The 60,948-nt window shown below is 34.2% G+C and overlaps 4 protein-coding genes and 1 non-coding gene across 6 annotated transcripts; 1 reads left to right on the forward strand and 4 right to left on the reverse strand.

Annotated features, from left to right (window-relative positions):
• Positions 1 to 15,252: 15,252 nt before the first annotated feature.
• LOC142631559 (membrane-anchored ubiquitin-fold protein 3-like) lies at positions 15,253 to 19,909 on the reverse strand. Of its 2 annotated transcripts, none has more exons than XM_075805739.1 (4): positions 19,647 to 19,909; positions 19,353 to 19,548; positions 17,185 to 17,355; positions 15,253 to 15,666 (listed from the first exon to the last, which is right to left on the reverse strand). In XM_075805739.1, exons 2-4 carry the CDS (start codon positions 19,480 to 19,482, stop codon positions 15,611 to 15,613), a joined length of 357 nt encoding a protein of 118 aa, XP_075661854.1. In that variant the 5' UTR covers positions 19,483 to 19,548; positions 19,647 to 19,909; the 3' UTR covers positions 15,253 to 15,610. The 2 variants fall into 2 exon arrangements, with proteins under 2 accessions (XP_075661854.1, XP_075661855.1); XM_075805740.1 differs by lacking the exon at positions 15,253 to 15,666 and adding an exon at positions 15,754 to 15,927.
• Positions 19,910 to 25,105: 5,196 nt separating this feature from the next.
• LOC142630718 (RNA pseudouridine synthase 7) lies at positions 25,106 to 41,298 on the forward strand. Its single transcript, XM_075804751.1, has 12 exons — positions 25,106 to 25,319; positions 25,476 to 25,519; positions 25,620 to 25,697; positions 25,926 to 26,026; positions 26,110 to 26,197; positions 26,493 to 26,571; positions 26,747 to 26,829; positions 34,128 to 34,193; positions 38,634 to 38,690; positions 38,947 to 39,066; positions 39,446 to 39,678; positions 40,798 to 41,298. The coding sequence occupies exons 1-12, from the start codon at positions 25,199 to 25,201 to the stop codon at positions 40,901 to 40,903; spliced, it is 1,176 nt and encodes a 391-aa protein (XP_075660866.1). The 5' UTR covers positions 25,106 to 25,198; the 3' UTR covers positions 40,904 to 41,298.
• On the reverse strand, positions 40,039 to 40,110 carry TRNAN-GUU (transfer RNA asparagine (anticodon GUU)). The gene has a single exon. It is a non-coding gene; the product is annotated as a tRNA-Asn (tRNA).
• Positions 41,299 to 47,668: 6,370 nt separating the features above from the next.
• On the reverse strand, positions 47,669 to 49,485 carry LOC142633095 (bidirectional sugar transporter N3-like). The gene is made up of 6 exons (XM_075807370.1): positions 49,443 to 49,485; positions 49,107 to 49,143; positions 48,779 to 48,989; positions 48,510 to 48,671; positions 48,275 to 48,394; positions 47,669 to 48,075 (listed from the first exon to the last, which is right to left on the reverse strand). Exons 1-6 carry the CDS (start codon positions 49,483 to 49,485, stop codon positions 47,794 to 47,796), a joined length of 855 nt encoding a protein of 284 aa, XP_075663485.1. The 3' UTR covers positions 47,669 to 47,793.
• Positions 49,486 to 55,754: 6,269 nt separating this feature from the next.
• On the reverse strand, positions 55,755 to 59,385 carry LOC142632148 (bidirectional sugar transporter SWEET12-like). The gene is made up of 6 exons (XM_075806563.1): positions 59,238 to 59,385; positions 58,342 to 58,378; positions 58,029 to 58,239; positions 57,702 to 57,863; positions 57,026 to 57,145; positions 55,755 to 56,256 (listed from the first exon to the last, which is right to left on the reverse strand). The coding sequence occupies exons 1-6, from the start codon at positions 59,281 to 59,283 to the stop codon at positions 55,984 to 55,986; spliced, it is 849 nt and encodes a 282-aa protein (XP_075662678.1). The 5' UTR covers positions 59,284 to 59,385; the 3' UTR covers positions 55,755 to 55,983.
• Positions 59,386 to 60,948: the final 1,563 nt, after the last annotated feature.

The raw sequence follows: 60,948 nt of genomic DNA on the forward strand, positions 1-60,948 counted from the left end.
AAAGAATTAATTTAATATTTCAGTTACTAGAATTTTTATGGGAAGGAATTCAACTACTAATCTACAATAACCCATCAGGGCTTAACTCATATTTTGTGACTTTTGACTGGTCTCTTTAACTCTTTCTCTCATTATTTTGCATGGTAATGAGAAATCCCCCTAGCAAAAGCAGTTTCAAAGTTTTGGGCCAATATGAAAAGTTTTGGACCAATATGAAATAGTATTATCTCACTTACTCATAGTATTAGCTCACTAAGGCCCATAAATCGCATTGGGCCTCTGTAAGAAGTGACGAGTCTGTCGACTACCATGGGCCTAGCTATTTTGCCACGAACACCTACTGACAAATATTGGATGACATCCCTTCTGGGATTTGTGGGCCATTTGTGTATCACACGAGATTAGATTGTCCCTGTAAAATATCTTGTAGAAATTTGAGTCTTGTAGATATTTGTTAAAGCATAGAATATCTTGTAGATATTAGTTTTGTTGTTCTGTATTGTAGTTTGTATATAGCCGTGCTAAGCTATAGTAGCATAGAGTTGTAGTGCATTAAACGGGTGTAGTTTACCGAGCACACTTAGTTAGTTAGGTATCTGCCATTTGTCATGTTTGTATTGGTTGACTTAATTGTTGGTCAAGTGGTTACTCTGTTTCTGGAAGCAGAGTCAGATATTTATATATACAAAAATCATCCAATCAAAATCTAACTATTCCATCTTCACCAAGGTCCACAAAGGTTCAATCAGCATATTGCTAGATGTTGATGACATTCTAATAGCTAGCAATAATGTGGATGCTGTCAACACCTTCAAGTTTTTCCTAGACAACAAATTCAAGCTAAAAGATCTTGGCACTTTGAAGTATTTCTTAGGCCTTGAAGTTGCTAGGGTATTAGTTTATGTCAAAGGAAATTTACCTTGGAGCCATTGTCTGATACATGTTTGCTAGCTAGCAAGCCTGCTAATATGTCAATGGAGCAGTCTGCCAAATTTAGTAGTTTAATGTGTGAGGCGGGTTGGTTACAAATTTTGGTAGTTTTAACTCAGCAGGTTAGGCAGGTTGGGCGTGTTGGCATTAACAACATTTAAAAAAAAATTATCACAAACTACAATTTTTTATTGAATAATCTCAAAATATAACTAATACACAAAAAAAACTAAAGGTAGATTTCATTGAATAATCTCAATTCTAACATAAACAAAGGGTCAATGAAAAAAAGATATATCATCTTTAGCAAAAGTAGGCTCTGCCTTACAACTTACGAAATTTAAATCAACAAACTCAAAGTTTTAACATTTTCAAAGTCACATCAAGGATTAAAAATAATAAAAAATATTAGACAAAGACAAAGAATTAGATGGATTGTATTCTTATGTAATTTATAACATATTTAACGTGGATATACAATGAACTACTTGAATATATAATGAACCTGCTTGCCAAAATGGCTTTACTTGTAATATTATAACACATTTTATAATATATAAACAGATTGAATGACATAAACTAATATAAAAAAGACAGAAAAATATTTAAACAATAGAAGACAATAACGCAATTACATACCTTTGTGATTGTCGGTCAAGAATTGAAATGGTAAGAAATAGGCTACAAAAAGGTTAAAGAAGAAAGAGGAAGGAAAAGACTGTGGCTGAAGGTGAAAGCCAAAAGTGAAAGGTAAGAACAAAGGAAAATTATTAGGTACTCTTAGTTACTATAAATGCATTCCCCTTCTCACATGAATGGTGGGAATGATGGATCCCACCATAAATTTATGGTATTCCGTCTCCCGAGAAGAAAAAGAGGGACCTAGAGCCACAAAGTGTATCTGGTATATACAGCTGAAGTAAATGAAATGGAATGAATGGTAGGTAGGGGTGTTTAGGATTTCAATGTTGACATTTTAAATTTTATTTAAGGAATTTTTTAAAGGCTAGTTCTGTTTAGAGAATTGATTATTAATTAGTTGTAAAAATATATTAGGTGAATTGATTAACTTTAAATACTTAACAATTTGAATCAATATATATTTTTTTGTATATATAATTAAGCAGGCGAGTCGGATGGTAGCAGATTGACAATTTTTCAATCCATAACCCAATCAAATCTATCATTTTTGGGGTCTAACCCGCCCAACCTAACTGCCTAACTTAATGACCTACACAGGGCGTGTGGGTCGACGAGTTAAGCGAATATTTTACCCACCCTACTAAAACTTAATTAGTTAATGAGTTCTCCCAAAGTGACTCATTTGCAAGCAGCTTATAGAATTCTTAAATACTCAAAGAAGACACCAGGGTTTGTTTCTTTTTGCAAGCTCAGAAAGCTTAAGGCCTACTGTGATGCTAACTGGGCAACATGTCTATAGATACTAGAAGATTTATATCATTTTGTGTGTTTCTTGGTGAGTCTTTGATCTCCTGGAAGTGTAAAAAGCAATAGGTTGTATCAAAATCTTCAATAGTCTGAGTACAGATTAATGGCTACAATCACAAGTGAAGTTGTTTGGTTTATAGCTTTACTCAAGACCTTTGGACTAGAGCACAATCATGCGGGTTCTCTTTACTGTAATAACAAGGCAGCTATCTATATTGCTACCAGTCCAGTTTTCCACGAAAGAACAGTCTATTTTCTTCATCCGAAATAAGATTCAAGATGGTGTGATCAAGACCTTCCATGTACCTACTAGACATCAGATTGCAGATTTCTTCACTAAGACACTCAGGCATAAACAATTTCATTACTTGTTATCCAAGATGAACTTAGTCAACATATATAGTTCATCTTGAGGGAGTGTTAAATATCTGGTAGATATTTCAGTCTTGTAGACATTTGTTAAAGCATAGAATATCTTGTAGATATTAGTGCAGTAGTTCTGTATTGTAGTTTGTAGTGCTAAGCTACAATAGCATAGAATTGTAGTGCATTAAACGGATGTAGTTTACGGAGCACACTTGGTTAGTTAGGTACCTGTCATTTGTGATGTCTGTATGGATTGATTTGATTGTTGATCAGGTAGTTACTCTGTTTCTGATATATAAGAAAGCAAAGTCAGATATTTAATTATATATACAAAAATCATTCAAGCAAGCTTTACATTGTTCACTGTCTCTCTGAGTTCATTTCCTCTGTTGAACCTTCGAACTTGCATGTGATTTCAATAGTCCCAACTCCCAACAATTGTGTTACTATATCATTTTTTTTTTCTCAAAGTTACAATCCTAATTAGAGCAAAAGTTCAGGCTATTTCCGACAATTTTAAGCCTCAATATGAAGCTCAATTAAAAAAAAAAAAAAAAAAATTCATATCATATATCAGCCCAAAAAAAAAAACAAAAGCACACCGCTATATTAAAGGTAATAACACCACAAAACACAATATTTGACCCAAACAAATGGAAGCATACGAGTAATACAACACAATATTCATCATACCAGATTGTGTGCATCACTTTTACAACCCAAAAAAAATATATATTATATCACTTGTTTGTAACAAAAACGGTACCATGCATATGGACTCGCTTAGGCTACAAACAAGCGTACTTTACGTATAGAAGTGAGAAACATATATAAGAGTCTATATGCGACATCAACACCACCTAGTGGTATCCAGGAAGCTTTGCCTTGATCTTCTGCATCACTCCCCTCTTCTGCTGATGTTGTTGGCCCCCGTAGTGACCTGGGGCTGTAGTTGAAGTTGTGTGACCTTGCTGGTGCCCAACACCTGGTATCTGCTCTTTTATTTTCTCTGTCAACCCCCCTGTAGCTGAAGTTGTGTGACTTTGCTTCTTGCGCCCAACACCTGGGATCTTCTCTTTTATTTTCTCTATCAACCCCTTCTTCACCACCTGGTTCTGGTAATGCGACATTTTCAAAGGAAAAGAGAGCAAAAGCAAGAGCTTCTAATAATAAGCAAAACTCAAAGCTATAACTAATTTGGCTAACAAAAACAAAGTGTCAAAAGCAAGTAGATTGTGAATAATATTCGAAGATGTATGAAAACTATGGTTTAGGATTAGGATTTATATAGGCGAGCATATGTGGTATGTGGTAGAAGAGTTGGACTACGCGCTTTGAGGTTGTTAAGCGTGACAAAGAGTTTAAAGCATCTGCAACTTTTACTATGACCGACGTATACGTCGGTAATAGTAAGAATTGTGGATGTTTCATGAAAACAAGGACCAAGTTTTTATATATGGTAAAGCATGAAAAAAATAGCCGTGGACCCCAGGTGATGTATATCTTGGTCCACATGGCCTTTCGATTCTGCTGACTCTCTCTAGTTTGGTGTTAATCCTTTACTGCAGTGTTGGATATGTATCAACGATTTTTGGAAAAGACTTTTGACACATAAGGTGGCGCAAAAAGAAAAAATCAGTCTTCGCTGATGTGGCGATTTATAATTGGTAAAAAAGTGTCCTACTATCACTCTTTCTTCAATTATAACTAGTCACATGTGCGACTTGTAGCTTATTTTTGTGCCACCCTCTGTGGCACTAGAAGGACTCAAGATTCTTTGATCATCTCAGTCGTAAGTCCCACATGTAGATAAGTTGTAGAGATAATTAAAATAAAGGATTCTTTTTATATTTTATATTATATATATATTGTCATTTTTGATAATTTATCTCTCAAATTGTCATTTTTATAAGTACTAATCAAACACAATTTTTTTAAAAATTACTTTTTAACAGCTTTTTTTTATTAAACACTCAATCTTTACAAAAAATCAAATTTTATACTACACTTTTTAAAATCTCAACTTTTTCAAAAAATACAATATCAAAAAGTTGAACCAAACTTACCCATAACCTCATAACACATTTATTTATTTGTTTAGGTGTCAGATGTGCAGGACTGAATTATTTTATGGTTATGGGTTAGGCTGTCAACTTGACAATGTTTCTTTGAATTGTATGATGAAATTTGAGTTCATTAAATTTTAGTACAAACATTGCTATTATTATCATGTTAAAAAATTTTCATAATTTTTTTGTTTTTGGGTACAATTATTGAGTTGAAAAAGTGCCAAGGGGTGACCCTACCACATTGGCCTTTTTTGGGGTTCCTTTGTCCGTTTCTCATTTAGGGTGCGTTTGTTTCGACAGTAAAGCAATTCCGAAAAATGTTTTCAAGAAAGGAAAATATTTTCGGAAAAGGAAAATATTTTTAGATGTTTGGTGGCATTTTAAAAAATATTTTGGAAAATATTTTCAAGTGTTTGGTAACATTCTGAAAATGCAAATTTTTTACTGATTTCTCACATTTTCTCAGCTTCCAAACAAATTTTATATCAAAAAAATCTACAACACCCACACAGCAGCCACAGAAAAATTCACCTCCACCCACACACCAGCACCACACAACACAAAAACCACCAAAACACCACCACCCACACCACCGCAACAACAACAACAAAATCATAGATCAATGTTCGGATTGATTGAGAGATTGAGGGAGAGAGATCGGTAACGGCGGCCAGATTGGTAACGACGGAGGTGGGTTTGGGCTTGGGACGGTGGTCTCGCGGCTCGATCTCGTCGGCGCGAGCTCATCTGGGCTTGGGGCTCGGTCTGGGCTTGAGGCTCGATCTCGCCGGCGCGAGCTCGTCTGGGCTTGGGGCTCGATCTCGCCAGCGCGAGCTCGTCGGCACTTCTCTCTCTTTCTCCTCTCTTCGTTCTCTGTCTCCCTCTCTTCGTGCTCTCTCTTTCTCCTCTCTTCGTTCTCTGTCTCCCTCTCTTCGTGCTCTCTCTCTGTTTTCCGTGGAAAATGTGATTTGAAGGTAAAATAGGAACGGTAAACCAATTCCATCGTATAAGGGGTGTTTTACGGTCAAACTGGAAAATAATTTCAGTTGACCAAATTTTTTGTGCTCACCAAACACCCGCAAACGGGAAAAATAATTTCTGAAATTGGTTTACCGTTAAACCAAACGCAGCCTTAATTTACACACTATAATTCCCGTGAATTCACCTCCAAAAAAGTGTATTTTGTCTGCAGGAGTATCACTGCTTTTTTTACATCCCTGAAATAAAGTTCTTCGTGACAACTTTTAGAAGTTTGCCTTCGAACCCATCTGCTTAATTTGAAAAGGGCTAGATTGGGTTTGCCTTTCCAATTTCTAACCGTGAATCCAACATCTATTCCTTACAAATCTCATCGGGCCCAACCAAAATCCCATGCTTTTGTTTTGATTAATGAGTAATGACACTATTGTCAAATTCGAAGTAGTACACACATTATGCTTATATTTAATATAATTAAATTTAAAAAGTAGCCGAAATTTTTGACTTCCACAAGTTTGTGGCTCCACTGTGTTTGAGTGAAGAAATTGGTATTTTTACATAAATTCTTAAGTTAGCCATTCCTCAGTTTAGATATGAACTAAGAAATTAACAAATTAAACACTAAAGCTTTAAAAGGTAACAAATTAAACACTAAAGCATTAAAAGGTAACAAATAAAACTGAAGGTTTGACTCATTACCTTTTATAAATTCAGGGCTTAATTTGTGATTTGCTGTCAAAACTCCAACCATGTTAGTGTCACAACATATTTGTACCGACAAACTTAACACGTTGTTGTTAAGACTATATGCATATGTCTAAAACAACTCGTTTGATTATGTTGTAAGGGTTGTATTATGCACATCATCACATATACATTCCAAACTATGGCTTCTTAAATCATCTAATTAATACAACACAGTTACTTAAGGTGGGGAAGCATTGAATGTCCATAGAGATCAGATAGCTAGCTTCATTGGTGTTTTATATAACCCAATCAAGATATTTTAGGGGTAAAACGTCATTGCCAATGTGATGCAGGTAGAAATCTGTTAGGTTGGCTAAATCAAATATTGAATCAAAGGATTAAGATAAATAGTTTCGGGATGCCACTTAACCACTACTGATCGTGGATGTCACTCAACACTATAACGTCACACACTTAATTGTTAGGAGGAATTGCTCAACTCCAAAAGAAGGACACTTGCAAATAATTTTCTGATTAAAAACTCCCTGCTGTCTTCTAATTTCTCATTGATATTTATTGGTGAACACATTGCATGTGAAATAAATACTTACAATTAAATGCTTTACAACTTCCAGCACAGATGACAACTCCCTAGATTGACTTCACATCATTCTATGATTAAATTTATTAAGCTGGTAGTTTGGAGCAACGACCAGCAAGACACATAATTAACTTTGACAACTGGACTTATTAATAAAGGGAAATTATTGAGTACTTCCGGAGTACAATAAATGCATACTCCCTCCTCTCACATAATTGTGAGTCCCACTAATTAAATTCGCACTCGTAATTCATGTGAGAGGGGGAATACGCATTTATGGTCCTCCGGGAGTAATTAATAATTTTCCATTAATAAATAACATATGTCGTCTATGTAGCTATCACATAAGTTGTCTCTATGCTCTGTAGCACAATGATGACATCAGAATTGAAGATTTGAAGAGAAAAATCATATCATGAAATCCTAAAGTGAAAGCATATCCACTAGTGGTAAATGGTTTGTTGCCCATTTTTTAAATACTATATGAAAGACATTGAAGTCATTTTGCCATAGGATGTCCATAGGTAAAAATAGGATATGGCATGCGTGTGTGTGAGCATGGGTGCGTTGGGGGTCCTTTTTTTTTTTTTTCGGGTTTCCTGCAGAATGAAAAAACTCAACTATAACACATAAATGAATACGTACATACATTTTAAGTGTGTGTGTGTAAGGGGTTGGGCATAGTATATATACATTTTTTACATAGATTTTTTTTTTTTAAGTTAAAATTTACATAGATTCTATGGTGGGAAAGCATTCAGAAAGAGGTTTAGTTGACTAGAGTCGCAATATCACTGATCTAAACACAAACCTACTAGGCATGCCATCTAGTGAAAGTAAAAACAATTTTATGATTTGTTCATCTATAACATTGTCAGATATCTTCTATATTTTAGGGCTTCCATGGGGTCCATGGCCGTTAAATAATATCCTCGACCTTGAGTCTTGACATTGACAGACCACAGTTTGCAAGTTGCAAGTCCCATAAAGGATATAGTTCAGAAATATATACTTGATCTCCTTAATATCATGCTACAATTCTCAATATATTTGCATTCACGAGTCACCTACTGACCTACTCCAATAAACAATCTGCCATTCAGTGTGATTTAATCTTGTGATACAGTTTCTTCCTAGATTCAAAAGAGTTCATGAAGAAAATTTTCATGAAAGAAAAGACCAAAGACGCATAAATTCACATTATGTGTTCGTACAATGATTAAGATTCTTACTCTATTGAGTATTAAATGCATAGTATTTTGTTTTAGTAAATTCAAGCAGCATTGCTATTCTGATCTCTTCTCAAATGGCTCAGAAATTGTTGTACGAAGGGCGGTATCAAAGGATGCTCGATCTATGATCAGTCCAAAAAGAGAGAGAGGAAGAGGAGTGTAGGGAAATTACCACGAAATTCCGAACGGTGAGAAACAAAAGATGGAGAAAACACATGCCAAAGAAAATAATCACACGTACATGACAGTATTTATGTGGTTCGGCAATTTTTCCTGCGTTCACGAAGGTGCAAGAATTTCACTATTATTAGGGAAAAATACAAAGTACGGCTACAGTCTTTTCTCTCTCACACGACAAAAACAACAGAAAACCCTAATTACCAAAATAACGTTTTTTCTATATCCTACGCACAGGATTCACAATGGGCTACAAAATAGGCCAAAAAATTCCGGCTTGGACTTGTCGACCTAAGCTTCTGCTCCATGGACTAAGCCTCAGAAAATCGCTCATTAAAAAACCACGCAACATTATTCGGGTCGGGTCGGGTCGTCAACTAGATCAAACACAACTAGGCTCCACAAAGCCCAACAAGGAGTCTGTACTCATTTTAAAGAACCTTCAATAAATATATGTTTGGATACAGCAGCTACGTCTAGCGTCTGCATTTCACCTTTTTTTTTTTAGAAGCACAACAACTTTTAAGAGATTCCAGTGGGTCCTATGCACTGTTCACGGGACTCACAAACATCTTTTTTTAAAACAAAATTTTCACTAAAAATGGGTCCTACGGTACTATTCACACATTTAAAAATTATTTTGCTACAGTGTTTTTAGTTTTCAGCAAAATAAGCAGTATCTAAACACACCCTAAAAAAATTTGCTTTTTTTTGGAGTAATGTTATAATGTTGCAATTTTTTTATTTGGATCTACTACTGAGTCTAGATTAGAACCGAATAGATATTTGGAAAAAGAGTTGGTTTTCGATTCTTTTATTCTATCACAATCAGACCGATCGGATTAGTGATGTAGTAAATAGTTTTATTCTTGTCTTCCTTCTATTACACTCTCGAATATCAAATTCCCTAAAATCATGGTCAGAGAGTTAGCCAATGAACCATCATTCATTCTCACTTAAAACTTAAAACAAAGAAAACCCTAACCCCACGTGCGCACCACTTTAACCCTAGTTAACCTTAACCTTAACCCAACCCCAAACTTTGTCCTTAATGCCTTTGCTATAAATATATCTATATAGTGAAAAAAGAAGAAGAAGATTTCAAGTATTAGTGTTTTTTTTTTGGAGAGGGTTTCAAACTATAGTGTCCGTTTGTGATGATAGATCTTTTATCATTAGACCAAAATACCAATAAGTTTTTGGCATAGGAGGGGATTGAACCCTAAATCTCTTATTAACCTGTAAAGTTTTAGATCCCTTTACACAATATGTTTAACCTAATATTAATTTAAGTTGATTAACAAGTTTGTTAATTAAAACTAGGTTAAACATATATATGTAAAACAAATATAATGCAGAAAGTAAAGAACACAAAAATTTGATGACCTAGGAAAACCAAACCGGTAAAAAACCTAAGGAGGATTTAACCTAGCTATTCTCAAGGTAAAACAAATCCATTATGAAAGAATTGAAGTTTGTACAATAGAACTGTTGAGGTCTAAAATGTATATAGAAAGTATGGTAAAAGGCCCAAGGAGGTGGTACATTAGGCCAATCTGTGGGAAATAAAAAAATTGGAAAGGAAGAGAAAGATTGGGGCTACAAAGGAAAGAGGGATGATGGACCTAAGGCCCAAAAGGGAGCAAGGAGCCCATAGGAAAACAGAAAAGGGAAATAAAAGAATTCAGCCCGCCAAGACCAAAGAAAGAAAATGAGCTGCGGAAGGACACCGGGGGGGATTGCCTGGGACCTTTGGATGTACAGCACGGCTAAAGGAGGATTAAGACAGTTCAGAAGGTCCCAGGAACAAGAAACAGATGGGTCTTCTTCTCGAAGTGACCAATAATACAGCGCAAGGCTTGAAGATTTGGAAAGCAACAGCTCAGGGGTAGGAAGTCGGTGTCTCAGGAACCCAGAGTAAGAAACCCACGAAAGGAAATGGCTAGGGAAACCTTCGGTTTTCCCAGAAGAAGACTTCATTTACTGGGAAAAATGACAAAAGAAAGGGGCGGCTAAAAGGGGTTGAGCCTGAAAAGAGAATGCACACAAAAAGGGGACTTGGAAGGCAAAAGCGTCTCAGAGTAGAAAGTTAGCAAGACACTTTCAAACAAAAAAACATCAAAAGAAGGAAGCTATGGAAAATAAGGAATGAAGCAATCGTCAGAAGAGCTGAGATGAAAAAGGGGGCTTTAGTACCCAGGGGGCCAAATGGGAAGAATCAATGGTACCCCGAAACCCTAATGTGACACTATAAAAGGGGGAGAGCAACCAACGTTAAAGGAAATATTCAGCAGTAAGGAAATCAGATAGAATCATTGAGAGAAAACTCTATAAAACTCAAGGAAAACAGGGGAATATCTCCCGGTATCCCAGAAACAGCCACTACAGTACATACTTGGATTCAAAAGGATTCAAACTTTGCAAGTCTTAGATGCTTAAATAATCATCTAAGTCTATAATTTTTGAGCTTATTTGGACCTTGTATTGTGTCTTAGTGATCGCATTTGTAATCCATAACTAAGAAAAATTAATAGATTAGTTCTTATTGATTTGAGAATCCCGAACAATTAATCTGCGTTTTATTGTTATAATCTTATCTTCCTTTGCTATTTTCTTGTTGCTCAACACATATTCTCGCTTGTTAGTGTGTACGTATTGCAGGATTCTTGCCCTGTGCACCACTTGGTTCTGTAAACAGCTCATTTAGCTGCGGTGAACCAAGCCCAGTCCCTTTAAACTGCAATGAGAGAGCTCGGTGTCCTTGCTTAAACTTGGGCCTGGACACCGTCCAAAAAAAAATTGACTCTCACAAGAACTTAGACCACTAACATCTTATTGCTAACTCAAGTAGAAAACTTACTACCACAACCACGCGACAGCTCTAAGTCCATGGACTACTCTTTTTTTTATCCACTACAACCACAAGTTCACCTGCTTGTAACTTTGAGATTCCGCTCAAAGATTTCAGGTCTTCTTTAAATTCTTTATGCTGCAACTAAAGCGATCACCAAGTTCTTGACATGAATCTTGATCTTGATAACCCTAAGTGTATATGAAGGTAAATATCTCTAGATCTCAAAAGAGATTCAACACACAACACATCCAAGACCTCTAAAACGTAGTTAGGGTTTTTCTTTTTATATGTGAAGTAAAACATAAAACCCTGCACGTCAAACGGGCTTGGGCTGAATTGGAAAATCTGCAGAAAATTAAATCTGCACGATTCCCGATCGATCGAATCTAATTTTTGATCGATCGAGCCTTGCAGAATTTGTCCAATAATTTCTGCAATCACTCAATTCCAATTTTACAATTAAACATACTTTGAGCAAGTCTAAACCTAGACAAGTTCTAATACATTAGTCCCTAAGGTCTTAGAACCTAACACAATCATTAGAGACTTTACCAGTTGAACTAATTGGAACTGGAAGAGAGAGGGAGAGGAATCGTTTGTCGCACACTATTAGTGTCCTTAATGCCCCAAACTTTGTACTTTCTCTCTGCTCAACGTAGATGGCATCATAGACTTAATTGGAATATTTCTATATGGACCATCGAAAGCCTCTTCCATCCTTAATTCTATGAGAGGAGGGTGAATAACCTTTTCTTGATTTTGAGTGCTTGAGATCAATGGTTAGATTGTTCGATACTGAATGTGGATCATTTTTTATAGGAGATAGAAACTGAATGTGGATCATTAAAAGCACTTAACATGGTCTGAATTTTGAAACACACGAAGTCCTTGGCCAACATTTGCATGAGTGGCGTTTCAAAGGTCTTAGTAGAGGAAGCTTTTGTGGCCGCTTGTAGTGTAAAGGGTCTGTTTTGGCCAACTTTCCGGGGGTTTTTTTCGTATAGTGTAAAGGGTCTGTTTTGGATTGAGGGTAGAGAGAGAATTTGGAGGATAATGAATGATTTTGTTTTGGGGTGTGGTGATATAAGAAGACCATATGGTGGTATTAAATAATCTAACTTTGTATATTTATTAATAACTATTTTTGTTAATAATCTTTATAATAACCCAAAATGTCATCAGATTGACACTCAAATGCCTACTTTTTAATATCATTAAAAATCTCATTTGTTGACTACCGGCATTTTTCTTTTCTTTTTTTATTATTTAATTTCTTGAAAAATATGTTAACTTCTATTTCTTTTAATGTATTGTATTAACTTGATTTTAACCAAATCAAATTGAGATCATAGCTATTCTTGCCCCCTCTCCTCTTTGGGGTGAAAGTGAGACAAGTCAAGGGTGGGCTGAGTTTGAGATATTTTGTTAGGTAATTTCGAAGTTGACTAGATAAAGATAAAAGACGAGAAAATATCTCCATGAGAATGTGAATCACAAAGGTTTTTTTGCCATTCCCATTAATCAAGTTCGTTGTGGCAAGTTTTAGAAGTTTATTTCCGAACCCATCATGTTTCATTTGAAAAGGGCCGAATTGGGTTTGCCTTCTTCCATCTTCCACAAATAGATTGTTACCAATTCAACGCAGCCCAATCCAAACCTGAAATGGTCCTTCCCCAAGTCCAACTCTCAACTCCAACATCTAGACCTCACTAATGAGTAGTGACACTGGTCACCTTACTACCAAATTCGAAGTAGTAAAGAGTATAGACATTGTGATCTCAAAAAATAGTCACTTCAAGGATACTTGGGCGGTGGGCTCAATAGACTTAAAAAACATGTCGCATATTAGAAACTTCTAAATTTTATTTATCACACTATCAGTTCAAGAGATTTTCGAAGTATCTTATGAGCAAAGAGTAAAATAAACAAACTTAAGGTTAGAATCTCATTTCCTTGAAATTACCCCATTTTGGTTTCATGTTTGTAACTGATTAAAGTAAAACACATTGGCTCCTATTATCGCAAACCCCATAAGAAATTTTTTGTTAAATAAAACATTTAATGTATCATTATTAGATTCATAATTCATTCATGGAGCAAAACAATCATAAAAGAATCTATCATTAACAGACAGACATTTCTTATTGAACTTCCATTGCAAATTTTGTCTTTACATAAAGAGATGTATACAGTTTTGCAGTATTGTGAGTATGACAAATCATTCAGGCTAACTTAGAAAATTCAAGAGAGAAAAAGAAAGCACTTAATCCATAGTCGTAGAAATCAATAGGGTACTTGATGTTGTTAATCCTCCAACCGGACTCTCATCAAAACTTACCCAACAAATTTTTTAAATACAGTGTTAAAAAAGAGTTTTTTTTTTTTTTTTGTCAGCCATTTTGGAGGCTTTGGAATGCTGCAGAAAGCAATGGTTATGGAGTTATACGTATTGGTTTTGCATTCAAGCTCACTTCAAATGCACTTTATTTGTGAAGCTAATTTTGTTGAACCGTCTCATCATAAGCAAGAATTTGAGCGTATAACTGTTCTTGCAAGAAAAACATTACTAGTTTGTTTTCCTTGCCTCTCAATTGAATATTACTGGTTTGTTTTCATTGCCTCTCAATTGAATATTACTAGTTTCACTTGAAAGCTAATATCCTCTAGTCATTACTAATGCTTATTTTTCTTGTAGGGCCATCAACTGTCATAGAATTGGTAATGCATAATAAGAAATATCTAGCTTCTGTAGACACTAGTAATTTTCTGAATTTTCAGTGTATTAGTTTTATTTTTCATTAATCTAGGAACCAAATATCATGAGAGGAACGCACTTGCAAAAGGGTATGCATCATAACTAAGGAACGAAATAAGATGTCTACACTAGTACAATTCGATATATTTTATCCAGAATATTTTAGAAAAGTATTAGCATTGATTTATTGGAATATTTTAGAGGAGTATTAGCATTGATTTATTGATCAGTATACCCCAATCGTATATCAAGAAGGTATTGACTACTCAGTCCTCACTAAATTAATAATTAATTAAAATATAAATAATATATTATAAGCTTATAAAAATTAGTAAAATTGGCAACCAAAAAAAAATCTCACACATTTAAGTAACTTTTAAAATGTAAATTTACAATTTTTATAAATCAAATAAAAATAATACTAATAAAATATTAAGGTGTTAGATAAGTTAAAATAATATTTATACTAAATATAGTAAAGGACAGCGCCAAGCCACACCCTTTTGGCTTTTTTTTTTTGGAAAAAGAATTTTGGGTTATTAAATATGGAGGAAGGAGGGAGATAATGGAAATTGTGGTGGCACCAGCAGGACCAATGTTCCAAGTTGTGACCTTGAGTGGAAACACATAACACATGACAATGACCTCAGGCACACACTCTTTAAGTATTGGAGGAGCCAAGAAGTTTACAAATATTTAGATAAGATCACAGATACTCTTGTTCAAGGTATATTTGATGTTGGGAAAAAGGCAGTGCATGCGATTTGTGGCGGGTATATAAGTGGAATGTTTGTGTTTTTCTTCACAGAAGGGCCTCTTTACAACTTTTGGGATGCAAAGAAGAGTGATACTGCAAAGTTTGAAAGATTCTATAGTGAGATGCTGGAGCAAGGAATATGGTTTGCTCCTTCAAATTTTGAGGCTGCATTTGCAAGCTTGGCACATACTCCTGAAGAGTGAAGATATCAAAAAAAAAACAATAGCAGCTGCTGAGCAGATTTTAGTGCAGATTTAGGGTGGCAATTCCTGCGTCCATAGCCTCGGATTTTCTGTTGCCCCTCAAGCATAATTGTTGTTTTGTAGGTGAATTGAGAGTGTGTATCACTATTAAGTTTATAATCAATTTTATGCAGCAAAACAATCATAAAAGAATCTCTCATTAACGGACGGGCATTTCTCATTGAAATTTCATTGTAGATTGTCTTTACATAGAGAGAGATGTATACATCAATATTGTCAGTCTGACAAATCATTCAGGCTAAACTTAAAAATAGGCAAGAAAGGAAAAGGAAGTACTTAATCCATAGTTGTAGAAATCAATAAGGTATTTGATGTTGTCAATCTTCCTACCTTCTGATAGAACTCTGACAGTCATCAAAACCACAGATTTTTTTATAAACACAATCACCAATATGCACTTGTACAGATGAATGCTGGAACAGACACAGTATGCTTCTGTAGCTAAAGCTTGGACACCGGGGCAAGCTATTCCCCAACTCTACACAATTGCTATTACATTATAGAACACGAGCAGACAATTTTCCTAGGTGAATCATCAATCTTCTTTTCTGCTCAGACAAAGCACCACGCAATATCAAACTAAGCAGCTTTCATTAATCACAAGCTTAAAAGAAATTGTTAGGGCTGGTGAATCATGGATGCCATAAAAATTGACTCAATCAATATCCACATGTAAGCAAACACACTTGTCAACACTAACAAAAATCAGCATAAGATACCAATTACCAACAACTTTCAATATTCAATTAGATTAATAATAAAAAATTATGAGGCTAAAAGATAGGAAAGGCATCCAACAATCTTCTTTTCTGTTCAGACAAAGCACCACACAATATCAACCTAGGCAGCTTTCAGCAATCACAAGCTTAAAAGAAGTTGTTAGGGATGGTGAATCATGGATGCCATAAAAATTGAATCAGTCAATATCCACATGTAAGCAAACACACTTGTCAACACTAACAAAAATCAACATAAGATACCAATTACCAACAACTTTCAATATTCAATTAGATTAATAATAAAAAATTATGAAGCTAAAAAATAGGAAAGGCGTCCAATTAGATTTTTTTTATAGGTAAATATCCAATTAGATTAATAATGCATATTTAACACCATGGGGAAAAAAAATTCATATTTGGTCCCAAGTCTCCTATTACATGTCCCGAGCACATATATGAAACTTGCATGTTGAACCCCTCAACAAACCTTATAAAGTTTTAAATTGGCAGCATGGTTTGTTTAATGTGGGAAATCTATTTCAATTTGTAAGGGATTGGACCTTAATTTCTTAGGTAAAAGAAAACCCTCAAAGAACATAAATAAATATTTCTTTCGGGAAGAGAAAAATCTCCAGGGAAGAAAGAGAAGAAAGAAGGAACTTCATCCAAGGAAATCAAAGCTTGACCTTGAGAAGAACATTGTATAAAAGATTTCACATACCCCATATTAATTGTCCAATCAAGTTCCACACAGAACTAGGTGAGTCTAAACTTGACATAATTGCTGCAATAAAAGACAGCAACATGCTAAGAATGACAGTAATTAATATAACCTCCATTCTTGGAACATTACTACAACATTTCTCATGAAGGACTTTGTGAGGCATTAAGCTTGGAGGTCCTATTGTTTGCATTTGGGTCCTTCACATAAAAGACCTCTCCTGGTGAGTCTTGTGGTTGATAGTCTGACCATGATTAAAGTTATAGCTCCATCTTAAATATCTTCCTTATTGCAGTATTGACTACTCTAAAAGGGGCTTTTGTTCTCCCAAATAGCATAAAGCATAACTGGATACCCAAACTATATGAACAATCAGTAAAAATAAAACCTACTCCAAAAAATAGGGTACCATATTGTGTACATGTGAACTGAGCTATCAGCAAGTGGAAGTTTCTATTCATGTGAGCTCAACTCAGTACTAAAAACTTTTATTTTTTATTTAAAAAAAAAAACATAATCAAGTTCATACACAAGCATTAAACTAAATTCCAAAGCCAATAGAATATAAAAAGCATCCTCATTGCGGAACAAAACATTCATCATATATTCATCCACTATGGAATCACCTGTTTTGGTCTTTGCCAGGGATGGCTGTACGACTACATGCATTATGATAACACCACTGCCATTATCACCAAAGGGCATTTTACATTGGCCAACAGTCTTGTTGTTTTCCAAAATTTTACCGGAATTAATCAGTTTCACTTCACTTGCTGCCTTTGGGTTGATTGTTTTACCTAACAATCAAAAAGATCATCGTAAAAAGAGTCAAAACAAAGCACAGAAAATTAAACCTCTAAATTAACAAATTTATTATTTAAAAAAATCAAAAAAATTACTAAAGAAAACATTGACAAGCAAGATTGATCAACATTTTAACTGCTTTCAAATTCACAAAACTGAAACAACAACAACAACAACAAACTGTTTAACCCTCAGTACCACAAAATTTGTCAATCAAAACCCAACAGTTCAAAATACCAAATGCTGTAAGAAAATGCTAAAGCTACTATTGATTTTACTACCAAAAGATAACCTTACAGACCGACCTGACGATAAATATGATTGATGCTACATTAACAACATAATAAATAAATTTCTAAATTACCTTTTCCTTCTAGGAAAGTGCTAAAACTATTACAAATTTTTACACAAAAGACTTACTTTATTTTTTATAGGTAAACCAGTATTTTATTGAGCAGAACTACCGCGTGAATGAACGAACACAAAGAAGTCTAAAGAATTACAAGGGCTATGTACAGGAAGATAATGATTATAAAAACTCAAGAATGGAGTCACAATCGGTGTAAAGCCCCACGCTTGAGACCAATCAAACAACAATCTAGCAAACAGCTCAACCAACTGGATTCTTGAAATTTCCTTATCCTTAAAAATATGACAATTATTTTACCACCACAAAGTCTACATAACGGAACCAAATTCCAAAAAATCTGAAAAAAATTTTACCCACCCAATTCCGCCATCAAAACAAAAGGTGAGGGAACATTTTTGGTAATACCCAATAAAACCCAAAGAAATGAAAGACAAAACTCCACAAAGGTTATGTAACACTGCAATGTAACAAAAGGTGCTCTACTGTCTCCCCACTACAATGACACATACAACAAAACCTACTAAAGTGTATCATTCTTCACTTAATAAGATTATCATAAGTGAGGAATGAAGATCTTCCTCCATGTTCCCGTCCGCTCAAAGAACTGTTAAATAAGATTATTTTACCACAAAAATATTTACAAACAAACTTTGTGACAAATATAATTGTGTCACTTTTTTTGTCATTAGTAACACATCAGCTTGTAAGATCATGTATAATAAATTTTATAATACCTATGTAGTAAACAACCTTAAACCAACCTATCTTAATTTGAATCAGTACAAAAATACATGAAAATCAGAATCCCTATTAGCTCTTAATAGAAATCTAATTTTGCACTAAGTGTCCATCAAAACAAAAGGTCAGGGACTGTTTTTGGTAATACCCAATAAAACCCAAAGGAATGAAAGACAAAACTCCACAAAGCATATGCAACACTGCAATGTAACAAAAGGTGCTCCACTGTTTCCCCACTACAATGACACATACAACACCACCTACTAGAGTGTATCATTCCTCCCTTAATAAGATTATCACAAATGAGGATCGTCCTCCATGTTCCCGTCCATACAAAGAACTCTTAATAAAATTATTTGCCACGCAAAACTTACAAACCAACAACGTGCCGAATATAATTGTGTCACTTTTTTTGTCATTAGTAACACATCAGCTTGTAAGATCATTTCTAGCAACCTAACCATCCTATCTTAATTTGAATCAGTAAGAAAATACGCGAAAATCAGAACCCAAATTAGCTTTCAATAGTAGTCTAATTTTGTGCGAAGTGTCCATTTTAGTAATTTTATTAAAATTTCTGCGTCAAGTGATCCATTCATAATACTCTATTACATGTTTCTGCAAATTTCATAATACCTATGCAGTCAATAAACAACCTTAAACCATCCTATCTTAATCTGAATCAGTAATCTAATTTTATGTTGTATGTTTATGCAAGTAAACACGAGTTACAACCTTAAATCATTACTAATAAAGATCCACAAAACCCAGATTAACAAAACAATAAAAAAATTACAATCAAAGATTAAATTAAGAAAAACCCAATTGAGAAAATTGAATTTAGGAAACTGGGTCATAGTCAAAAAGGCAAAAAGAACAAACCTTTGGGCCAATCGGAGACGACCCTCTGCTTAAGCGTATCGACGGTGGAGGTCGATGAGTACCGAAATGGGCCCAAATCAGACCCATCGTACAGCCTGAACTTTATGTCAACTAAATCCTCCTCCGGCATCTGCGACACCGTTTTGACTTTTCCTCCTCCAATCGCTTCCTTCCACGTGTCCCAAACCGACCGCAGCTTTATAAAATAAAAAAAAGATCTAGTATTTATTTGGTGAAATTAAGGAAACAACAACAACAACAACAACAACATAAGATGAATGGTTTTTTTTTTACCTTTTTTTGATGATGATGATGATGATCTTTGTTTTGGCTTTTGGGTTTGAGTTTTTTTTTTTTTTTTTTTTTTGGAAAAAAAAAAATGGGATTTTTTTGTTTTGTTTTTGTTTTTGGTGTTTTGTATGTGTGTGTGTGTGTGGTGGTTTTGAAAGATCGAAGGTTAGTTGGGTGAGCTGAAGAAGACAAAACAAAAGTGGGTTTCTTTTTCTTTTCTGAATTCTTCAATCCAAAAACTTGAAAAAAGAAAAAAAGAAAAAAAAAAAAAAACCAACAACTATGTAGTACACAACGCGTTTTTGATTGCCATACAGTGTAGGTAGGAATGTCGACATCTAAACGACAGCGTTTAGTATCATTACGAAAATGACAACACCTTTTTTTTTTTAAGATATTAAAAAAAAAAAATATTAAGATTTATCTCTTTAAATATAAAGTTACAAGTTATGACCTTCTTTCCATATTATTTGATAGTTAAAAGACTAGGGAGATTTCAACTATTAGAGATTCACATTAAGAATTTTAAAAAATATAGGATAAATTTTTAACGACCTACTTTACAATTCCCCACACGTTAAAGTTTCCACTTTTTTATTATTTTATTTATAATAATATAAAAAATTTATTAAAATAATAATAAAATAATTTCTACAAAAATCAACGACCACAAAATCATTAAAATATAATAAGTTGTTACAGTGAGCTCTCGTTAATGAGAGTTCACACTAACAGGAAGTCAAATTATTTTAGATATGGCATCTTTGATGAAGCATGATTTTTGTGGTTTAAGAGGTTAAAAATAGTTTTTGAGTGTGTTTGACATTCTTGTTGTGAATACTATATTAAGATTAATATAATTTTTAATCTAATCTAATAGTGTATAAATGTCGGAGCAAGATCTAGGTATAATACTTAAGCGTCATTTCTTAAATTTTTCTTTTAAAATTTAGTCATGTAGTCGTACTTAATTAAAAGTACACTTTCATCATGTGAGGAAAAAAGCTATATGGTTGAATTTTAAGAGGAAAATTTAAGGAACAACACCTAAGTTTTGTCCATAATGTCATATTATTTTTAGCGGTGGAGCTACACACATGGGTGGGGGCCATGGCCCCCCAAAAATTTAAAAAATTCGTTACTATGTGGCGATTAAATAAGTTATTGACTTATTAAAAAGAATCTTGTGACTAAAATTACACATGAAATATATATATATATATATATCAATAAGATTAATATATTTTTTAATCTAATCTAATAGTGTATATAATGTCGAAGCAAAACTTAGGTATAATATTTAGGTACTATTTCTTAGGTTCTCATTTTAAAAGTCAACCATGTAGTGATACTTAACTAAAAATACACTTCTATCTTATGGGAAAAAAAAAAAAAACCATATAGTTGATTTTTGTTTTCTATTTTCAAAAACTTGTTTTTGGGAATATAAAGAAAAAACAATTTTCTTGTATTTTTGAAATAAAAAACATGTTTGGTTAGTTGAAATTAAAAATATAGTTTTTTGAAGAAAAAAATATAAAATATTAAAATATGTTGCTACTAGGATTTGAATTCTAATGTTAACTCATTAAATGAGACATATTCATTAAATTAAATGCGAATTTTCATTAACTTTTGAAAATTAGAAACTAAAAACAGTTTTTTGCATGTTTTCAGTTTCCTTTACAAATTGAGTTTTGAGAACAATTTTTGTTTTCTATTCATTTTAGGTTGCCAAACAAGTTTTTTAGTCTTAAAAATGGAAAATTGTGTTTGAAAACAGAACATAAGGGAAAAAAATAATTACCAAACATATCCTAAGTTTTTGTCCATAATGTCATTATTTTTAGGGGTGGAGCTACACACATGGGTGGGGGCCACCCCCCCCCCCCCCATTTTAAAAAATTCCTTACAATGTGGTGATTAAAAAGTCATTGACTCATTAAAAAGAATCTTGTAACTAAAACTACATATGAAATGTCTCTTTAGTTGCCATATAATAGGTTAAAGTAAGATATTTCTAAACATATTTGGAGCCAAACTTGTTCCTCCAAGTTTTGAATCACTGATATTTTTGAAAATTTCATTAATTCAATTGATTTTTTTTTACTTGCTTTGGTTATTTGGTATACAATATGAAACAAACATAATTCTGATAGAAAATGCTAAGGTTTTTTATTTTATTTTATTTTAATGTGTGTGTACATATATAACTAATCAAATAAAAAAGTGTGTGCGTGGGAAATTGTCTTGACTAATATATTAGTGTCACAACTCGGCTCTCCAATCAAAAATTTCTAGCTCCATCTTAATAATTTTTGTATGTTTCTGTAACAAAGGAGTCTAGCTCCAATTTTGAAATGGAGGCTTGAAGATGGAGGAGTCTAGACATGAAAACAGGTTAAAGCACCGTAATGATATCATTTATGCGTGTGCATGCATTTGCATTGTGCATGACCACTAAAATCATGATGCTAGTTCTTGGAGAAGTTAATTTTTAGTTCTTAAAGAGCTGGAAACGTGTTCTTTTTGTTATAATTTTTTATTATGTAGAAAAATTCGAAAAGTCATGTGATGCTTTGTTATTACAAAATTTTTTTGAAAAAAACAAATCCTAACTTAAATATCATTCATAATCTGTAATTTGAATAAGTTGTGTACATAGCAAATTTGTGGACAAAATGTTATGAATGCAAAGTATATATTGAGCTATGATATGGTCACAACATAATCCCAATTTGAAAACAAAGCATAATTTGCCTACCATCTCACATATGGTCCTACCATAATTTGCATCTTAAAGATATTTACTTTGTTTTTTATTTTATAGTATCTTTTGACAAAAAAACAATTTTAATTTTGTTGTGAAATTATTGTGGTCGTAACTTTATTAGTATATGTTTTCATTAAGTCTAAAGATACAACATATATCACAACTATCTAATTGGTAAGTTGTTAAGCGTAGACAATAGAAAAAGTTTTAGTGATGGGTTTACATGAGAATTAGGGATGGAGTTAGGGTTTTGAGTTAGAGGGGTCGAAGTATGAAATGTTTTTCATGAAAATCTAATTGATTATGTATTAAATGTTATCTCAATTTATCTTTTGATGTATAAAATCAAAATGTTCGTAAAAAATCATCTTTCAATTTGTTGTGAAAGTCTAGTTTTGACAACATTCAAATAGATAGCAAAAAGAGATCTCACCGAGAGTTTACATATTAATTATTTATGTCTAAAAATACTCTTTTGTCTCTTTAATATAACTAGCATGTAATCCATGTAAACGCATGAATGCATTTAAAATTAAACACAATTTTTACTATAAAAATATAAATAATTACTCAAATTATTAAGAAAAAAATAGCATGTAACGCATGCATACGTATAGATACATTTATAATTAAACACAATTTTTATCATAAAAATATAAATAATTAATCAATTTTTTTTAAAGCAAACGTAATTAGTCACATATTAAAATTCTTACCTAAATTTAATAATACATATGATTTTTTAAAATTTTTTTTGAATAAGATAGAATATGTGTTGATCTTTGTTATGTAGTGACTTTTATTGAGTATACGTGATTGATTTTTTTTATTTTAATTATTATAGTTTATTAATATTAGATTTTTAATATTTTGCATTAATTAACTTACTTAGCACAAATATTAAAAAACTTAAGTAGACACATGACACAAATTTTAGTGGATAATTATAATGTGATCTCCACATAAATTTAGACACAATGCAAAATTGGATTCTAATTTCAAATTCTAATTGAATTTTTTCTAAGTTTTACCTATTAATATGTATATATATATATATATATATTTTATACTACTAATGATTATTCTTTTTCTAATTTTAAATAAGATAGAATGTGTGATGATCTTTGTTGTGCTTTGATTTTATTGAGTGTATGTGATTGGTTATTTTTTTTAATTTATCATTATTTATTTTTATAGTTTATTAATATTAGATTCTTAATATTTTGCACTCATTAACTCACTTAGCACAAAGATTAAAAAACTTAAGTGAACACATGACACAAACTTAAGTGGATAATTATGATGTGGTCCCCACATATATTTATGACACAAACATATATTTTGCACTCATTAACTCATTCTTAAATTTATGTGGGGTCACACCATAATTTAGACACATGGCGCAAAATTAAATTTTAATTGAACTTTCTTTAAGTTATGCTTCTATATATATATATATATATATATATATATATATATATATATATATATATATATATATATATATTCGAGAAACACAAACAACACTATATTTAGTTATTAACTTCCTCTAAAAAAAAAAAAAAGTTATTAACTATTCCGATTCCTAACACAAAACCCATTCACTTGGCCATTCGGCACCACCAACAAGCACTAAAACCCACTTTAATTTTGGATTGGTTTTGTAGTTAGGCTTTTTCTTGTTTAAAGGGGCAAAGATTTTGTTGGGAGCTAAATTTAATATTTTAGGGCCTAGCTTCTAACACTCAACCCGCATATACCTAGAATTTGATAAAAAGAGAAAATATTTGGGGGCCATGGCCCAGGCCGAATGCATAGCTCTGTCCCTGTCTCCCAAATGAAAATCAATAGGAATTCCAACAGCATCTTCTCATAAGAGTATAAGACGGGAACTTGTTTTCTGCGCGTTAGGACTAATTTTCCAAGTATGGCTCATTTGAAACATTTTTCTTATGTGACCACTTTTTAGAACTAGAAACTCTATAAAAAAAAAAAAAATCATCTCATGATTTTTTTCATCAAGTTCCAAAGGTTTGTCTTTTTCAAAAGTGGTCACATAACAAATATATGTTTGAAAAATTGAGTTTGGTTTACTTCTAGTACATTTTAACTGAACATGTCATTTTGTTTTAAATATACAATAGCAAGTGATAGTGAGTTTTAATCTCTACGTTTTATTTAGTTAGTGGGTGATGTGGTAGACTCTCATTAAAACAAAAAGGAGATTCATTTTAAAAAAAATTGGAGGTGGATTCCAGTTAGCTTAACTAGTAAAGTTTCTAATGGTTGAATAAGAAATCTAAAATTCAATTCCCGCCTACACCAAAAACCAATTAGTGTCTTAGTATGATAATAAAAAGTATCATCAGGAGCGGACACCACAGGTTAAAACTCTAAAAAAAAATGGAGATAAGCCAAATCCTGAAAAATTAGCCTAACACTTTCACAACAAATCAAATATGATAAGTTGATATTGTTTTTATTCTAATTTAAAGATATAACTAAAATTACCTTTTTGCTCATTAATAACAACCAAGACACCAATCGGACTAGTTGACTAATGACAATATGCAATCTAATAATTAAATTTTCAACTATAAAAATTTTTACTAATTAAAACTAAATTTCTACTTTAATCTAATAAAAATATATACTTATAAAGCTCCATTCTAAAAACTTAAACTCGACGGTTACACCCACGCCCCGCACTGAGCATGAGCGCATTTGTTCAAATTTTGAGTATCTATAAATAGCTTTAAAAACCCGACGGTAGAAACAGAAAATGAACAAGAGGAAGCGGGAAGAAGAGGCGGGCAATAGCAATAGCAATAGCAATAGCATGGAGATCATTTGGCAAACTCCAGCCAATCCACCAGAGTCACAAGATTACATCTTACGCAACGGTAACAACCCAAAATTCAAAAAAACACCCCCACCCATTCCCAAGCCAAAATAATATCAAAACACAAATAATAAAAATCGAATCTCAAACTAAACTAAACAAAAATCAAAATCAAATCAAACACTTTTCAATTCAATTTATTATAAATAATTTGCAGGGAGGCGCCACGTCAGACCGTACTACTTCGAGTTCATCTCTCACGTTAGTAAATTAATCCAACTATTTTAATGTTTAATTATGTTTCATAAACCTTGAGTTTCAGCCTCTTAATTACTTTTGTTGTTGTGTTTTTTTTGTTTAGGTTAAGAATCGTTGGGCAGGCAAAACCATTGTCGATTTGTTCGCCGAGGAATTCAAAGGCCGACCATATGATTACTATGTATGATTTTTTTAAAGGAAAAAAATTTTAAGTTTAGTAAAATGCATATAAGGTGTTTGATGAAATGTCACAATGACATGTTTGAGGTTGTTATGAATCATATGATTACTATGTATGTTTTTACAATTTAATTGTGTCAAAAAAAAAAAAAAAGTTTAGTAAAATGCATATGAGGTAGTAGTTGATGAAATGTTGCAGTGATATGTTTGGGGTTTTTATGGTTTGTAGGTTAGTGCTGTTAAATGTGGAAGGATACAAGTTGATGGAGAGATAGTGCCCGTTTCGTATATAGTTAAGCAGTCGCAAAAGATTAGCCATTTTTTACACAGGTTTGTTGTTATGCCTCATAATGTGTTGAAAAATTGTATTTTGAGTAAGTTGAGGTTGTAATTGATGTCACGAAGATTTTTAGGCATGAACCGCCGGTGATGGCTTATGATGTTTCTGTTCTTCAGAACGAACTGGATGTGCTGACGGTTTGCAAGCCAGCTTCTGTTCCGGTAAGTCAGCTGTGATTCTTGATGGGTGTTTGTTATCGTGTCTGTTGGTTGATTTGATAGTTAGAACAATTTGGCCTTTTTGTTAAGATATATGGATCTTTTTGTATTTACTATTAATCTAGATTAAGGTGATCGCTAGGAGTATAAAGCTTTATTATCATTTGAGTCAAGTACTTTAGTTTGATGAAAGGTCTGGGACATGCTACTTGAGGGTAGTTTGTCAATTCCCACACTGACTTGAACTCATGTATTTAACTTTATGGTGTTTAATATTTGAGATTTTACTGCTATGTAGGTGCATCCCTGTGGTCAATATCGTAAAAACACCATTGTTGGCATCCTTCAAGCAGAGTATGGATTGGCACCTCTATTTCGTATCCTAAAGATAATGATATTGGAAATGAATGTTGGATTTGAAATGAAAAATTTGTTCTAAAGTCTAATCAGGTTTCTGATTTTGAAGTGAATTCAAGTGTTATTATTCTATTGGAATTGTTTGGCTGCTCTTTTATTGTCCAATTTTGTGTTTCCTTGATGCAAGTGTGTTAGCAATTCATCGGCTAGATCGTCTTGTCTCAGGACTCCTTATTTTGGCCAGAAATGCTTCAAAGGCTGACTTCTTTAGGCAACAGGTAAGCCTCATACTGCCATTTTGGTTTTATGAAACTTCTAGTGAGCAAGAAACTGAACATCTTTATCTGAAAATGTGAGCTAGAACCATATTATCTGATCTTGATTGATACCAATATTTATTATTGTTTAGGGAATCTCTATCATTTGAGCTTTTTTGTTTTTGTTTTTGTTTTAAAACAAGTTTCTTTGTTAACCATCGAAAGAAAAGAAGTTTCCATCAAGTACTCATACACCACCAATGTGAATCTTCTTATTGCATGCTCTCTTTGGCATACTGATCCGGGAAATCTTTCATCATCATATTTTTAATATGAACAATTTAGGCCTGGTTGTTAGAATGCATAGGTCATTGCTATATAGTTGATTTACATTTATGGTCAATTTCAGTTGTTGAATGTAATAACTAGAAGAAAAAGGATGATTTCTTGAACACAATAAAGGTAAGGGCTGCCAGATAAATTAAATAACATTATCAATTGTTGTGCACTCTTCAAACAGAGTATAGCAGAATGTCATTTCATAATACTAAATCTTTTCTTTCCGAGATCAAAGTTCTTTATCCTTTCACTAGTATTTTCTATGAAAATTAGAATGTTCAGTAGGTTCATCATATAAAGTTTACTCACTCAGGATTAGGGCTGTAATGAACTAGTTGTTTATGAACGACTCGGACTCGACTTGAGAAGAAGCATGTTTATGTTCATTTATTTAACAAACAAGCCAAACTTGAGCCCAACTTTAGGCTTGGTTATATCACAAGCCAAGGTCAAGCATAATATTGCGTCTGTGAACAAGCTTGTGAGCATGAGACTCAATTTAAGTATATAAAATATTATATGCTTATAAGTAGACATGTATAAAAATATACTTATATAGACTTGAGATTGGTTTATGTAAGTTTATAAATAAGTTCATAAACGAAATCAAATTTTTATTTGTTGATAAATAGTCCATTTTTGTAGTAAAAATTAAATATAATTTTAACAATACAAGGTTGGTGAATGTAATTTTTACAAGTTCATAGACAAAATCATTTGATATAATTAACTCAAATAGTATAATTTCAACCATAGTTTAGTGATTAATATTGGCATAGAGTTGTGAAGATGTAAAACATTTTTATGTTTTTTACTATATATTTTTTTTTGATAAGTAATCAGAAAACTTTTATAAATGAAAGAAAGTAAGTCATACAAGAAGTTCATGATGATGAACAACAAGAGAAAAGCTACTAGAGGGATAAGCTAAGAGAGGACATAAACACAGAAAGAGAAGAACAATTAGTAAACCCCCAACAACGAGACCACTCTAAGAGACTACGCTGGCATAAAAGATTTAGCTCAATCAAGGTCTTCTCTTTGTCCTCAAAGGAACGACGATTCCGCTCCAACCACACAATCCACATTAAGCACCCTGGAACCAAGTTCCATATGTCCGACTTATCCTTTCCATGCCACTGATACCAACAACAGATCAAATCCGCCACCGATCCTGGCATAACCCAAGGAATCCCAAAGGCCCGAAGCATACAATACCATAGAGCGTTTGTAACAGTGACAATGCGGTGAGAAGGTGGTTAACCGACTCCCCATCCATGCAACACAAACAACACCTATTAACCAAAGTCCGACCCTTAAGTACGAGGTTATCCAAGGTGAGAATCCGGCCACGAGCAAAGCAGACCATAGAAAGAACGCCACCCGCTTAGGGATCTTAGGTTTCCAAACCCCCTTCCAAGGAAGCCAAGAATTCAAAATACCCCGGATCGCGAGGTAATAAGACCGAGCATCAAACATACCATCCCCTTTAAGCCTCCGCAAAGGGTATCTCTCCTACTACCCCGAGGAATACGAGCTTGGATAAGCCGGAGAAGAGAATACGAAGCCGCCAACTCCCAATCCTCAAAAGCTCTATAAAACGTTAAGTTCCACACTCTAACAGTACCTCCTTCTGGAATCCACAAAACCTCTGAGATACAGGCATCCTTGACCGCTGAGTACTCATAAAGCTCAGGATAGAGAACTTTTAGAGTAGCATCACCAATCCACCTATCAAGCCAAAATCGGATACGAGAACCTTCCCCCACTACAAATGAAAGATGCTTAGAAAAGTTCTCCCAACCTTCGTTAATGCTTCTCCAAAGGCCGCACCCATGGGACCTCCTGCAAGCCCTAGACCTCCACCCCCCTTGACCCTCGCCATATTTTGAAGAAATAACACGACGCCACAGGTGGGTATCTTCGAGGCCATATCTCCACAACCACTTCCCTAATAAAGCCTGATTAAACGACACCACCTTTCTTAACCCCAATCCACCCATCTCGACGGGAAGACACACCTTATCCCATGCCACCAAAGGATATTTGAAACCCCCCTCCGAAGACCCCCAAAGAAACTTCCTCTGAATATTTTCCAATCTAGCCGCCACTGCTTTAGGAATAGTAAAGAGAGATAGAAAGTAAGTCGGGAGACATGAGAGAGTACTCTTAATTAACATGAGCCTCCCACCCTTAGATAACAAGAGACGCTTCCACCCGCAGAGCCTCTTCTCCATCTTTTCCAAAATAGGATTCCGCATCAAGGGGGACTTAAAAGAAGAACCCAACGGCATCCCCAAATACTTCATAGGCAATTTGCCTAATCTACATTGAAGCAGATTATCCAAAGCATCAATATTATTCTCCTCCCCCACGGGGGCACCCCGCTTTTCCCCACATTGACCTTCAAACCCGTAAACGCCCGAAAACAAGACAATACCAGCCTTAATTGACAGTAGCCGCTCCCTGCAGGCCTCACAAAATAAAATGGTGTCGTCCGCAAATAACCGTATGAGAAATACTCACCCCAAACGAGTTCACAAACTCCCACCCGGAAACCCCGAATAAGGTTACACTCCTCGTCTTCTTCAAAAGCCTACTTAAATCCTCCATTATCACAAGAAATAATAACGGAGACAAGCGGATCCCCTTGTCTCAACCCACGAGAGCTACCAAAAAACCCTCGGGGAACCGTTAACAAGGATAGAGAAACGAATCGTACGTAACGCAAGCTTTAATCCACCTCCTCCATTTCTCCCCAAAACCCATCCGGCCCAACAAATAAAACAGGGCTTCCCAAATCACGTGATCATAAGCTTTCTCAATATCCAAACTTGCAAACCACTCCCCACTCGCTCTTCAACCTCGCTATCCAAACATTCATTAGCAATAAGCACCGAATCTAGAATCGCCTTCCGCCAACAAACGAATTTCGAGTCTCAGAGATGAGATTATCCAAAACCCTCCTCATCCTATTCGCCAACACCTTAGACAAATTTTATAAACACTACCCACCAAACTAACGGGGCGGAAATCGTAATGCTAACGGCTCTACACTTCTTAGGGATTAAAGCGAGGAACGAAGCATTCAAAGACCGCTCAAACGTAGAGTGCCGATGGAAATCTTCAAAAAAATCCATTACATCCCTTTCCACGACACTCCAACAAATCAAAAAGGCCATGGTGAAACCATCGCACTCAGTGGGCTTTATCCCCTCCATCTCCTTTAGAACTTGGAAGACTTCCTCCTTTGTAAACTCCTTCTCTAAGGACACCCGATCCTCCTCTTCAATACGGGCAAACTCTAACCCATCCATAGAAGGACGCCCCACCTCGCTCTTATATACAACTCTTGGTAAAAGAGGACAATTTGAGAGCGAACATCATGCTCCTCCTCAAAAAGGATACCGTTCACCTCCATCCTTTTAATTTGATTAGCATTTCTATGGGAGTTTGCTAATCTATGAAAAAACCGAGTATTATTATCTCCCTCTTTCACGAATAAGGCTCTCGACTTTTGCCTCCAGGAAGTCTCCTCAAGAGTAGCCAAGTGCTCTATGTCTCCTTTGAGTTGGAGTCGCCGAGTCTGATCCTTGCTTGAAAGACCCACTAGCTCCTCTCTCAAATCTAACCCCATCAGCTCAGTCAACATGTTCTTCTTTCTAAAAGCCAAATCCCCAAACTCCTCCCTATTCCACTTTTTTAAGTCTGCTTTTAGAGCCTTCAACTTTTGAGCCAAGATGAAACTTGGAGAGCCCTCAAAACTGTAGCTATCCCACCACTGCTTAACTCTATCAACAAAGCCCTCATCCTTTAACCACATGTTCTCAAATTTAAAAGCACTTCGACCACGCCGAACAACACTAGCTTCCAGCAGAATAGGGCAGTGATCAGAAAGAACACGGGGAAGCACCCGTTGGGATACATTCTCGAAGTGCTCCTCCCAATCAAGAGAGACCAAGGCCCTGTCGATTCTTGACATAGAGGGAAGACCGGGATCTCGAAACCAAGTGAAAGAAGCCTCCTCTAAAGGTAAATCAACTAAGGAATTATTCTCTATGAAATCTGAGAATGCGAACATAGCAGGGCTGAAAGTCTCACATCCAAGTCTCTCACTTTGGGTATCCTGATAATATTAAAATCACCTACCGTACACACCACGCCACAGCCACCCGGCGCGCACCCGAGACAACTCCCCCCACAAATTAGGCCGCCGCCCATTGTCATTAGGGCCATACACACTCGAACAAGCCCACACAAAATCATCCCCCACTCCTCTCAATAAAACACTAATAGAGAATTGACCCACAATAATATCCAACTTCTCATAAACTCTCTTATCCCAAATCGCAAGACCCCACCCGAAGACCGCACCGCATCCAAAACAGCCCAATCGTTGAACGGACTACCCCATAAACTCCGAACAAAGACCCCATCAATAGACGAAACTTTCGTTTCTTGAATACACACTAAATCGCACTTCCACTCTTTTAGAAGGTTCTTACACACCTCTCTTCCTGGATTATTAAGCCCCCTTACATTCCAAGAAAGCAAGCCGTAGCGTCATTTAAAACTACTAGCACCCCCAAAGTCAGTCAAAGAGTCTCTGCTCTTACTCCTAGCAATGGCACCCTCGTAATTGACATATGAAATCAGCCCCTTAAGCTCCCTAAGGCCTCGTGTCCCTGATTTAGCAGGTCTCTTAACCACCTCTTCGTCATTCACCTTGAGACAGTCCTGTTCTAGTATGCTAAAAAGGGCCAAACATTGAGCTTCATGTCTCACAATAGGAAACCCCACCAATTTACAGAATTTTTTCATCAGCTTGGATACCCAATCTGAGTGTGGACTAGATACATTCCTCTGTACTCCCTCTACAAAATCCTGAGTCAAAGTATCCACGTTAGGATCAAAAGGAACCCAAAGAGACAGAGGTTCACAGTCCAGCACACAATTATCGTTCTCTCCACTGCCACAGCCACTGACCACCCCCCCACTGGACTCCCTAGGAAGAATAGTGAGCCCAGATTCTGCCTGAAAATCCCCAACGGAATCCACCTCTTCCACGTTTGTTTCCCCTTCCCTAAGCTGATCCTCCAACATTTTACCCAAGTCTTCAGTAGGAGTCATACCATTACTCACCGGTCCATTCCTTACCAACTCCGAGCCAACCACCAAGCCGCCGGTGATACCCAGCTCCAAAAGCCCGAGCCGATGATGCGAACCGGTATCTGGGCTCGAAAGCCCAGACGGCTCCTCGCCGGCGCCGATAATAGCTTTATCGGCGCCGCTAGGGGCCTCGCCCACTATTCCGGTCCCTGGGTCTTCATCGCGAGCCTTCGCCGGCCTCGCCTCTTCCTCCCTTGAACACGAGCCCACTTGACCCACTATCGGAACCAGATCCTCCATCGGCATCTTAAGTCTGAATCCCAAATCATGGGCTACTGGAACTGGATTGGAGCTTTGGCGGTGGGCTGGGTTCAACGTTTTTGGATTTTGACGTGGCCTCCACACTCTATTGGGCTTGGCTGGAACAAAGGGGCTGGAGGGAATAAGCTTAATGGGCTTTGAGGGTTTAAGGGAGTTTGGGCCCACTTCATTTACCTCAGACCACACAATAGCCCAACTCCCATCTAACCCACGTTCCAATCGCATAAAGAGATCCAGCGCTTGCTCAGGTTTCATCCCATCACTTTCAATTTCCTTTACCGTTGACAAAACCTTCGCCCCTAGAAGCTCCCTCTGACCGAGAGTACTAGCCTTACAGGAATCACGGTAAGCACATCTTGAATCTGACACCATCTTCTTTCCAACCTGCTCCCTCTGTCCTGGTACACTTTTCTTGCTGGGATTGCGACTGCTTTCTGACCAAATCTTCGCCCCTCCCAACGCAGATTTCATCTTCCCTTCCACCCCTCTGTCGGTGGTATTATTCCGATGCCCCACCACCACCGATGCATAGGAAGATGAAACATCTGTGTTTGGTTTCCCTATGTTTTTCTCACCGCCTTGGATAAGCGAGCTGTCACCCTCCACCGGCGCCTCCACCTCTGTAACACCCTGAGTTCTCTGGGAAGAACCCTGACTGAAAAGAGATGCTGGTCTCAATATCTTCCTCAGATTAATGCAGAAATAGTGCCAGCCACTTCCCAATCTTCCTTCTGGTATCACTATCGTACCCTTCCGACGACCATGGAGAAGTTCTGATACCATTAAAAACTTACCATGTGCATTTGACCCCAGTTGCAGGATGTACACCAAGTTACCTTCTCTAAATGTTCTAGCATATTGATCAGGTGCTTTCTTAGAATATAAATCCTCCAAATGGATCATGAATCGATGTGCACTCTCCTTCCCCAGAAAAACAGAGCGCATTGAAGAGTGTCCTCTCTCAAAGATACGTAAAGAGAAAAAAGAACCCCCCTCCACAATGGAAAACTCAAAAGTTTTGGATTCAATGAATAAAAAAGTGGAACCACCCATGCTTTTAATCTAATACATAAAAGCATGGGTGGTTCCACCCATGCTTTTTACTATATATGGGAAAGAATAAGTTAATCGCGTATCTCGTGAACAAGCTTGAGTTTGGTTCGAACTTGTTCGACAAGAAAATGAACCAAGCTCAAACATGTAATATAGTTTTCTGACAAGCTTGAGCTTGTTCTGTGTTAGAAATAAAATTAAATGAACAATCTTGAATTTTTAATGCTCGGCTAGTACGCACTATTTAGGACTTCCTAGCAAATAGAACTAGTAACATGCCAACAAGTTGCCAACTCCTTGAACAAACTATTTCATAATGTTATTTTATGACAATGTCTTCTTTCTAAGACTAAAGATCTCTATTTGGTCACTGTTATTAATGATGAAAATGGAAGAGTTGCATAGAAGCAGAATCTATGTGCTTCTCTGTAACAGTTTTTGTTCTCAAATGTGGACTTGTATTATTAATGTATTTAAGTAAATTGTAATTATGGCAGATTGAAGCTGGGTTGGTGCAGAAACAATATATTGCAAAGGTCATCGGGGTATTTCCAGAGGATGAGGTATGGTCTTTTTTTTGTTGTTGAAAAAATGAGGTATGCTTTTGTTTAAGATGACAGAGGTAATTGCATGAGATATTATACTCTAATACAGAAGGAAATTTACACAGATACAAAAAGAGAAGGTTACCAAGGAAAATAATTTGAATTTTCTCACCAAATACCTATAGATTGGGAAAATTCTAGATACACCTTAGAATAGGTATGTTGCATATAATTATAGAAAGAGAACGTTTAAGATAGAGAGAAATAGGATGAATGTGAATACTTGAATATTAAGGAAACTTTTTTTTTTTTTTTTTGGGTATGCCCTGTGTGATGAATTGAACTGCTGAAAATTAAAGATCAATCTGGGCATTTTCTTCCAATTTTTTCTAATATCGTTTTTGAAAATTTGATTTCTATGAACAGTTTCCTTTTCAAGTCATCCTATTAATGTGTATTTATTTAGGCCTGAGGATGTGGAGAGTATTCTCCCTAGACCACCTACTTAAATGCAGGAATAGATGATTTGGTCTTTTATAAAATCTGAACAGCGTACAAGCAGATTACTGTACTGCAGTCCACTTTCTCTTTCCAGGGGGATGATGCAATTCTCTCTCTTCTTTGCTTTTGTGTGCCTGTGTTGCTCACAATCATCTGCAGTTATTGTGCTGGATCCCTTCTTTTCATGTTGCTCGTTGCAGACTTTCTGGTTCTTTATTTTAAAAAATGTTCTATGATTTCAAAAATATTTGAGTAGGTGTGGTAATGATATTGAATTTTTTGAGGCATATAATGCATGCTACAGTTCTATGTACATTTTGTAAAATTCAACTGTATTCTGAGTGTGTTCCACTTAATATTGGTCAACTTGATATTTAATTTATATCGCTGAAATCGTTAAAATCTTGAAGCATAGGTTAGACATTACCTTATCCAAAGAACCAGGAAAAGTTGAACACAATTAGTTGCTGCTTAATTACAGTGATAGATCTAGTAAGCCCTTCACCAAGTACCAAAAAAGTAGGGGTCCTCTTGTCTAGGGCTTCTCTGAAACCTCCTAGCCACCAGTAGAAGGTACCCAATCTTATTTTATGCAAGGTATTGGGTGCAGGATACGGTAGAGAGAATAGCACACTGGGATGGAGGATATCCTGGTTGTGAAGTGGAAAACACTGTAGATGTTGGCGACGGGAAAAGAGGAAGTGGTAGTTGAGGAAGGGAGTTTGCAAGCCATGAAAAAAAAAAAGAGAGTAAGTTCAGCATGGTTATGTGGCTGTCATGTAGAAAAGTTTTGATGGTGAAGCTGTGAAAGTGACATTGAGAACCCTTTGGAGACCAATGGGTGCTTTATACAGTCAAGATATAGGAGATTACTTGACCCTTTTCATCTTTAACAAGAAGGCAGATATGGAGAAGGTTTGGCTATGAAGCCCATGGACGGTTGACAGACACCTAGTGCTATTAAAGGAGTATGATGGGCTCTCCCAACCCTCAACATTATAGTTTGACATCATCCCTCTTTGGGTCAAGATTTCTAATTTGCCAATAACAGGGATGAGTAGGAATGTAGGTCAGCAGATTGGGAGGACATTGGGTGAAGTCATTGACATCATCATCCTCTAGATGGAGTGGAGCGAGGAAGTTTTCTATGCATAAGAGTGAGCATGGATTTACCTTTTTTACGGGCAAGAAATTAGACTTGGGGCAGGTGCACCTATTTGGGTTTATTTCTAGATTGAGCGATTGCCATTGCTTTGTTACTGTTGTAGCTGTTTAAGCCACCAAGAAAGAGATTGTGTAGAGAGGAAGCTAACAGAGCAAGTGAGCAACCCGTACTGATGAAGAATATTAGTTTGGCTTAGGGTTTCAAATGGGCTTATGAAAAAGAAAAGAGAGGCAGCAAAAGGCATAATACCATTTGATGCGGCATTGTCATACAGGGCATCAGAGATGGAATTGGACCCATGCTTAGTTTATGAGCTTCGCATGATAGTGAAGCGTGAAAACCCCATTGTTTTGTTCCTTGTGGAAACGAGACTCGACTCTAGAAGCATATATAAGGTACGATGTAGATTGGACTATCAGAATGCTTTAGCGATGGATCATATTGAAAAGGGAGGAGATTTAGCAATGGTGTGGAAGAATGAAAGCGAGTTGGACATGAAATTTTCCTCTAGTCACCATGTTGATGTGTGGACACCATCCTGGTGCCTTGCCTAATGGCTTGTATCACCTCTGTAACTTATGTTGTACTACTACTACTAAATGGGGAACTAAAGGGGTATATTTTTCCGTCAATGGGGCTGAGGTAGAGAGACCCACTGTCTCCATGCCTTTTTAGTTATGTGTTGAAGGCCTCATGGCCATGCTTGGACAGGTTGAGGCAGATAGAATGATCACGAGGGTTGCAATTAGTAGAGGAGGCCCTAAATTAACCCATATTCTTTTTGCAAATGACCTTGTTCTTTTATGTTGGGTCTCAATGGAGGGATGCCAATCCCATTATGCTAGTGCTTAAGGTCTATGAAGAGGCATTGGACTAGAAACTCAACTCGGACAAATCCACATTGTTCTTCAGCCATAGTACTCCTAAAAGACACTGTGAGGCTCCATCATCAAACACATTAAGGTCTTCGTCAATAAAAATACTAGAAATACTTGGGCTTGCCATCATTGGTGGGACGGAAGAAAAAACAGGCATTTTGTGAAATAAAAGAGAGGTTGTGGAAGAAGTTTGGGTGGAAGGAGAAATTTTTGTCCTGGGCTAGATGTGAGATCCTAATCAAAGTATTGGCTCAAGCTATCCCTGTGTACGCAATGAGCTTTGAAGCAATCAGATAGTTTGGCTCTGGTCTAACAACCATGGAGAGAAGCTTTTGGCCGGGCCAACAGGGTCTAAGGGAGCAAATTTCATTGGATAAGCTGGGACAAGATATGCAAACCAAAAATGGAGGTGGCACTGGCTTTAGGAATTTCAAAGACTTTCAACCTAGCTCTACTAGCCAAACATGGATGGTTCTTAATCATAGACACTCACCCATTACCACATCAAGTGATGAAGGCCAGACACTTCTCTTCGTGTTTTTTTTGTTTTGTTTTGTTTTTGTTTTATGGAGACAAAAATAAACCTAGACACCATATTCATGGCGGAGATTATGGAAGCCACACAGGTCCTTGAAGTTGGGTTAAGATGGCAAGTGGGGGTGAAAATTTGGCATGACAAGTGGATACCTGTGACAGCTATGCACAAAGTAACTTCACCACAACATATAATACGGCCATATGCAATGGCTTGTGACCTGATAGACATAGAGTTGCACATATGGAAGCAGAAGGTAATTGATGATATTTTTGTTCCCCACAAGGCCATGATAGAATCTATTCCTCTAAGTAGGGGGCCGTCTATGAGGTATGCAAATATGGAGAGCCATTGCGAGCAGTAGATGCACAGTGAGAGAGCCTACATCATGTTCTTGGAGGAAAAATGAAAGACCCAAACAATAGAGAGTTCAGACCCGAGGTGAATGAAACCCTTATGCACCCAAATCTGGTCCATCAAAGTCCCCAGGAAGTTAAAGCTCTTCCCTTGGAGAGTGGAGCACAACATCTTGCCCACAAAATGTCAACTGATTATGAAACACATACTATCAAACCCAATCAGATGAATTGTATCTTATATAGCGGATGCCATAAAATCAGATCCCCCTGCCTTTGAACTGGTTTAAAGTTAACATGGTTGCTGTTCAAATGAAAGATTAACAATGCACAGGAATTGGAGTGCTGATACAGGATTCAAATGGAGGGTGCATAGGGGCGCTGCGAGAAAGGTTACAGATGGGGCACTTGAATGATGAAGCAGTAGCGCTAGCAATACAATGGGCACTAGTGTTCATGCCAGAAATTGGGGTGAGGGAGGCAACTTTTGAACGAGACTCAACACCTGTATTCTCAGCCCTGCAATTGTGTGAAAGCTCCTTCAAAAGCTATGGATGCTTAATTCAAGAGTCCAAGAAGATGGCCAAGTATTTTTGTTCTGTAGATATTCACAGTGGTTCTAAGCTGTGCAACCAAGCAGCCCATGCGCTTGCTTTAGAGGCTCGAAAAATAGATTCAGCAGGGATATGGTTGGAGGACATTCCTCTCTGTATCGCAAATCATTTACTCATATATGTACAACCTCTCTCTTATTGAGGCAAAAATCTGTGGCTTGACATTAAAAAAGAAGCAAAATACAGAGATAGATGCATTCATTTCTTAGTTGCTTTAGTTCTGAGTAACAGGGTTTAGTTGAGCCTATCAATTCGTATTTTGTGGCCTTCAATTATATGTTCATGATTCTCTGAGCTTTCATTTGCAAAATCAAATGATATTAGTGATGGATGCTAGAAGTGTTGTTCTTTCATACGTAATTGCCTCTCTTTTTTACCGTTTGACACTTATTATTAATTTTCTTTGCAGATAATGGTTGATGCTAACATAGATTATAATGCTCGAGAAGGAAGGAGCACGGCAGAGGTGAGTCATTTTGTTCAGCCCTCTGTAATAGCAGAACTATAGTTGCTGTTACTGTGAGACAGTAGAAGGAAAAAAAATGAAAAAGAAGGGGGGGGGGGGGTGGGGGAGTGAATTTTATGCGTTGTTATTATTGACTGTAACTCCTTGCCATGGACCCTTATTGGTTTACTGATTTGTCTATCAAGGCATTTGATTTAACTAAGAGAATTAATAAAGTGCTTATGCTGAATCCTGAAATATTTTTCCCTTTATGCAGGTAGAAAATGCTAATGGTGCTGTGAAGGGGAAGGCTGCTTCTACTAAATTTACCCGGATTAGTACAGATGGCACTCATAGCATTGTTTTGTGTGAACCAATCACGGGCCGAACTCATCAAGTAAGAAATTTTGACAGGCTAAAAAGGGAATTTTACATAATCTGTAGCAGCATTTTAAGAGAGATTTCTGCGGCTTCCATGAACAAAAAAAAAAAAAAAATTTTTTTTGCTGGTTTTTGTTTTGCCTTCTTAATTTTGCTGTCAGGTTCAATATTATGTATGCTATTATGTTCTTTCCTTTTGTATTTTACATTCTCAGCAGACTTTGTGAACATCTTGTGTGTGTAGATATATGTATATATTTATTTTTTAAAGCTGTCTCATGTTTCATTTTCAGTATTCTGAAGTTTCCATTACAAGCTAATGTTTGAGTGGCCTGGTTATATTTCTGTGCTGAATGAATTAAATTCTAAACTCTCTCTATCTCTCTGTGGCGTAGATCCGTGTTCATTTGCAGTATACAGGTCATCCAATTGCCAATGACATGCTTTACCTCTCAGAACATGTAATTGGTCGGTCTGCTGGAGGAATGAGTGCTGATAGAGCTGCTGCTAATTCAGGCCATTCTCCAGAGTTCATTTTTCATGATAATTGTCCTGGTGAAGAGAACTCTAGAGATGATTTTAGCATTGATCCTATGTGTACAAATTGCCCAAATCTGGCCCCAAAAGGGTAAGAGGCTTGCTCTTATGATAAGAAATTTGTTAAAATGTAGACTAATAAGCAAATGTCATGAATATATTCCATTTTTTGGTATCTGCTGAGTGAGATTATGTGTTTGCTTTTGGTTGAGCCTTTTTTCAGATTATCCATTATGGTATATGGAAACAGTACCAAGTTGTTTCTGATTTTCAGCGTGTCATCCCATTTCTGTGTAACATGTAATGGTCACATTATGAGACAAGCACAATTGATTGTTTGAAGAATTGATTTACCATTGCATGGTTGAATTGGGGAGAAAAGTGGGGGGGGGGGGGTGGGGTCAAAACAAACCCTTTCATTCTGAATTAAAGAATTCAGAATGAATCAAATCTCCTCAAGTAGGATTCGAACCTACAGTCAATCAGTTAACAACTGACCGCTCTACCACTAAGCTACTGAGGAACAATGGGAGAATAGATCTCATAGAGTTCAATTCCCGTTCTCAACACATGACCAATACGAGCCCGAAATTTCCTTCGTAACTCCAAGAACTTTTTCGTAGTGGCTCCGTTCCATGATTCATTTATCATGGACTATAGATCAGACCAAAGTTTTGTGATTTAACTATGACAACTAGGTTAGGAATTTTCTTTCCAATGAGCTCTATAGCATTTCCTCCCCTTGGAAGTACAAGGTAGAGGGGGTGAAGTCATAGGTTCACGAACACGAGGTGTGTGTAAACTAAACAACCTAAAAAGTTAGAATCTGCTAAACATATATTTACCAGGGACTTGAAGCATGTTTACAATTGAGGCCAAGTGATCTCTGTTTCTCTGCTGAAGAGAGGATCTATTCGGTTGAGACTGCACTTGCCCTGTAATGTATTCATTTTGATTTTAATACTTTTAAAGAAAGACTTGACAAAGTACCATTTTAACATTTGTGTATAAGAAACAGGAAAATTAACGCTTGCAAGATTAACCATCTATGGTTGTTTGAGTGGTTTTTCATTTGGGAGCTGAATCCCTTTTGAATATTCCTTATTTCTTACCTGAATAAGCCTTGTTTTTTCTTTTACTAACCCCCACTCCCAAAGAAGAAAAAAGGGTATGTTTTATTTACTAATAAACCATACTTTTTACATTGCAGATATGATGGGCTTGAAGAGGGTTTGTGGCTACATTGTTTTAGGTACTCTGGACCGGGATGGACCTATGAATGCCCATATCCAGATTGGGCATCACTTCCTGAATAACTAATCATTTTATTTTTCTTTTTAATTATTTTCCTGAGAAATTTGTTGTGAAAATTGTAAAAATGGTTAATTATTTTCTTTGTACGAAAAGTACTTGACCACTTGGACCAGTCAGTTTATAGGCTATAGGTGCGTCCTGTTAAGTTGTGGAATTGCAGGTTCAAAACGTGAAGACCATACATATGTGCTTTTGTGAGTCATAGATTCCAACACCAACACTAACACTGCCTGATTCTCTCTGCACATTCCCTTATGCTTTGCTTGACACCCCTGAAATGGGTACGGACAAAGTAGAAATGAATTTACCTGGGCTTTTATATTCTTTTGTTATTTCTTTTTCAGTGTACAAGATCATCAGATTGTGCTATAGTGAATGGTTTACTGTATTGGTCAGCATTTATTCCAGATTCATATGTACTTCTAATTACTCACTGTGAGGGCTTCACATGTTTTTCATCTATTTTATTTTATTTTATTTTGTTTTTAATTTATGGGAGAGAACTTCACATGTTACTTTCTCATTTGATTAATAAACTTTTATAATGGCTCTGAATCTTATTAGGGCTGCGCCACTTTGGTGCTTGAATCTTTGCCCTTTCTCTCATAATACACGAATTCTCATTTCTTGGAAAATTTCATTTTTTAAGTATCATTATCTGGTAAAGACTTTTGCTGTTGAATAAGAAATTTATATTTGAATATTAGTTATATTAAAATAAAATTTGTTAATGTCTTGATTTGATAACTAATAGTTATCATTGCAGAGCAAATTTTATAAGTTCAATTTCAGTTTTTTATTTTTAATTTTAGAATAAGTTAAGGATTTATTAACTTTTGGTTAAATTAAGGATTGAATTTGTAGTGCCCACAAGTCCGCAACAACAAACGCAATCAAGGTTTTTCCGTTGATGATAAAAAAATTTCCCCCCAATGGTTCATGACTTGTAGCAAAATTTAACAATAATTTGAATCATTTGATAGACGTACTCCTTGACTTTTGTCTCCCACTAAATTTGTCGGTTACTTTTATAAATATCTCGGGTTCAAGGAGAGAACTTTTGAAATCTTTCAATCAAACATTGGTCTCAACTCTCAATCATTGTCGTTATTTATTTATGAATAAACTTTAATCATTGCTAATGTTGATATTTATTATTTTGTTTACAACAAATCAAGAAAAGGGGACTTTGACTCAAGTTCTTCTCCGTGGGAGTGCATACAATATTGCTACAGTATTGTTGAGTTATAAGATTCTTGACATTAATGATATCAATATTATGTTAACAAAGGACCCTAGAATATTAATTACATCAATCTATGCTCTTCTTTTTAATAATTTGATAGTTACAACGAAATAATTTAAACCCTGAATGTTATGAACATAAGTGTCAGCCAATTGAACTATAAGACTTTTGGCGTCCATTCTCTTCTTTATTATTGACTAGCTAGCAGACTACTTGTGTGATGCACACGCTAATTGTCTTTTAAACTCTTTTTTTTAAATTTATTACTCATGGTGGAACCTCAATAGCTCATTACATTAAGCCTTTTATTTTCACTATAATAATAAAGATAGTTATGATCCTTTGATCATTAAGGAATAAACTCCATTTTGAAAAGTAATGTGTTGACAGTTAAAATAAGAATTGTAAAAAAGCACCTCGGCCGATCGAGCTATCGGGCATTCCATAAGTGCTACGTACCGCACCCATTTGATTGTTTTACGAATCAACATTTATTAAATTTCCCACCCAAACCTTCATACCTTAATAATTAATTGACGTGCACTTACTTTTTCAATAAAACATATTAAGTTTCACTTAAAGATTTTCCAAGGATTTGACTTTTGGGGTAGTGTTTAAAGCCTCCAACTTTCAAGGAGGAAAAGTTTTGTTTGACTAAAGTGGTTAATTAAAAATTAAATATAGCTTTGAATTGTCGTTAACGCTAAAGTCTCTAACACTCTATCAATGTACATGAATTAATGATTATTATTTTTTTTTTTGAGAAAGTATGAATTAATGATTAGATGACACTGGCTTAGTGAATTATTATCACCCACATTCTTTTGATTATTAAAGAATAAAAAATCATTACAAAAAAAGTAAGCATATGATGAGCTAGCCAAATTAATCACGAGCCTATTTAAAACACACAAAAAAAGAGAGAGGCAATCATAATCATTTTTCACAAAAGGCATCAAGATTGGATGGTCTAAGCTGAAAAGCAAAGAAATTCACATTTAAGAATTGAGCGTCAATAACGAAAAGAGATCTTATAGAATTCAAGAATTGTGAGAGAATAAGGAGATGTATTATAGAATTACATATATAATATGAGAGAAATGAGGAATTTGTCATATTTATACGATACTAATTGGTCTAAAAGAGCAACCTAGCTTGCAATCTATGCATGTTCACAATTCACGTACCGTCCAAATTGGCTTCAAAAAGTTAGAATCTATTAAAAAGAGTGAAATTGAGAGAAAAACGAAAAGCACTATACATCTAAAAGTAGAGAAATTCTATACAACAATGATTGTAAGCAAAGATATCAGAGACAAAAGAGCATACAATAGAAATCGAAATTCATATCACTTGATTTGAATATATATATTCTTGTCGGTCAAACCTAGCCGCCAATATTGTTGTAGCCAATTGTGTGACTTCAGCTTACACATGTCACATGCTTATGAATCAATTGAGATATTTACTTTATATATTTTTTTTTATCAATTGCATTTTTAGTTGTGTTGACACTTTGAATTATATATTGTAAATTTTATATGTTTTATATTCTAACTTATATCCTCAATTATAAATAGAAGGGTAGACTATGTTTTTTGTCTTTATTCTATATACCATATTTCAATTTGATCATTAACCTTTCAATTATGTTAATTTGGTCCCCAACCTTTTAATACCCTGTTAATTTAGTTCATAATGTTATCCGTTATCTTTTAGATGAAAGTTGATAATGTGTTTAATGGCCAAAATAAAAAATTAGCTTTCTTTGATGTAAAAATAAACTAAAATTCTATTTTGGCTGATTGCTATGTTAACAATTTTCATTTAAGATATAATGATAGAGACGAAATTGAAACTACGCTGAAAGGTTAAAGACCAAATTGATACAATTAAAAATTTAGAGACCAAATTGAAATATAGTGTAAAGAATATGGACCAAATATATAATTTACCCTAAATATAATAAGCATAACACAACTAATTTGTAAGACTAATAATTTATCAAATTAATCATTATGTGTTTTAATATGGTATCAAAGTCACTCAGCTCTCATGACTTTTTTCTTCATCTTCTTGTTCCACGCTATTCACCCAACTTATTCTTCTCCACAAATGGCTCCTATTCCTTCTCTATCAAATGCTCACTCTTGTTTTACCCATCAAGCTTACCAACAAAAGTTACATCTATTGGAAAAACGACTCAACTTATTCTATATATAGAGTTTAAGGTCGTCTTGGCTTTTGCTGATGACTTTAACCCATGTTTCCCTTCTACAATCTCTTGTAGATAAACTAACTATAACTGGCAGGCCTCATTTTACTTAGGACCTTAACATTTGTGTTTTCAAAGGCCTCAAACCTTCTGTGTTTTGGTCACCACCTTATTAGCTACATGGTTTAGACCTATTTCTTTCCTATAACTACACAATCAATCCTTGGTCTTGGCACAACACTATTGATTCTAGTTACTGAGAATGTTAAAAGCTAATATAAAGTTTATTGTAAAAGATTTACAAACTATGTAATAATTTATGAATGTGATTGATGTCATATCAGCAACATAATAAATAAATTATTTAAATTTTATTTGTTAAAATGTTAAATATGTCCGTTTGTAAAACTTATACCCATTGGGTAGAACTTGTTCAAATTGCACTTTTACAAGGTACAACTTTTTTAACTACACCTTTTTAAAATAATTTTTTTATAGGTATGTCAAACAATCCCATTTTCAAAAAGTTTGAAAAAAAAGGTATTCTTTGTTGAGTGATGCTAGGGTTTGTATACATTTTATTACATAAACCTTATAACTTATGTGTTTCTAATCGCAAAAAAGTAATTCAAATATTAATTTATTATGTTGTTTAAGTGGAACTAATCATTTGCCACATTATTAGTTTGTAATTTTTTTTTTTTGGTAGTAATTTGTAGGTTTAGCATTTTCTATTCTCATTGCTGTGTTAGTTAGTTAGTTTGTAAGTTATTTATTTATAAATTTCATATTAGTTTTAACATAATAATTAATATTCCGGATCCAAAAAATCTGCCACCACTGGACTTATTAAGAACTCAGATAGCTTTAAGAAACCATTAAGCACCTACACCAGTTCCACACTGCTAGGTAGCAGAAAAAACATAATGATGTTCATGTGCAAGTTCAGGGAAACAGTGAAAAGCACCATGAAGTTCATGACATATATAGACAGTGTTCAGTGGAAGCACCTGAACCTGAAACAGTGCAGTCAATAGTGTTGAGAGACTAATTACTCAGGCTTTAGCAGACATTAACTCGTGCTTTGCAATTTGCAATTTTCATATTACTCTCTCACCCAAATGCATATACATAATACATGTGCACCTCCATTCTAGTAATACACAAGTGTGAATAGGACCCTACAGGAAACATAGGCATGGGCTACTCTTGGGACAGTTATTTTTGGACTACTTGACTTTACACTGACGTAGTTATTTTCTGGTTTACTTGATCCTACCAGTTGGAGAACAGCTTGGCGTTCAGTGTTAACACAAACGAAATATTAAGTAAAAGCAAAGATGTTGATCGAATCCCTTGCATTGGTGAAGCTTATTTCAGTGATTTCACCTGGTATATTATACATTTCTCTAATATATAAAACATAAAAATAGATTACACGATAAAAAGCAAGTTATGGGGTGGTAACCTCAGATCTTCTTCATAATAATGTAACAATTTTGTATAGGTCAATGAAATAATAATTTTAACCATATAAATGGATTCTTTCCATTTTAAGTGATATCGAAAGGAAGAGGGTTGTTCTTAATTACCTCCCGCAATTAATGGGTGGAAAATAAGAATAATATCTTCTTCCACCTGACCTTATAATTAAAAACTTCTATAATCATTTGTTTAGTACAAAGTAATCTAATATAGGACTTAATAGTTAATAACTTAATATGCACCCTTACATAGCACACTCATACAACTTTTTTTTTTGTTTGGTTCGTAATGCTTACTAAAAGTTTCACTTTTTTTTTTTTTCCCCATAATTGTTAAAGTAATAAATTTTAATTATAATATATCTTTTGGGTCCAACACTAACATACTTATTTTTTATTAGCAGATATTACTTCAACAATTATAAAGAATGATTGTGAAAATTTTAATGTTATAAGACTAATTATTTTTCTTATTCCTTTTCATTTCTTTCCCTCACTATATATACCTGCCCAGCTGGTACCACTGAACATTGATTTGGTGGGCCATTTAGATATGAAATTCTCCATTATTTTGGATTTGTTGTAGCTGCTGTGTAATACTTTTCATTTGTAATTCCACCAAGGACAACAAAGTATCAATTCAAAACATTCAGTCATGATATCCAGATATATATTTTTTTCTTTTCTCTAAATAGAGTAACTTAGAAATTGAAAAGTATCACAAGTGGGTTAGCCAAAAAAATAAAAACGTCAAGAAACTTTTTTTGTTGCTTTTGCGGTCCTACGTACGTTTCTTTCGACCTGATGAGTTTAAATATTTGGGATATAGAAATTTAGTAATTTTAGTGCGTGCAAGCTTTACGTACTATTTCAAGTAGTGTGCGTGAACCTAAACTATTGCATGCATCTTTGGCATTTATTATACCCTTGCATCTCGGGTTTTAAGGTCGACTAACTATAAAAGAGGCAGCCTATATATGTCCAACAGTTCAGGTACTATGAGAGCAATTTGGTCGTGAAAGTGAACAACAAAGTGGGTCAAGTAGTGAATACTTACAGTTAGCTTTTATATATATATATATACACACACATGCACGCGCTTGTTTGAGAATATGGATTTTAGTTAGTTCAGTAAAGTTTATTTTCGTCACGTCAAATACAAAATTTGGTCTGAAGGGTAAACTTTAAGTATAATCCTTTACATATTATACTTAAGGAAGAAGGGTAAACTTATGTATAATTCTTTACATATTATATTTTAAAGTTTTCAAATAATGTAGTTGTGTTAATTATTAAATCATATGGTTAAATTTAATTATTTAAAAATAAGAAAATATTATTTTTGATATGTTTCATTGATCAATCCTAAGATGTTTAGGAAATTGTACATAGAAAGGTTTGACCTCATGGGAAATAACAATTATTATTTGACTGTGAAATTAAAGCCAAAGTTGGCATTCAACTCATTGCTAAATTTACTTGGAATGCTCCCCTCTTTTTCTGAGAAGGCACAGAAAGTTAATTAATATAGGATGACATATATGCAATAATGGAGCTTTGGAATTCATGTATGTGAAAACTATATAAATAATTGCATGGCCTTTCACCTCATAGACATGACAAGTAGTACTGCTTAGGATAAAGTAATTAAGGTCAACAAATTAGCTAGCTTTTTTGCATTGCATTAGCTTGATAAAAGACAAATAAAATTACAGAGAGAGACCCTTGCTTTCCTTGGAGACTTACGAGTACTTTCCACTTGATCTTGAAGATCGAGAATGAGTGACATACTAAGACACTGATTAAATGACTAAAACCCTACACACTGCAACATGCAAACTAAACTTTAGAAACACATACTGTCATTAGACCAATACCATGGCTAGCTAGCAAACTAAGTACAATAATATTAAAACCACACGTACGTCCCCATGAAAAGGCTAAGGGTTAACAGCTAGCTGACTGATCATCCTTGCGTTTATTGGTTTCTTCTGCTTTTTCCTTCTCACTTATATCTCCATTTGCATGGTCATTTCCATTAACATTTATAAGTGCAGCTACAGGATTCAGTTCTGGACACCCAATTGTGCCTAGCTTAACTACATCAATGATGTGCTCAGATAATTGTTGCAGCTTCGGCTCCTCCAGAATCATCTTTTTGGCATTCTTGTAAAATAAGTAGAGGCTCATCTGAAATATGCCGAAGATAAATCCCACAGTATTTGGAAGCTTTTGATTATGCAAAAAAAAAAAAAAAAAGATGTTAATAACGATAAAAAAAAAACAACGAAGGATAATACTAAAGTTACTATCAATTTCACTACAAGATATTTATAAACTGACTTAAAATTTACACTTAAGTTTGTAAAATCTATATAATAAAATTTGTGAATTGACGAGTATATTTGGAGGTTTGTAATGCGCTTACAGCAATGTAATAGTCCTTGAGAAGAAAGCCATAAAAGAACCACATCACTGCACCTAAGGTAAGGAAGAAAGATAAGGGAAATGGCATGTACTCCACGCTCTTGGTTCTTATGACTTGCCTCTGCAGAATAAATGATAGTTGTAAATACATGAGTCATTTTTTACAAAAATAAGATAGGTCCAAGAAAAAACTTTATACAGCAAAGGAAACATATATTCTTTGAAGTAAAGCTCACCATGATACAAAGTGGGGCAGCAAATACACATAGGTTGAATACCAAACAAATCCATCCAATAATTTGTAAACGCTGGGAGCCTTTTGCCAGGAAGAGAGTAAGTAGAAGCATGAGGCCAAACCCCAAAACGTTTAACAGAAGTAAAAGCTTCAGAGTCAGGATCTGAAAGATTAGACCATTATTCAATTAGAATACAAATATATTTTGATAATTAAAGAAGAAACTTAATAACTTAGTAGGATAAAGTTGTGAAATCTATATTTTTATACCCTGGCATTCTTGGTTGCATAAAATAAGAAGACACCGAGGTAGATTGTTTCGATTATGCAGCCAACTGCGTTTATGGTGATGAGAAGCTTTGCATCCATCTTAATCAATGCATAATAGATCCACAGCATTGAACTGAAGAGTGCTACCACATATGGAAGTGATTGAAATCCTGCAGTAGATTTCTTCTTGTATATTTGATAAAATGTTGGCCTGCAACGAAAACCAAAACATTGAATCATATATTTACACAATTTTCTCATTGATTAGTCACCTTTGAGTTGGAAAGAAAAAAAAAACAAAAAAACAGTGAGCTAACGCAGCACTTACAGTGGAGCTAGGAAGACCATAAATGAAATGACGTTGCCTGCAACAATAAGAAAACATGAATAACAAAGTATGTTATTAGTTCTTTGAAGAATTTGCATAGTCATATATCACCTTCCTAGCTACAACTTCAAATACCAAATAGTTAGGAGAGAATTTTTGAAATATGGATGTCATGAGTAATGCATGTCCATTAAATTACTTAACGGACTAAAAAAATGGTGCATGCACTAAGTTGCATTGAAGTAAATGATGTTAGAATATCCAAGATAATGTTTTCAAGCAAATAAATTTAAATTTTCTAGCACATACATACAATTACAGTTTGTGACTACGTACCTAGAAGCCCAAAAGCAAAAGTCAAAGTTTGGTGAGGGGCCATTTTTCAAACACAAACTAAAAATCCTCCTTAACTACAATTGCCTAAAGACCTTTGAGACTCTCTCTATCTCTCAATAGCTGAAGTATTCTAGAAAATACTTAGCTGCTATCTACTAACTCTCAATTGACAATGGTACGAGTTTACAAGGTGTGGGCGAGAGTGAATTTATAGTGAGTAGGGAATGGTCAAGTTGCAACTTGAGTGGATCAGTCAAGTTGCATGTGTGAAGCATCATGTAACTTTCGGCTTTTTGTCTATTTGTTAAGTCCAAATTGTAGCCCATTGAGCCTCACTCAGTTTCCTTTTATCTAACAAAACTATAGAGTAGCTAAATTAAGTTATAATCTTTTTAATTTTTAGGGTCTGTTTGAATACCGTTTATTTTGCTAAAACTGAAAACTTATTACTGAAAATACTGTAGATAAAGGTAAAAGTTAGTTGAAATAGTACAGTAGAGCCCATAAAAAGTACTAAAAAGTGCAATAAGGCCTATAAATAGTGGCAAAAATAATCTGAATAGTGAAATAATTTCATTTATAATCTGTATCCAAACGGAGGCTTAGTATGCAAACATATGCCATTGGTCCCACTTAAGTCCTTTATGATGGGTCAATTAAGTGGTTTTGGAGGTTTCCAGTGAAGTTCTAACTAGGAGCTTATTAAGCTCTCGAAGCTTCCATGCATGAAATGTATCATGGTGCAGCTTTACTTCATCTAAGAATATTTATATGGTGACAAGGTAAAAAAGACTCCATTTAACAACCCAAATGACAGTAATAACTTTGCAATGACCAAAAGGTTTCATATGTTATCAAATGTTTCAACAAAATTCTCATATTAATTCTATAACAATGACTAGAAGAGAGATTAGATTATAGTATTATACTCTAAATGGGTAAGCACTACGAACTTATTACACACAGCTTTAACTTGTAGTTATTAATGGTTTTTTTTGTTTTTGTTTTTTGGAGTTGGTTATATCTGTGTGAAGTGATGTTTGGCTTATAACTACTACAAACTTATTATCTGTCTTACAAATTGATTTGAGGGAATTCCTTAAAGATGAAAAAACCCAATACATTGGAGCTACTTTTTATGGACAATTGCACCATTTTCAATCAAAAGTTCACATTTTAATTAACTTTTGTCCCTTTTACTAACTCTTTCTTAACTAATGTCTAATGGTCACATTAACAAAAAATTAATACTAAAGACATAAAAATTTCACAATAGTTGAACTGACAAGTTTTTGCTGGTTTTTATCTGAACTTATCATTGTTATTATTTTTTTTACTTACCAATAATAATCGATCATATCAATCAACCGCATGTATAATTTTTTGTGTCCATGTATTTTCTCTTAACAAAAGCCCTAGTATTTTCTTTTCGATAGGTTTAGAGGCACAACAAATTTCCAATTGTTAAAGTAGCAAGTTATTATTGGTAGATAAAAAAATAATATTAATGATAAGACTATATGAGAATTAGTATAAAAAACTTGTTAAGTTTTAACTGGCGTAGAAAATGTAATAAAAGTATTGTATCCGTAGCATTGCCCTTTTCCTTTTCATGGGTGATATGTTAGTAGCTGCAATCCTAACGTTTCTTATTTCATAGAAAGAAAAATAATCTTCCATTCCACATAGTATGTTTTGTTTTACAAAAGCACGCAGTATTATGCAAAAGAAACATCCCCTTCATAAAAAGTATTTCATTCTGTCATTCTTAAAAAGCAAAATAAGAGATGAAGATATATACAAGGTGGGGCCTATATTAAAATGACATACTCTCTTGTACAGATATACGAGACAAGTTTTAAGACTTACTCTCCCCATGGAGAGTCCCCTTAATAAGCTTTTTGATGTGTAATCGCACTTGATGGGGATTGAGCTAGTCATTTTTACTGATTTGGCATAAAAAAACAATCAAGTTGTGAGTTAGAGCTAGGCGCAACATCATGATGAAAGATGCATGTACACTAGTGTCTTTGCTGTCCAGCCAAGAAATACCTTTTCTTTGTTGACCAACCGCGTGCTACATCTACTAGGTTCTGTTATTCTGTCTATGTATTAGTTTTCCGTGTACTCCTAGTTTTGGAATCTCATAGCCACTTCCCACTCACATGCTCACAATTATTTCATGTCTACCCAAATTGTGTGTACGAGTTAAGGGGGTGTTTCCTATAGAGAGCCTAACATTCTTTTTAAAGCATTTAGCAAAAGTAAGCTGTATAATACCATTTTAATCTATCCATTATTTCTCTTGAAATTTTCAGGGCTAGCTAGAAACAAGCTTTACATGCATGCTTACAATTATTTCATCTCTTCCTTAGTGGTGTAGGAGCGAAGGGGATGTTTTCCTATAGAGAGACTAACATCTTTTAAAACCATTTAGCAAAAGAGTGCATAATAGATACCATTTTAATCCATTGATTCTCTTTGATAGTTTCAGGGGCTAGCTAAAAACAAGATTGACATGCAAGGGCTTCACTGAAGAGTGAAGACAGCTATAAATGTTTTACAGTATTTTTCTTTCGGTGCATGTGTTTTTCAGTGGGGTTTATTGGTGACATTCGTAAACCTACTTGACATCAATATAGTATTTTCCATTGGAATTGGTAACAGTTCTTTAAAAACTTTGACATCACTGATTCACTTGCTCTATATTTCAGAGATGGAAATAATCTTGAAAACTTCAATAGGGCCCATCAACAGCAAAAGAGCCCCATAAAAGGCACTTTCTTTGGGGGGTTCGAGCCTTGGGGGCGAATTTCGAAATGCTTGAACTTAACAAAGCTATAAATTATTTTCAGGTTTTTTTGTGTGTTGGTGGGTTTAACGGTGACATTCATTTATAAACTAGCTGACAATATTATTGTTTTTCCCATTGGAAATGATGATAATTCTTTAAACTTTGTCATTGAGCAAAAAAAAAAAAAAAAAAAAAAAGAGAGAGAGAGAGAGAGAGAGAGAGAGAGAGAGAGAGAGAGAGAGAGAAAAAGAGAGAAAAGAAAAGAAAGAGAAGTTATAAACTAGGACATATATGTGTGTCGAAAGGTTGATTTGTACCCTAAGAGAGATGGGCAGGTTAAGAGTATAGGATTAAATTAAGGTTCCTTAAGAGTTAAGATGATGAATAAGCATTTTGGTTTCAATTTTCTTTTTAATACAATGAGGCCATGACAATAAAAAAGGAAAAAGGAAACTCTATAAAGGTTCCCTTACATTGAAATTATTACATTTGAAACAGGAAATCTTTTTTTTTAATGGTAGAGTTGCATCTTAGAATCAATATGTTCCTATACCATTCAAAAAACAAAACTTGATCAGAATAATTAATAGAAAAAGGTTACTGTAAAAGGGAGAATCATTCTCTAGCTAGAGTACTGTGTTAGTGCACTAAGGAATAATTTATGATTATTCTATTTTTTCATATTACTTTGTTTCCTTATAACAAATAAGGAATAATTAACATTGCGTCAAGTTTTGTCCCTTGGTGAAGGGAAAGTCAGATGGAGGAGGGCTTCCACTAATAAGTGCTTTATGCTGTAATTTTTGGTTAATATTACACTAACCAATTCTTTTTTAGTAACCCTAGTAGTTCTTCAATTCCACTTTTTGATTATATACGTTACTTAATTTTTTCCTGTTAAATATCAAGAGATCATAGTAAAATACAATTACTAAATTTAATATCGTTTTATTGGATATATATCCAACACATGTGTTGGATATATGTTTTCTTCATATATACTTGTCAAATATCAAAGATAATCAAAAGACTGTCTTATATGTGCAATAATAATTAGTTGATATTCGGATATATTTTATAATTGTTTAGGATAAATTAAAATTTTCATCTTAGTGATTTGGTCTTATCCACAATTTAGTTCATAAATTTTTAATTGTTACATTTAACCTACCAAAAACTTATGTTATTAGAAAATGATTAATTTTATCATTTAGCCATTATTATAACATTATTCCTCATGTGTTGAGCTAAATTCCTCTTAATAAGTGAAACTATGCTCTGTTACTAGGATGATTACCATTTATCTCAAAAGTTTGAATTATTAGGAACAATGAATTTAATTATTTAACCATTATATTCAAATTTATTGTATATTTCAATTTATAGAACGTAATTAAATAATGCGTTAGTCTTTGATGGAAAATACCATAGGATAATGTTTAATTTGTTACAAAGCTAAAATGTATGGGTTAATTGTTCAAATTAAAATTTCAAGAATGAAATTGCTACTTTCATTAATGGCTGAACTATGTAAAAACTCTCAATTATTTTTTACAAACCATTAATAGTTTTTAGTATTTTTAATAGAGATATTCAGAGTTCAAATCCTTTAACCTCTATTGTATTATAAAAAAAATAGAAAAAATTGTTATCGTTGCTTGATCATCTTGACTCAGCACCATTCTTAAGATTACATCTTGGCCCTAAAACTACGAAGTTCTAAGGGACTATTTTTTCTACTGCATGCACTCAAGTAGTTCTCCAACTATTTTGTTTTTGGTCTACAGATAAACAACACAATTCATGGAGGCCATGATATGGGTCATATGCGAATATCTTGGAATTTTTTTTTGGGAGAATCTCATGGAATTTAATAGTACATTCGAAATTTTCTATTATTATTTTGACGTAAGATTGGTTTCTTTCCAGTTTCCACTACTGTAGTCATGTACGGAGATTATTGTCTGCTAGTATAGAAACTTTGCGCAAGACTGATGGAATTTAAAATTTATATCCATGACATGATATATATTTTGAATTTATTAGGTTTATTATGATCTATTCATGGAAAATTAATACAGTAACAATGAAAGAAGCACATAGTTGGAGATGATAAACTGTATGGTCGAATTGAGAACACGTGCATAATTAGGATGAATATGCCTTTTCTTCTAAAAAAAAGGATGAATATGCTTTTCAGGCATTTTAAGTTTTGATTTTTATGAGAGCTTTTCAGGCTTTTATTATTAGTATTTTCCCTTGATGGAGTCATTATGTTGGTTCTATATGGCACTAGCTAAGAGCAATTGCAACAGTAGAGCTAAATACCTATATAGCTATTTTAGCTCCACTTAAATACAAAAAATCCTCCTGCAGCAATAGAGGTAAAACAAAAAAATTTAGATAAAGCGCTATAGTGCTCATGTATCAATACATGAGCACTGTAGCTGAGAGCTATAAATTTTTTTTTTTATTCACCTTTCCGATTAAATTGTAGTTGAATATTTTTTTTGATAGTGAGATATATTATTTTATTGTAGCAGATATATTATTTTATTGTGATGTTTATATTATTTTATTGTGTTGAAAGTTAAAATAGATCCACTGCTGTAACATGTTTTGTAAAATGAGTAGGTAAAATAGATAAAGTAACTTTTTGTAGAGCTAAATTGCTAAAATTTTAGCTCCACTGCTGTGGATGCTCTAACTAGCTACTTAATTTGTAAACTTAATTGATTCTCTAAAAAATAAAAATTGTAAACTTGATTGTGTTTTTTAGTTCACTTAACTAACTTGACTAATACGGTTTATTGGTTCTCAAAAAAAGGAAGAAAAATACTAATAATTTTTTTTGAGTAACTAATAAAGTTTTCTATTACTAAATAAGCGAGTTTTTTTTTTTTTGAGAATGATTAAATGAGCGAGTTGAAATCAAATATTGTCTATATAAAAAATAAATCTATTAATGTCTTAATTCAATGATAAATAATAATTATAAATTAAGATTATAAGTTCTTATTGTACTTATGAATTTTTTTAATATAATGAAGTGATATCCTAATATTTGGCTAGATTATTCTACTCTATGCCCATAAGACATCCCAAAAATCCTATAGATTGATTGTATGGTGGATTAAATATACAATTTTTAGATCTATGTCATGTCTTAAACTAATGAATCCACCTTTCGAGTCCCAGTGGAAGTATCATACTTATAAAGTTTAAGTACAAGTATTGCTGCATAATTATTAATCCACTCTACTATAATATATACTACTTTCGTCCCAATTTGTTGATCTATTTAGAACATTCAACTTTTTAAAGAACATCATTTAAAATGTTATTTTTTAGTTAAAAATATTCAAATTACCAAAACTACTCATATTAATTTAAACTCTAGCGAAATAATACTATTCACTTTTTAAATGAAGTAAAGCATAAATTTAAAATTTTACTTATTAATTTTTCAAAAATGATTATATTTTGAAATATCTCAAAATAAAATAGAAGACCGACAATTTAAGATGAAGGAAGGAAGTAGTATTATAAGCCGTCACGTTTCGTTTTTTGAACATTACATAGTCCACGGGATTATACAAACATAGAGAAACACCTGAAGATTAAATAACACCGACCATTATGTACACCGTCTTCTCTAGTACACATTCTTCTACTTGAGAGAGAGAGAGAGAGAGGTACAAGCAAACCAAACACAGCTTGGAGATGGGTTTGGTACAAGTCGAGTAATTAAACTTCACACTTAACAGATGACTGTCCTTGGTTGGAGGCTTCCATGGTTTTCACATCTTGTTCTTTTTGTTCATGCTCAATTTGAGTGTCACTCCCTTTTTCATCTGAATTGGGCTGAGAGCACACTTTTGTCTCATACATGCTCAGGTTTACAATATCAGCTTTGCTTTCTGATAGCTTTTCATCGTCTACAACTGTCTTGTAATTCTTGTAGACCATATAAAGTACCATCTGAAGCACCCCAAAGATGAAACCCAATATGTTTGGAAGCTGTAAAGAAAAGGGACAGAATATTATTAAGGACTTGCCTTGGTGTATTGGATTTTACTTAAAATATTATAGTTTATTTTCAAGATCTCTATCATATATATGTGCATTTTTTTAGTTGTACTTATGAACAAAATATTTATTTTTTTAACCAAAACAAAACAATAAAAATAATTTTATTATCCCCACGCACTTTAAGAAAAGTATCTTTTGGAATAGGCATTTCTATAAAATTCTGAGTTTTCCAAATTAATTTCACTATTTTAGAAAAAACATTTACAGTATGAGAATATGATCACAACTCAAAAAAGAAGTTGATGAGACATCACTTTCTATTACCTTTTTGATGTGGTAAAATTTTTTGATAAAACAAAGCTATTGTCACAGTTAACGTTTTGAATCTTTTGATTGCTTTTATTAACATAGAAAGCAAAACAATTCGTATGTATGTTATATATACAAATGAAAATACAGAAATATATATAAACACATATACACCACACACACACACAAATATAAAACACTATATCAGCGGCCAACAAGTATTAGTGGATTCACTCTAATGTTATGAGCAAAAGAGGTATAGAGTTTTTCTTTTTGCTTAAACTATAACAACTTTTGTTAACGGCGGAAAATTTCATTAATATTTTATAGTATTTAGAAGGAATTCAGGAATCCCAGAAAGATGTTTCTCCTGTTTATTAATTCAGGACCTTCTCTCTCTCTCTCTCTCTCTCTCTCTCTGGCTGTGAGGCTGAGATCGAGAACTTACCCCAACATACAAATCCTTCTGTAGTACACCATATAAAAACCACATGATTGCGCTGAGTGTGAGAAAAAGTGATAAATAAAATGGCATGAACTCTACGCTCTTCGTGCGTATGACCACCCTCTACAAAAGTAGTAAAATCATGCATGGATATAGTTAAACATAAGTAAAAAATATAAGCAATAAATCAAACGATATAACATTTTTTCATAACTTTTAAGATGGTAATTGGTAGAATTATTTGAGATGAGATTTTGTAGTTTTTTGAAATACGTGAGTGAAAAAGTGTGTGAAAATATGTGTAATATTGTTTAAAATGTAAAAATGTGAGTTTGGAATGGGGTGCCAAACAAGCCCTTAGAGTCATGCTAACGAGTATCCTTAGGATATTGGTTAACAATTTATTTTAAAAAAGTTTTGATACTATTTTTATGAGAAATAAAAAAAGTTTTTTTCATAAAAATTTTCTTTAAATAGATTATTAACCAATACCCTAAGAGCATTTATTAACATTTCTTAACTATTAATATGACTTGGTATAATTAGTGTATAATAAAAGTACTATCGATAATAAGTCGTGTAAAAGTTATGTTAGACTAATTATAACGGGTCATAAAGTTGTGTCCTTTGTATTGTTCAAATATAAATTAGATAAGAAAGAGTAGGATTAGGTCCGTACCATGATGCTTAGAGGTGCTGCAAAGACGGACACGGAAAAAGCTACACAAACCCAACCAAGAACTCGGACACGGGTGTCTCCTTGAGCTAAGAAGTGTGAGAGAAGAAGAATCGAGCAAAATCCCCCGAAGTTCATCAGAAGAAGAAGCCTCAACGTGAACATCTATGATCCCAAGTCCAAAATTTTTTGTTAGTGCATTATTTGAGAAATAGGTCACTGCAGCATGAAAGGGAAATATATGGTTCTAATTGTAACAAATGTACGTACCAAAAAACAATAATAATAAATACAGAGAGAGACAGAGAGAGACAGAGTTTTATTAAGTACCCTGGCTTGCTTTGGGGCATAAACGATGTAAATGGCAATGTAAATAGTTTCCACAACACAACCGACTGTGTTTGCAGTAATAAGAAGGATTTCATTAGATTTAAGTGATGCATAGTATAACCAAAGCATGGCACTGAATAGTGCAACCACATATGGAACTGACTGAAATCCTTCTGTTGATTTCTTCTTACAAACCCTAACAAAGGTTGGTCTGCAATAGATTTGGAAGATTTATTGTAATTAGTACTTCATTACACTGAGGCTAAAAACTTGTAAAAAATAAAAAGAGAGAGAGAGAGAGCAAGAAACTTACACTGGGGCTAGAAAAACCACGAAGGATATAATGTTACCTGTAAAATTGACATTAAAGAGAGAAATTTAGCTCTTCTAGCTTCTTGCATCAAGAAAATGTAAGCTTTTAAAATATACATGCACCTGTAATAGTGGCGGAGCTAAGATTTTAATCTAAAGGGGGCAAAATTAAAAGATAATATTAAAAGTGAAATTTATCTAAAAAACATTAATCAACAATAATAACAAAATAAATAAACAATTGTAAGCAAATATGAATATATTTCATATTATTAAAATAAATAAACAAAAACAACCGATTCATAGCTACTAAAAAATTTACAAACTGATGGAGTAAAAATATGATTAGTGTTACTTAAAAAATATAATGAATAAATGTTTGAAATTATTTTTTCTGATTGGTGACATGCAAATTTGTAAGACATAAGTAGTAAAATTTGTAATATTTCTAATATCATTCAAAAATAAAATACTGTGAAAAATATCATAAATAGTAAAAATTGTGTAAATAATGATATAAAAAAAATAGTGAAATAGAAGCAAGTTGCACGTAGACAAGACAAAAACAATAATTTGGTCACTTTCAACAAGTAGATTTTTTTTTTCCCCTCCATGTGACTACTAATACAAAAAAAAAAAAAAAAAAGGAGTAGGGGGGCAGGTGCCCCTCTCGCCCCCTTTGGCTCCGCCAGTGACTTGTAAGGAATAAATTTAATTATTTAACCATTATTCTAATATAAAATTATGTTATATATTAGACGTTAAAACTCTCTAAGTTTACGTATACATTTTCATACTTGAAATATTTTTGCTTTTGTTACGTGAGACAACTTGAAAAGAAAAAAAGCAGAGGAATAAGAGAGAGAATATTGATAGAATTTAAGCATAGCTATATACCGAGAATGCCAAACGTAAAGACCAAGGGACTGTGAGTGGAAACCATCTCTATCTCTTTTGGTTAAAACTTTCTCTTTCTTTGTGTCAAACACAAAATTGAAAACTGAAGGAGCAAGGTTTGAAAGGGAAGCCCTAGCCCTAGCTTTCTTTGACTCAAACTTTGCTATATACCTATATACAGTTGTTCCTCATATTTATAGAGGTAGTAGTTCATGTCATTGCATGAAGAGTAGCGATCAATGAATCATCACTTAGGTGGCCATAGTACCAAAAAGCCATGCACCCAACAATCAACATGTGCCAACTCAACGCAATAAATTAGTTTGTACATACCTAAAAGTGTTTTCTACTCTTATGAATGCCCTCCTTTCATGTCACCATCCCAATGTACTTAGATATTCATAATATCTTATCTTTTTTTTCACAATTATTGGAATGGTAAGTTATAACTACATCACGTTTATATAGACCAAATAACTGACAATTAAGGCTAAGTTTGGATACGGATGAAAAAGTTAGCGTATGCGACTTCAGCGTTTTTTTTTTTTTTTTTTTTTTTCCTTCTGCTGCACACATTTCATAGGGGACAAGGCTACTGTTCATGTTACTGTGCATGAACAGTAGCCACATTTTGTTGACTTTCAGCATATTTGTGGGTCCCGTGTACTGTTCATGAGACCCACAAACTTCACTTTACAGATTTTTTTTATTAAAAATGGGTCTCACGGTACTATTCACACATTTAAAAATTATTTTACTACAGTGTTTTCAGTTTTCAGCAATAAGTTCTATCCAAACGGACCCTTAAGTCTAATATCAGTTTCTCAAAAAAAAAAGAGAGTATAATATCATTTTTTATTAGTTCTATTCCATAGTGAGAAAGACTGAAAACTTTTTGTCCCTATACCAACTATTCTCACAAACCATTTAGCAATACTTTCATCGTGTACAACAAAACCCAACATCGCCACTTAATGACCTATAATTGCACAAATGTTTTATACAGTGGCAATGTTCAGCTTATGACGCGTACGTAAGTCTAATATCAGTTTCTCAAAAAAAAAAGAAAAAAAAAGAGAGTATAATATCATTTTTTATTAGTTCTATTCCATAGTGAGAAAGACTGAAAACTTTTTGTCCCTATACCAACTATTCTCACAAACCATTTAGCAATACTTTCATCATGTACAACAAAACCCAACATCGCCACTTAATGACCTATAATTGCAAAAATGTTTTATACAGTGGCAATGTTCAGCTTATGACGCGTACGTAACAATAGGTAGTCAAGATGCACTATTGCAAAGATAACCTTATTTTTTTCCAGTTAAGCTTGTTTATTTGGCTGATATATATATTATCAATGTTATTGCGCTCTATCTCATATAGCTTTTGACTGTCACGCGTGAACAGGGGATTCAAAGTCTTGTTCTTGTTGTTCCAAGTGGATCCATTCGATGCAGTGACAATTATGTGTATCTACCTCTTCGTTAAGAATAGTGGAAAACCCTATCCCACTCAATTGTTTTTTTAATTCTTTTTTTGATTGAATGTAGAAAAATTGTAAAAGAAAAAGTGAGAAATATTATATTGAGTTTGCGAATGCATTTCGTTATTAATTAGTAGGTAAAGATGAGGGTTAAAATAAATTTGGGCACCTGAGAGGATAAGATCTGCTAAATAAATACCACTTATGATTCGAAATAATTAA

Source organism: Castanea sativa, chromosome 4, assembly GCF_040712315.1.
Source record: "Castanea sativa cultivar Marrone di Chiusa Pesio chromosome 4, ASM4071231v1".
Classification (NCBI taxonomy): Eukaryota; Viridiplantae; Streptophyta; class Magnoliopsida; order Fagales; family Fagaceae; genus Castanea; species Castanea sativa.

Bases quoted from the DNA above. Each gene is read 5' to 3' on its own strand.
- LOC142631559 (XM_075805739.1), bottom strand. From the start codon at position 19,482: ATGCCGGAGGAGGATTTAGTTGACATAAAGTTCAGGCTGTACGATGGG. The intron at 17,356-19,352 runs GTTTGTTCTTTT...TTTGATTGTTAG, and splicing joins CGTCTCCGATTGGCCCAAAG to GTAAAACAATCAACCCAAAG. The intron at 15,667-17,184 runs GTGATTCCATAG...TTGTCTGAGCAG, and splicing joins CCTGGCAAAGACCAAAACAG to AAAAGAAGATTGATGATTCA.
- LOC142630718 (XM_075804751.1), top strand. From the start codon at position 25,199: ATGAACAAGAGGAAGCGGGAAGAAGAGGCGGGCAATAGCAATAGCAAT. The intron at 26,572-26,746 runs GTATCCTAAAGA...CAAGTGTGTTAG, and splicing joins TGGATTGGCACCTCTATTTC to CAATTCATCGGCTAGATCGT. The intron at 34,194-38,633 runs GTATGGTCTTTT...TTTTCTTTGCAG, and splicing joins GGGTATTTCCAGAGGATGAG to ATAATGGTTGATGCTAACAT.
- LOC142633095 (XM_075807370.1), bottom strand. From the start codon at position 49,485: ATGGCCCCTCACCAAACTTTGACTTTTGCTTTTGGGCTTCTAG. The intron at 49,144-49,442 runs GTACGTAGTCAC...TTATTGTTGCAG, and splicing joins TTTTGCTTTTGGGCTTCTAG to GCAACGTCATTTCATTTATG. The intron at 48,672-48,778 runs GTATAAAAATAT...CTAATCTTTCAG, and splicing joins ATGCAACCAAGAATGCCAGG to ATCCTGACTCTGAAGCTTTT.
- LOC142632148 (XM_075806563.1), bottom strand. From the start codon at position 59,283: ATGGTTTCCACTCACAGTCCCTTGGTCTTTACGTTTGGCATTCTCG. The intron at 57,864-58,028 runs GTACTTAATAAA...TTGGGATCATAG, and splicing joins ATGCCCCAAAGCAAGCCAGG to ATGTTCACGTTGAGGCTTCT. The intron at 57,146-57,701 runs GTACGGACCTAA...CTACTTTTGTAG, and splicing joins CAGCACCTCTAAGCATCATG to AGGGTGGTCATACGCACGAA.